Raw genomic sequence first — 72,089 nt, 5'->3', positions numbered from 1 at the left:
TTGACTCATGTATGAACTGACTCATTGTATGTTTCATTGTTCTAGTAATAGTATTAGCAACTTCCTCAACTACACCTATTATAGTTTACTAGTAATATTGTTTGTATGTATGAGCATGTTTGTATACCTTTGCTACCCAAAGGTATTGAATAGAAAGAAGGAACTTTTATATCTATATACATATACATAATATATAACTTGGATTCAAACGACCTTCGGACAAACAACCGATACCCTAAGTCCACAACCAAACAAGGAACAGGAGGTAAGGTGAGCTATCAGTCCTAAGTCCTTTCAATCCTACTTATATAACTATATCTATATAGATACACATTTAACATAATATAAGTTTAAAAGAGTTTAATAAAAGTATTTAACATGAAAAAGAGTTTGTAAAACAGTTTGAAGTAGTTTGTTTGATAACACAATTTGAAAAGTAAGAAATCCACTTGTTTGGTAGTTATTCATCACATGTGATTGATATAATAACTATAATAGTTCAACTTGTATTCCCCCCCCCCCCCATTAAAGCATTTAAAATCATTTAAAAGATTGATTAAGGGGTATGAACTCACCTTTAGTGAGTGGTTTGGATGAACGGATGTTATAGGATGCTAAGTGTCAAGTGAAGACTTGAACACACACAAGGATCCTAGTTAACATATAATAACACACACACATATATATATATATATATATATATATATATATATATATATATCCAATTAGTCATTAAACAACTAATTAACCAAGTTAAGGCATCCTAGGACATGAAAAACACTTGATTTAAGTGCTATAAGTACTAAGGATTGCATCTAAGCGTTGTAGGGCCTTGTATTTGAGTTTAAGGTCCAAGGGTAAACTCTTTTGGAGTTTACGGTTTTGGGACCAACTCTCATGGAGTTTACGGTCGTAAACTCATGAGTTTACGGCCGTAAACCCATGGTACTTCTACCATTTTGTGTTTTGAAGTCCTAAAAGTCATAATGAAGCATCCTTACTTCAATTCTAAGCCTTAGGAAGTGATTGTGGCAACATTTCACCCCTTTGTAGAGTTTACGGCCCATGGACCATTTCTCCATGAGTTTACGGCCGTAAACTCTAATGGTCCTTGATGTTTTCGATGTTTAAGGTCCTATACACTTCAAGGATGTGATCTAGACTAGTATCCAAGGCTTGGTAAGGGACTAGGGCACACAATGGCCCTTTCATTAGGGTTTACGGTCCAAGGACATGTCTGGACCGTAAACACCTTTGATCTTATGTTTCTTTGTGTTTACTAGTTGATTAAGAAGTGTAACAAGCCTTATAACACACTAGGGTAAGAGTACTTACAATAAAAGAGCTTGGAATGGTGTTAAAAGTCCAAGAACACTAGTGTGTGTTCTTGGTGTTCTTGGTGAAACTAAGAACACTTGAAGATCTACACAAATGGAATGATTTCACGGATGAAATCATGTAAGATCACTAGATTAAGTAAGATATCAACTAATTAGGGCAAGAAACACTTACAAAGTTGAAGATCAAGAAGGAAAATCGGATGATACTTGAGAGGATTTCGAGTTCTAGTCTTGAAATGGTAAAAAAAGTGAGTAAAATGACTAAGTGTCATATTTATACTCCTTAGAGTTTACGGCCGTAAATACCATGTTTAGGCCGTAAACTCCAAACTCTTGGAGTTTTGAGACTTTATTGATGCACAATAAACCCTAGAGTATCCTCTCTCCAGTTATCTCTTGAAGTACTAAGCTTTAAAACACTCAAACTGACTCCAAAAAGCTTAAAAGTTAACAGAAACAATTCTGACTTCTATTGAAGTGAATGGTTGTACAGAATAGAAATTTCGGGTTGTCACAAAAGATATGGGGGTATTAAGCTCACCTTGAGGGTTTTTGAGATGTTGAAGAAGATGAAGAAGAAGCTTGAGTCTAGCTTGTGTTCTTGGTGAAACTTTTAAAATGATGGTTGTTCAAGGGATGGAACTTGAAGAAAATCCTCTTGAGAACACACATACAACTCACGATTTTTGAAGAAAGAAATGAGAGAGCTTCTTGAGTTTTTGAGAGAGAATGAGATAAGGAAGTATGTTAGAAGTGAAGAGTGGAGAGAGGATGTGTCACACCCCTGAACCAGACGGCGAAATCGTCAGGGGGCTCGTGTGACTATCAATTGAAATATCATCACAATGAATATACATGAAACATAACACAATCATCACCAAACATTACATATTGCAACTGGTATTGTTCACATCAAGTACATTGTCTTAGATTAAATATTCCCAAAATATTAATTGTACGATGATTGACATTACACAAAATAAATTTCCTACACTTGAAAGTTCTCATGCTTAACGGTTACCTGGGAATACAAGTTATTTTGAAAACGGTCAACATATATAATGTTGGTGAGTTCATAAGCATGTTTGAATGAAAGTCTTTGTATTATTTGTAAAACCCAGAAAATCCGATATTTTCTGTAAAAGTCTGAAAAATGATGTGAAAATCGAGTATAGATGCATGTGTGAATTTCATAGTAAAAACATGTATAAGTATGCAGTCCAAATTTCTTTGTATTCTTTCTGTTGTAAGTAGAAGGTAATTGAATAATAATATTTCCCCAGAAAATCCGATATTTTCTTATTATAAATGTGTTGTGGTCTTAAACCCTAAGACCATGTATTGATGTATGTACGATTTGTATTGACATGATTAATGTTCTGATCTCCTTAATGTTATGGTGATAATGATCTCTATGTGAGTCGTTATAACCATGCTTGATAATTACTAATTCGCCTGTCTTGGCATTTTTATAAACACCGGTTTGATAAAGAAAAGGTTGTCACCCTAGACTGGCCTAGTCTAGCTGTAGCGAACAGCTCAGGTGTGGGGGAGTCACCCTCGTATAGATCTATACACAAACTCTCGCTCTCCCTCCAGGAGACTCTGGTTATAACTACAGCTACGATCATACACTCAGTGGTGTCAACCGACATGTCTCACTAGATCCCAATTGTTAATGTATAATCATTCGAATTCCCCGATATAAGATGTATATGAATTTAGATTCTTGCACATACCAATTAAGAATTATGAATAGACAAAGCCCAACCAACATGGAAGAGGGACAACTGTGGTCCATTAGGAATGAAAGTTATTTCCAGGCTTGATAAGTATGCGAAAGGACACTTTAAGGCCCATTAAGCATATAATGAACAGTCCAGGTCCAATCAGCATGTAAATGGGCCACCAAGGCCTAATAAACATGTAAAAGATGATTTCGGCCCATTAAGCATGTAATTGGGTCACTAAGGCCCAATGGACATGTAAAGAATGAATTGGGCCCAATAAACATGCAATTTGGACCACGAAGGCCCAATAAGCATGTATAGTGGTTATTAGGCCCAATAGTCGTACAGTGGTTGTATTTTGTTTGTTCATTACAACATGGTTCTTTCTATTTGAATTGTTTAACGAAGATGATGTAAATAGTCCAATATTTTGTTATAAGGATATTTTTTAACCAATTACGTCAAAACTTTACAATTTGGACTTATTTTTGTAAAACTTACACTTTAGGTCCCTTAAAACCTAAATATATTTTTAATGACTTATTTCCTATAAAATGACATTTTTGGCCAAAATAACATTTTAGCCCATTAATTTATAAAACTTTGTATTTTCGGCCCAATTTTGTAATAATTTGCAATTTCGGCCCAAAAATACATTCATGGACATTTTCAGCCCATTTATATAAGGTTTCACAATTTCAGCCCTTATTTGATAAAAATGACATTTTCGGCCTAAATTTTATAAAATTAACATTTTTGGCCCGATTTTGAAATAAGTGTCATTTTCAGCCACTAAATTTGTAAGTTTTCATTTTTGACTCAAGTTTTGATCAAATAACATTTTAGTCCATAAAAATTTATATTTTTGCAATTTGGGCCTAAAAACCCGTAAGACCCAAATTAAGGCCCATAATGCAAAATTTTCCACTTTTGGTCCTTTGGAAGGTATGATTTTTATAAAAACTCAATTTATAAAAATGTGACCCTTTTGATCCTTACAAAACCGTAAGTGTCACAATTATCCCAATCTTTTGTTTACTTGTCAAAAATGATCCTTTTACAAGATTTTTGTTTTCTTTTTCACATCTTAGGCATGTATAATACTTTTATCTTTGTAGTATGATGATTAGAGTGTTTTAGTTTATGAATCTCACCCATTTTTGTTAGAGTTTTCGATATTCATCAAGTTTTATCACATAATCACAACATAAGCCAAGAAAATCACACATAACATGCATAAATACATAGATCTACACATAAACACTTGTATTATCCCCCCAAAAACATGTAAAACCGAAAACAAGGGGGTATGAACTCACAATGGGTTGATGATCTCGGTTGTGAAGAAGAAAGTGGAAAGATCTCGGCCTTTAGTGAAGGATCCTCTTGAAAGCACTCTAGATCTTTGAAAATTTGAGGGAGGAAGGGGATGTTCTTGAGAGTGTTTGAGAGAGAGTTTTGAAAGTGTGTGTGTGTGTGTGTGTTTTGGGCTTGCTCTCGGCCGAGAGTGATAAAGAGAAGGAATAAAAGGTTTTGCATGGAGGGTAATGATCTCATGGATGTATGTGATTTCTAGATATTTGATATGTAATTGTGAGTTGTCATTAGCTTAATCCATGCTCTTCTCATTTCATTTTTTTTACATCAGGGCTGAAAATTTGGGCTAGAAAAAAAAGAAGTGGATTAATTTGGGACATTACTTGCCTTGGCTCGAAATTATGAGGCTCAAATAAATACTTTTCGGCCCATTGGGCCCTTAGAATGGTTCACGGCCCAATAAAAGTCCATTAGGGTAAATGGAATCATTTATGGCCCAACAAGGCCCAATAGAAGTAAACCAATCCATTTTAGGCCCATTATTGCCCAAAATGTTAAGTTTTATGAATGTGGGTCCATTTAGAGCCCATTTAAGGGTTCTAAGCCCAAAATAGTCAAATTGAATGCTTATTGGTCCATTAGGCCCAATAAGAAAATCCTAGTCCATCATAAACTTGAACCGGGATTCTTAGGGTTTTCAACCCTTAGTTGACTATCTGAAACGTTTTGTATAGAGTTTTGAACTTTACTTGTGAATCTTGATTAAGTTGGTTGTCATTGATTGAGCATAGTGCATGATATCGAATAAGAATTACATGTGTCACAATAGATGATGTTTACAAGAGTACAGAATTTCCTAGCAAAAATGCCAGTTGTGACATCATCCCCCCGTTAGAGGGAATTTCGTCCCGAAATTCTTTTGAAAACTAGGATTATAAAGGAGAGAATAAGTGAGGGTACTTCTGCTTCATTAGGTCTTCGCGTTCCCACGTGAATTCCGGTCCACGCTTAGCGTTCCACCGAACCTTCACAATCGGAATGCGACTCTGCTTTGTACGCTTCACTTCCCTATCCATAACCTCGACCGGTTCTTCGATGAACAAGAGATTCTAGTTGATCCCGATCTCTTCTAGAGGAATGACAAGAGTTTCATGTGATAGGCACTTTTTCAGATTCGAGACGTGGAACACGGGGTGTACGTTGCTGAGCTCGGCAGGTAGCTGCAACTTGTAAGCCACTGGACCAATCCGGACAAGAATCTCGAACGGTCCAATGTATCGCGGGTTCAGGTTTCCCCGTTTCCCAAAGCGGATCATCCCTTTCCAGGGAGAGACCTTCAATAACAATCAATCCCCCACTTGAAATTCTAGTGTCTTTCGCCACTTGTCAGCATAGCTCTTCTGTCGGTCTCGCGATGCTTGAAGTCGAGCTTTGATTTGGATTATCTTTTTGGTCGTTTCACGAGTGATTTCTGGTCTTGTGAGAGTACTGGCTGGTGATTGCCCTTTTGCTAGCTGGGTGTCGCCCACCTCAGCCCAGCATAGGGGTGATCTGCATTTACGACCATAAAGAGCCTCGAAAGGAGCAACCTTGATGCTCGTGTGATAACTGTTGTTGTATGAGAATTCAATCAAAGGCAAGTGAGTATTCCATGACTTGCCGAAATCAATCACATAAGCTCTAAGCATGTCTTCAAGTGTCTGGATGGTGCGCTCACTCTGACCATCCGTATGAGGGTGGTAGGCAGTTCTCATATCTAGCTGTGTTCCCATTGCCTTTTGTAGCGACTGCCAAAATCGTGAAGTAAATCTACTATCTCAATCCGAGATGATAGATACTGGCACCCCATGAAGTCTCACGATTTCTTTGATTTAGATTCTAGTCAACCTTTCCATCTTGTAGGATTCCTTTATTGGCAGGAAATGAGCGGATTTACTTAACCTATCGATAATTACCCATATGGCATCCAATCCATCAGTTGTCTTGGGTAGTTTGGTCACGAAGTCCATAGTAATCCGTTCCCATTTCCACTCGGGTATCACGGGCTGTTGCAATAGTCCCGAGGGCTTTTGGCATTCCACTTTTACCTTAGCGCAGGTGAGGCACTTGCTTACATAAGTGGCAATTTCTGCTTTCATGTTTGGCCACCAATAATGTTGCTTGATATCCAGGTACATCTTATCTGAACCAGGATGTATGGAGTATCGCGCCTTGTGAGCTTCATGCATGACTACTTCTCCGAATCCCCCAATTTGAGGAACCCAGATTCTATTCATGAAGTAGTGAGTTCCATCCTCTTTAACTTCAAATCCCTTATCCATTCCACGCAGTAATTCACTAGTGACATTCTCCGGTTTCAATGCGTCCAACTGGGCTTCCTTGATCGGTGAGGTTAGGTGAGATTTGATGGTGATTGATAGATTTTTCACGCGACGACTTGAATATTTCTTTCGGCTCAGGGCATCGGCTACCACGTTAGCCTTGCCTGGGTGGTACTTGATCTCACACTCGTAATCATTTAGCAGCTCAACCCATCTCCGCTGACTCATGTTTAACTCCTTTTGGTTTAGAATGTGCTGGAGGCTTTTGTGGTCTGTAAAGATGGTGCACTTGGTACCATAGAGGTAGTGCCTCCAAATTTTTAAGGCAAAGACCACAGCTCCCAGCTCGAGATCATGCATGGTAGAATTTACTTGTGGTTGTTGTTGTTGTTTGACTGTTGGTTTTGTTGCGGATAAGTTCTACAGAATCTGGCAGTGTGACCCTTTCGGTTGCAGCTCGTGCAGTGCATCTCTCTGCATTCTCCCTGATGGTGAAAATTGCATTTGCTGCACTTAGGTAGGGTCCCTGAGTATTGCTTGGGTTTATTTGGTGTGGATGATGATGGAGCGTGTGGTGTGGTGGTAGCTTGAGTTGCTGGATGGGCAGTCACAGTTTGTTGTTTCTTTGATGATTCAGAGTTTTGTTTTCCTTTCCGCTTGTTGTTTTTCCCTTTCTTGTTCTCAACTTCTTTCTTAACTTCCGCTTCTCCTGTTTTGGCACCCTTTTTGTTGCCATAATCGTACAATTTCTTGGCCAGCCTCTTTGCACTATCATACTGTTGGGTTTTGAGCATTCTAACACTCCTAAGGTGTACATGCAACCCTTGAAACCTTGGATCTATGTTTGACTATAATACATGCAAAATAATTTTTCCAAGGTTCATAACCTATCTAGCATGGCATGGGGAACTTTTAAACATAAAAGAAACTAGAAGAATTACATACCTTTAGTTGTGAGTTGATTCCTTAGGAGTTTGAGAGCCTAGCACCAATAATGTGAATGCCTCAAATGGAAATCACAAAACACCACAAACTTGGAAAACTTTATGAGAGAGTATGTTTGCTCTAGAAATCGGCCACTCTTATGCACACACACATAGTATCATTTCAAGCATCACAAGCCTCTTTATATAGTGTAGATGACTAGGGTTGTGAACCATGTAAACCCTAATAACCCATGTCTTTTCCTTTTCCAAGGATCCATGGGTTAAAAGCTCCATGGATCATCCATGGACTCCCATGCAAGCTTAGCCCATTTCCTAATGAGTATTAGCCCACACTATATAACTATAATAGCCCATATTTAATTAGTCACCTTTTGATCACTAAATTAATTCATAATTAATTTAAGATCAATACTAATTAAACAATATGATTTCATATTAATATATTATAACTTATAATATATTAATAAGTCATAAACATACTATTCTCATAATATTATCCATATAAATAGTTCGGGTGAAGTGCAACCCAAATGGACCATACCGGGTCGGGTCAAGTATATACCAAATAAGTTACGGACATAGACACCTTATCCAACAGTCTCCCACTTGGATAAGTCTGATAACTGTATTTGCCTATATAGCTTCAGGAACCAACCAGCAATCGTAGCTCTCGAAAACTCTGTTGAACTATGAAGCGCCATTTTAGATAAGTGATCATATAAACCTCTGCTCTCATGATATCAGCCGGACAAATACATGGAACAATGTCTTACTTATTGTCCAGCAGTTTGTTTCCCGATTTCCGATTTGTTTGACAAAGAACTTAATCGAACACATCAATTTAGTTCTGACCGGGCCCGGTACATAAATCAAAACAAAATCATCGAGGGGCCCAGATATCGCTTCTAATCCAAGAAGGAACAGATAAACTTCGACTCATATGCTTGTTCTACTACTTGTTGAATTGTACACAAAGGCACGTTTTATAACATCAAGTTACTGATGCGTTTTCGCGCAATCAATGCACAACCAACTCATAGGCAACAACTCATATCTCTAGGTTTGAAGACTTATATGATATTACCGTCTCACGATCACTCGAGATAAATTCCATGAAGTGATATAAGTGAGCGTGGGTTTATTCCAATACTCATAACTTATGAGCACTCATGAATGTTGTAGCAACCATTGCTATGCCTAAACACTTTTAGTCATCTACAAACCCAATTCATGACAGTCTTGATTCATACCTACTTCCGACATATGACCGACTGTGGAGAATTTGAATAAATTTGTTATTCTGGAAGTCAAAACATGCATAGCTGAAACAATAGTAAATAATTGACAATGATAGCAACACCTTACTCATAAATAAATCACAACTTTTATTCATCATCAAACGTCGATTACATTTTACAAGTTTCAGTAATAACTATCTAATCCGTAAAACTAATATCGTCCCTCAGCCCAATGCCCCTCGCATGCTGCAAATGCCTAACCCTCGTCAGTCCCTTCGTAAGGGGTTCCGCAGGGTTCTCATCCGATGATACCCTCTTTGCTACGAGGAGTCCTTCTTCTATCTTGTGTCTTATGAAGTGATATTTTCTGTCAATGTGTCGGGATCTGCCATGATCTCTTGGTTCCTTGGCTAAGGCAACCGCACTATTGCTGTTACAGAAAATCTCCATAGGCTCCTTAATAGCTGGTACAACTCCAAGGTCTCCGATGAATTTCTTCAGCCATATCGCCTCCTTTTCCGCTTCACTCGCTGCTATGTACTCTGATTCATAAGTCGAATCAGCTATCGTCTCCTGCTTTGAACTCTTCCAAGTGATTGCCCCTCCATTTAGGGTAAAGACCCAGCCCGACTGAGAGCGGAAGTTATCCTTATCAGTCTGAAAGCTAGCATCACTATATCCTACTACCCTCAAGTCATCACTCCCACCGAGGATAAGGATCCAATTCTTAGTCCTCCGCAGGTACTTGAGAATATTCTTTACCGCAGTCCAGTGAGCCTTGCCAGGGTTCCCTTGATATCTGCTGACCATGCTGAAAGAAAAGGCCAGATCAGGGCGGGTACAAGTCATAGCATACATGATCGAGCCAACAGCGGAAGCATATGGTAGTTGACTCATCTCAACTATCTCAATCTCTATACTCGGACTCTGAGTCTTACTCAGCTTGGCATTGCTTTGGATGGGTAAATCTCCTTTCTTGGAATTTTGCATGTTGAACCTTTTCAACACCTTATCCAAGTAAGTACTCTGACTAAGTCCAATTAGTCTTTTACTCCTTTCTCTTAATATTCTTATCCCTAGGATATAGGCAGCTTCCCCAAGGTCCTTCATAGCAAAGCACTTCCCAAGCCAGGACTTGACCTCCTGCAAGGTTGGGATGTCATTTCCTATGACTAGTATGTCATCTACATACAGTACCAAAAAGCTAACTATACTCCCACTAGCTCTGACATACACGCAGGACTCATCTTCACTTCTCGAGAAGCCAAACTCATTGACCTTTTCATCAAAACAAAGATTCCAGCTTCGCGATTCTTGTTTCAATCCATAAATGGATTTCTCAAGCTTGCACACTTTATTAGGGTACTCTACACTGACAAAACCCTCTGGATGATTCATGTAAACATCCTCATCCAACTTTCCGTTAAGGAAAGCGGTTTTGACATCCATTTGCCATATTTCATAATCATGAAATGCAGCAATGGCTAGCATAACCCTAATAGACTTAATCTTCCCTACTGGTGAAAAAGCATCATCATAATCAATACCGTAAGTCTGAGTAAACCCCTTCGCGACCAGTCGCGCTTTATAAGTGTGCACCTTCCCATCCATGTCTGTCTTCTTCTTGAAGATCCATTTGCACCCGACTGTCTTACGGCCTGGTACATTGTCAACCAAGTTCCAAACTTGATTTTCATACATGGACTATATCTCGCTGTCCATAGCCTCCTTCCATTTAGCAGACTCCAGGCCTGCCATGGCTTCCTTAAGACTGTTGGGTTCATCCAGCTTTACCAGTGCACTATCACTGATAAATGTATCACCTTCTGTAGTAATATGAAATCTATAATAAAACTCAGGTGTGTTCCTAACCCTTGTGGAACGCCTCGGAGGTACAGACTCGTTAGCAGGCTTAACAAGAGTTTCCTCCTCAGGTTGATTGCTAGTGTCTGAGGTTCCTTCACCAATTGACTCTTGAATTTCTTCAAGGTCAATTTTCCTCCCACTGTCTCCTTGGCTTATAAATTCTCTCTCTCGAAAGACCCCTCTCCTTGGCATAAAGACCACATTCTCACTGGGTCTGTAGAAGAGGTAACCAAAGGATTTATGTGGGTAGCCGATGAAAATACACCTTTCACTTCGGGGTTCGAGCTTATCATGAGTCTCGCGCCTCAGGAAAGCCTCGCAACCCCAAATCTTGATGTGGTCCAAATTGGGAACTTTCCCAGTCCACATCTCATGAGGTATTTTGGCAACCTTCTTTGTAGGGACTAGATTAAGGATGTGGGCGGTAGTCTCTAAGGCATACCCCCAAAAAGAGATTGGTAGCGAAGCTCGACTCATCATAGAGAAAACCATGTCCAACAAAGTTCGATTACGCCTCTCAGCCATACCATTCAGCTGTGGTGTCCTGGGAGGTGTCAATTGTGAGACAATCCCACACTCCTTAAGATAGTCGAGGAACTCAGTGCTAAGATTCTCACCACCTTGATCGGATCGAAGCATCTTAATGTTCCTGCCCAATTGATTTTCTACTTCCTGTTTAAACTCTTTAAACCTTTCAAAAGTCTCTGACTTATGTTTGATTAAGTAGACATAACCATATCTACTAAAATCATCAATAAAAGTCACATAATAGCGATTGGCATCCCTTGTGGTGGTTTTGAATGGTCCACATACATCAGTATGTATAAGGTCCAACAAACCTTCACCCCTTGCACAAGTACTAGTGAAGGGTGATTTTGTCATTTTGCCAAGTAGACAAGATTCACAACTATCATCCGACTTAAGGTCCAACAAACCACATACCGCATGTTTAACTCCTTTTGGTTTAGAATGTGCTGGAGGCTTTTGTGGTCTGTAAAGATGATGCACTTTGTACCATAGAGGTAGTTCCTCTAAAATTTTAAGGCAAAGACCACAGCTCCCAGCTCGAGATCATGCGTGGTATAATTTACTTCATGTGTCTTTAGTTGTCTGGATGCATAAGCTATCACCTTCCCACGTTGCATGAGGACACAACCTAAACCTTGATTCGAAGTATTGCAGTAGAGTACGAAGTCCTCGGTTCCCTCTGGTAAGGATAGCACTGACGCACTGTAGAGGGCTCACTTCAAGGTTTGGAAGGCAATCTCTTGCTTCTTAGTCCATTTTAAAGGTACACCTTTTTGTGTCAGTGTGGTGAGAGGTTTGGCTATATTGGAGAAGTTTTGAATGAACCTTCGATGGTAGCCTGCAAGACCCAAGAATTGGTGAATTTCTGTTGGTGTTGTCGGACTTGCCTAGCCTTCAATGGCTTTGACTTTGGAAGGATCTACATGAATTCCTTCCTTGCTACAACATGTCCCAAGAAGTTCACAATGCGGAGCCAAAACTCACACTTGGAGAGTTTCGCATACAACTTCTCAGCTCGCAAGGTCTCTAAAATCTGTCGGAGATGTTGGCTATGCTCTTCTTTGCCTCGAGAGTATACGAGAATATCATCGATAAAAACGATTACAAAATTGTCAAGGAATGGGCGGCAGACTCGATTCATGAGGTCCATAAATGCAGCGGGGGCATTTGTTAGACCGAAGGGCATCACGACAAATTCGTAATGACCGGAGCGAGTTCGGAAAGCAGTCTTAGGAATGTCCTCATCTCGGACTTTGAGTTGATGATAACCGAATCTCATATCTATCTTCGAAAAGTAACTAGCCCCTTGAAGCTAGTCAAATAGATCATCGATTCGTGGAAGTGGATACCGGTTTTTGATTGTGAGCTTATTCAGTTCCCTATAGTCAATGCACATCCTGAAGGATCTGTCTTTCTTTTTAACGAAAAGAATCGGAGCTCCCCATGGAGAGAAGCTTGGTCTTACGAATCCTTTATCCAAGAGTTCACTCAGGTGGCTTGATAATTCTTGCATTTCAGCAGGAGCCAACCTATAGGGTGATTTGGCGATCAGAGTGGCTCCAGGCACAAGGTCGATTCGGAATTTGACTTGTCTTTCTGGGGGTATTCACGGGAGATCTTCTGGAAATACATCCGGGAAATCACATGCCACTGGAATGTCTTGAATGTTCACTTCCTCTTTGGTCGTATCCATCACATGAGCAAGGAATGCATAGTTCTTATTGTGCATACACTTTTGTTCCTTGATACACGAGATAAGTCGAAGGTTGGCACCAGGTTTATCGCGATAGATTATTAGGGTTTTGTGATTGGGGAGATGAAGGCGAACAGCCTTCTCGCAACACATTATATCAGCATGGTGGGGGCTTAACCAATCCATGCCGATTATCACATCAAAACTCCTAATATTTACTGGCATCAAGCCTATTTGAAATGAGTGATTGTTTAGCATTAATGTGCACCCTACATAGATATCTTTGGTTGTTTCAGTTTTCCCATTAGCCATTTCCACTGTGAAGGCTTCGTTGAGCTTCTAGGGTGGTTGATTTAGTAAGTGTTTGAATTTATTACTAACGAAACTTCGCTCCGCCCCACTATCAAATAAGATGCATGCGTACGAGTTGTTAAGTAGGAACGTACCAGTAACAACTGTTGGGTCCTGCACTGGTTCACCTTGACCCATTGCCAACACTCTTCCTGCTGCTCCTGCCCCTTGATTGCTTGCTTTGGGGAATTTGTGCCAGAAATGGCCGGTTTCTCCACACCATAGCAGGTGTAACTGGCCCCAACATTGTTGTTGTTGTTGTTGCGGTTGTTGTTGTTGTTGTTGTTGTTGTTGTTTGACTGTTGGTTTTGTTGCGGATAAGTTCTACAGAATCTGGCAGTGTGACCCTTTCGGTTGTAGCTCATGCAGTGCATCTCTCTGCATTCTCCCTGGTGGTGAAAATTGCATTTGATGCACTTAGGTAGGGTCCCTGTGACAACCGTCAAAATTCGAGTCGGTTCTAGATTTGAATAAACTTAGTTGCACATATAGGCACGACACATAATAGACTTAGTAACTAGAAGCTAAGTTATAACCTACTAGAAACTTGGAAACAAGTAGGATCGGATGATAGTGTACTTAGATTTCACATTGATATGTGAATTCTACTACTACTTAACTGTAGTGACTATCCATATTTGGGTCACTCTTTGACTCAAACACCTTTTCATGAATCATATACACACATTATGCACTTGACCTAGCAGTAGAAATTAGGTTGGAGCCTCATAGAAACTTAAGTCAGAGTTTAAAATTATGACTAGTATACTTGATTCCTCAATTTCGTTTGAATCTCGAAACCACTACATAGAATGCCAATAAACCAATAAAATAAGTTACAAATATTATTTATAACTATAAAAGAGTTATAATACCATAAGATAAATTGAAGTCTCAAAGATTCTATTGATTTTGATATCTAAAGATTTATTAATTCTCAAAACCCTAAAAACCCTAAAACCTAAATTTTATAAAATTTAACATCAAGAATTCTATAAAAATAGTTATGAAACTCATAATATTATCCTAAAACAATTAAATTCAGGGAAATATAATCAAGGAAAATAAAATTTAACTCATTAACATTTACCCTTAATTTATAAATCAAAAATCAAGGTTTTATGAATAAAAACTTGATTTTAGTGCACATTTTATATAAAAATTGAGATATTTTATAAAAGAACTTAAATTTTATAAAAGAAAATGAATGAGAAAGGGGTATTATACAAAAAAAATTCGGATCCCTCTCTCCCCATATCTCTCTCTCACACTCTCATTCTCCAACACACACACATCTCTCTTCTTTCTCTCTCTAGAAAACTCTCTCTACCTTCTCTCTAATTTTTCTCTCCAAACACCACTCCATTCTCTCTTCCTCCCTCTAAGAACCATGAAATTTTCCAGAAAACAAACCCAAGAACACTCCTCAAACTCGAAATTTTCATCATCTTGTGGTATTCTTGAAGGTAAAATCGATTTCTACTTCACTTTTCCTTCAAGTTTTGCTCTTTTTCTTACACTTTCTCCTTCTTCATCTTCTTCAAACTTGTTTTATTTTTGTTAAAATGGTTTTTAGAACATGATGGATGTGTTTTAACACCATGCATGTATGATAAACAAGGTTGCATGTTCATGATCTTACTGCAAAAATCGATTTTAAGGATTAAAACATCAAACTCAAGTTAAGAGTTTTTGAGAAACAAAATTTTGTTCATAAATGAATGTATACATTTTGATAAGTTTTAATCTTTTGATCTCTGGAAACATGACTAGAATATAAGTTTATCATGATATCTTTTAAAATATTTCAAAAGATTTACTCAAAGAAATGATGAAAACTCATTTGTCTAACCAATCACCATGCATGCAATCTGCCCGATTTCTTTACCTGACTTTAAACTGTCATATCTCACTCATTTCTTAACCAAAATTCGGGATTCTTTTTCTGAAATATAATATTTTGAGTTAGCTTTCAAACCAATCTGCCCTCACTGGAAAATTCAAATATTTCGATTTTTAGCAATTTTTACAAAACTGTTGCTCAATCAGCACCTTTTTGTGAATACTAGTTTTGTATTGTATGTTCAAAGATCTTATTCATCACTAAAAATCAAGGAAAAATTAACTTGAGCACTTAACATCATGTATTAAGAGGTATAAAAATATCTCGATTCAAAAGCCTTTGGAACATGTTGCAAAAATTCTCAAGGTAACATCAATAATTTTTACCAAAATCACAAGAATCAAGTTTTCTCTATAATTGTTTGAGCCTTTAGGCATGTTTTTCGACATCAAAAATAAGAAAACAATTTTTCATTGTTATTAAATTATTTGAAGTTGCATTCTGGAATTTTTCAGCTCAATATATATTTTCTTTATTTTTACATGAAAATAATAATAAAATAGAGTGTTAAAGCATATAAAATACTTAAACTTTTAAATAAATTCTGGAAATATTTGTGGATGACCCTTTAAGTTAATAAACATCTCTCATGAAGTTTCATCGATTTTTGTTACTGTTTAGTATGGTTTTTAATTTTCTTTTTATTTAGCTCTAATAAATCATAAAACCACTTTAGGGAATGTGAAAATATTATTTCTTATTTTTCGCAGCTTGTACCTTATATTTAAAACTCCGAACAATATTTTGGGAATTTTTGAAAATGTATATCTATTTTTCTTGAATTTTTGTGTTTATAATGGACTAAAAACAGGAAAAATAGTTATACTCATCCAAAATTCATGAAAATTTACCATAAACTCTTATAATATGTTAGGATGATACATAAAAATTTTGATGATTTTTATCTTCTGTATGCTATTTTTCTTCTATTTTCCCAAGATTTAATACACTTAAATGTACAAAAATCAGAAAAATTGTGTTAAACTTTTTGAAAACACATATTAATATTTTTCCTAGATTATGTACACTGTAAAATAGTTACACAAAAATTACAAGAATTTTTCATGATAATTTACTATTTTTCCATGATTTTATGATTATTCATGGAATTAAATGGTGAAAAATAGTTAGACAAATCAAAAATTCAAGAAAATTTATCTTAATGTGTTTGACTTCAATTAAAAATGAAATACAAAGTTTGGGAAAGTTTAGAACTAAATTGATTTCGTTTTGAATATTTAAACATTGGAACACCTCTAAAATGTTAAATATTAACATTTCAATAATGGAAATTTTCCACTTAAATTGTTATATAACAATTGATTCTTTGAAACTTAATTTCCACAGAAAAATGTTTGTAACTTATCAATATTAAATTTTGACACAATATTGGCATAATTTTATTGTAGTAGTAAGTATACTAGTATTAGATTTCAATTAGAGACTCATTAGTGTGTAACATCGTTGTAGGAAAACGATAGTGGTACGAGTGGAGCGTAGATCAAGGCATCATTTGCATCATCTCAATGCATTGTGAGTATTCACCACTCCCCTATTTTCGGTTTTTACGTTTTGGGATGGAAAAGCATGTCTGAAACTATTTATGTTCGTTGTATTTAATTGACTCGTATAAACTTGGTTGCTATATTTTGCATATTGTGAGTATTCACCACTCCCTTATTTTCGGTTTTTACGTTTTGGGGTGGAAAAGCATGTCCTAAACTATTTATGTTCGTTGTATTTAATTGACTCGTATAAACTTGGTTGCTATATTTTGCATATTGTGAGTATTCACCACTCCCCTATTTTCGGTTTTTACGTTTTGGGGTGGAAAAGCATGTCCTAAACTATTTATGTTCGTTGTATTTAATTGACTCGTATAAACTTGGTTGCTATATTTTGCATATTGTGAGTATTCACCACTCCCCTATTTTCGGTTTTTACGTTTTGGGGTGGAAAAGCATGTCCTAAACTATTTATGTTCATTGTATTTAATTGACTCGTATAAACTTGGTTGCTATATTTTGCATATTGTGAGTATTCACCACTCCCCTATTTTCGGTTTTTACGTTTTGGGGTGGAAAAGCATGTCCTAAACTATTTATGTTCGTTGTATTTAATTGACTCGTATAAACTTGGTTGCTATATTTTGCATATTGTGAGTATTCACCACTCCCCTATTTTTGGTTTTTACGTTTTGGGGTGGAAAAGCATGTCCTAAACTATTTATGTTCGTTGTATTTAATTGACTCGTATAAACTTGGTTGCTATATTTTGCATATTGTGAGTATTCACCACTCCCCTATTTTCGGTTTTTACGTTTTGGGGTGGAAAAGCATGTCCTAAACTATTTATGTTCGTTGTATTTAATTGACTCGTATAAACTTGGTTGCTATATTTTGCATATTGTGAGTATTCACCACTCCCCTATTTTCGGTTTTTACGTTTTGGGGTGGAAAAGCATGTCCTAAACTATTTATGTTCGTTGTATTTAATTGACTCGTATAAACTTGGTTGCTATATTTTGCATATTGTGAGTATTCACCACTCCCCTATTTTCGGTTTTTACGTTTTGGGGTGGAAAAGCATGTCCTACACTATTTATGTTCGTTGTATTTAATTGACTCGTATAAACTTGGTTGCTATATTTTGCATATTGTGAGTATTCACGCACTCCCCTATTTTCAGTTTTTATGTTTTGGGGTGGAAAAGCATGTCCCGAAAAACTATTATTTGAATGTTGTATTTAAATTGATTTGTATCAAACATGATTGCTATTTTATTGCTATGTCTCTCTATGTATGTCTATGCAACACGGAACATGAGAACTTATCGTACTAAGGCCCTTCCCTTATCTCTAACCATTAACTCTTTGAGCCAATGGTCATTATGGATAGCGCTATTAGGAATTGACAACTCCTCACTCGCCCTATTGCTGGAGTGCATGATACCATATTCATCTATGGAACGATAAGCATAGATCTTGATAGGGCTTCAGTCATAGGTTTGGTTGAGACTCATTGTTTGCTCATACACATACAAACTCGTTTCTCGTTATAGCAATAAACTTGTTATTAATTATAGCAATGAACTTTGTTTCTCATTACAACAACGAACTTTTATTACTGAAAACTTATATACATGTTTTAGCAATGAAATTGTTTGCTCCTTGTAGCAACGAAATTGATTGCTCATTTTAGCAATGAAACTTGTGTACTCATTTGAGTAACGAACTTTATCTTCCATGAGAATATGAATGTTGCATCTTATTTGGGCAACATACTTTATCTCTCATGATGACAAAGAACTTTGTTTTTACAAACTTATTTACTCATTTTAACTATATACTTTTATTATTGGAAACTTTTATCAAAACTTTGATTTCAATTCATGAAACCAATATTATTTTGTTTATCTGTGAGTACTCACCAACTATTTTTATAGTTGACGCTCGTTTTACATGCTTTTTCAGGAATCATCGAGTAAGTGGCACTTAGGGACACTTCAGTTTTAGGAGCATTCGCATGTGTTGTATTTCAATTTACATTGTAATTTCTTTTAAAAGTTGTTCAAACCCATTGTAAAATTGTAATGATTTTTAATACTATGGTTGGTGTTGTCTTTTAACTTTTGCTATGAAACCCTTTATACTGCCACGCCTCGTGTTTCCGCTTTAGCGGGGTGTGACAGGAAATGGTATCAGAGCCGAAGGTTATAGAGAATACCGGTTTTCCTTTGTAGAACCACAACTATAGCTAAAAAATTTCTAAACGTTTTTAAAATACTGAACATACTACTGGTATAACTAATTCGAGTACGCATTATCAGACTTTAATTAAGTATAGCCTGGCCAACTATGCTTAATTAAGGAAACTTAATGTGAGGCTTGAAACGGTTATAGTAGAATTATGTTCAAAACGATTTTCAACTTAAACTTTTGAAAAACAAAATTTTTCGGTGTGCATACGGGCATTGCATATTATAGGCATTCATCTAGATACACTTAGAAACTAAGTGCACTTTTATAACAATGCCTTTATTTAGAAATATTCTTGTCCCTTATCAAGTGCTAGGTTAACCACTTAGGTTATATCACTAGCCACTCTAGGAGCAATGCACTTAGTACTAAGAATGGGTATTCCTCGGTAGCTATTGAATTTAGATGTAAGATTAGTAGCTAGATATACACTAGTAATTATCTTAAGTCGAAACATATACCAATTATTCCTCAATACTTCTTCATCGTCTTCAAGAGTTACAACTAGGAAAAAGCGTTTCGATACCGACACGAATGATAATTGGAGCATCTCGTAAGGAGGTAGATGAGTCACCACTAAGTAATCACTTGGATACCATTGGTGGGCATTCCGGATTCGACTCACAAGGAGACACGGAGGTTTAACGCATACGTGAGACCTTATTACTACGCTACGATTTAGCTCTACGTTGTTTCCACCTTGAGCTTAAAACTTAACATAGGATGTCCCTTTGACCTCTATAAAAGGTCGTAAACTGCATTGACACCATAAAACGTTTTTCAAACAATTTTCTTGCCCTTTATCTTCGGGAAAAAGACATCGGTACTCGTCTTATACTCGCCTTGTACTCGCCTTAGTATTTAGGTACGATCAGCTACACTAATATACTTATTCCTTACTTCTTAATCTTCCATCGAAAAATTATTTCGCTTCATCGGTTTTATTTATCATCAATAAAATATTTTATAACCACTTCAATCAACTTAGTAGACATTTCTTAACAATGTAAGCAATATTCTCGCTAAAAATCTTTTGACAACTTGCTTTAACTTAACACTTTTCTTCAAAACTCAATTTAACCATTATTGGTTTTAACCTTGCTATTTCAATTTTATTTCAAATCCATTTCAATGGATAGATGTGTTTTTAAGGGCATATAAACCATTTTAAACCTTGCTTACCATTTTGACACGTTTTCGAAAAACTTAGAAACATTTTCTTTTATAAAAGTGTTTAAACTCTATTCTATAAAACTTAAACATATAACATTGAAGTCCTATTATATGTAAAAGCGTCCTCGGATTTTCCAAACCACTTTTGCTTTGACACATTTAACCGCTTTCTCATTTAGGAATTGTAATTTACTTTAATGTGTTTTCTCGAAAACACAACATGATATTTATGCAAATGTCTACTTCAAACATGTTTATAAGACATATCTAACGCTTGTAATTCAAAACATACCTTATTTGTGTACTTTGCTTCAATATAGTTTTATAATCTATAAGATTCTAAAATATAAAGCATTGCAAAACTTAGTGTTCACTTTTAAATTTCCAGTGGCGCACTTTCGACAATGCACAATTATTCATCTAAATATGTTAAGTCTTTACCTTACCCGTTTTAACCATTGTTGGACTCCAGTCAAAAATGTCAAAGCTGTCGGAATTTCAATTACAAGTTTTAGTGTTTCTTCTTTTTCACAAATGGAGTTTAACTTAATAGATAACTCATAAATTTTTAGAAAACACTTTAAAACTCCCACATGTCTATTTAATCATCAATATACATCAAATATTAAAGTTTGGAATATATCTCAACCTGGTTTTAATCTACCTATAGGTATTGTCCTTATAATTTTAACAATAACAATCATTGCCGCCGCTACCTTCCTTTTTCTTTCCCCCGCACTTGATTTCTTGCTCTCCTTATGACTTTAGATCTCGCACACCCATAATAGTAACATAATACATTGTCTAACTTTGTTTCTGTCTATTTTGCTTCTCCTGGTATCATGTTTGTACACATACATACTAGAAGTCTATCCTTTCGTTTTGAGCAATTAATACATGTATAGCCGTGAGGAATAATTTTTATTTAGTCAACTTTGATATATTCAATTACGCCTTTTTATCATATACATCTTGTTTTTATTTTGAAATCTCTATAAACAAGTGATCCTTATTTACATTTGCTCTTTCGTTCTAAATTCAGAAACTTGATATAAAATGCAATTTTCATTGTATTTTTCCTTATAATTAATACACAAGAAGAATACCATTGTTCTTATCATTTTTCTAAATCCATAAAATATATGTGAAGGATATGTTTCCTTATGTTTCTTTTTTTTTAAATACATCAAAAAGTTTTGAATTTTACGATTATCTATTCTCTAAATGATTGTTTTTGTAGAAACACTAAATTAAGAATCCACTATTTTCAATGATCGATATTTTTACACATTTCTTAAAATAGCATTCTACTTTAATTTTCAGTGAGTTCCTAAACTCTCAACTTTGTTTTTATAAATATTCTGACTCATAAGCTTGAATTTGTCCTGACTTAGAGAATTAGACAATTTTTCAAAAGAGTAATCAAATATTTTCGTATAAATTCCCTTATTGATGACTTAAACATGTAACCTTAATTAATCTTTATATTATTTTACTACTTCGTTTGATCGCCACACATGTATTTTCGTTATCTTGGAATTATTACATATTTTGATAATAGTGAGATTAATTATCATTTCTGAACACACATTTTAATAACAGTGAGATTTTTTTTTTATTCCCTTCTAAACACTTAAAATGCTATCTACACAATGTAATTTAAAATATCATAAACTTTCATCGCTTCCATTTGCAACAATGACTCTCTAAATATATTTATTCTTCGAATAAGGTTTTATTATTGTAAGAGTAACTGTAGTAGTAATTATAGCCTCGGAGATCCTCAATAATTTCGTAATTTATTTTGTAGACGACACTTAAATAGCTTTCACATTTGAGATGTACCAAAACTTCGTTGCCTACCCTTAGTACGTATATTTAGGAACTTACCCTCGATCGCTTCTCTTTTATTTGTGCTACCCCTTCTTATTTTGGAATATATCTTTTCCAGATTTAGTAGCCAACCCGGAAGTGAACAAATTGTTCCTAATCTCTTCTTTATTAGGCGGCGAATTTACACTTAGTGCTAATTTAGAATGCAACTTAAGGATCAATGCGGATTTAACGCTCAGTGTAGTTCGTGCTTCTGCATAACTTGTACCGCTCTCTTAATTCAGATAATATATAACTAGATGATCTTTTTTCGACTACGTCGCCGTGGTTGGATCATGATTCCATGAATCAAATTTTCCATAATCTAGAAGAAAGAACTCGAATTAAGGAAACATTAATTTGACTATAGCTAATGAAATGGGGTTCTCCTTTGAGGAAATAAACCCAAAATAATCAAAGAACACTTCAAGTCACCACCTCTCCAGCTATATAATTGTATTCGACTGAGTTCTAATAGAATACGTCACGAATTGAATTTCGGGGCGAAATTCTTTCAACCGGGGGAGAATGTGACAACCGTCAAAATTCGAGTCGGTTCTAGATTTGAATAAACTTAGTTGCACATATAGGCACGACACATAATAGACTTAGTAACTAGAAGCTAAGTTATAACCTACTAGAAACTTGGAAACAAGTAGGATCGGATGATAGTGTACTTAGATTTCACATTGATATGTGAATTCTACTACTACTTAACTGTAGTGACTATCCATATTTGGGTCACTCTTTGACTCAAACACCTTTTCATGAATCATATACACACATTATGCACTTGACCTAGCAGTAGAAATTAGGTTGGAGCCTCATAGAAACTTAAGTCAGAGTTTAAAATTATGACTAGTATACTTGATTCCTCAATTTCGTTTGAATCTCGAAACCACTACATAGAATGCCAATAAACCAATAAAATAAGTTACAAATATTATTTATAACTATAAAAGAGTTATAATACCATAAGATAAATTGAAGTCTCAAAGATTCTATTGATTTTGATATCTAAAGATTTATTAATTCTCAAAACCCTAAAAACCCTAAAACCTAAATTTTATAAAATTTAACATCAAGAATTCTATAAAAATAGTTATGAAACTCATAATATTATCCTAAAACAATTAAATTCAGGGAAATATAATCAAGGAAAATAAAATTTAACTCATTAACATTTACCCTTAATTTATAAATCAAAAATCAAGGTTTTATGAATAAAAACTTGATTTTAGTGCACATTTTATATAAAAATTAAGATATTTTATAAAAGAACTTAAATTTTATAAAAGAAAATGAATGAGAAAGGGGTATTATACAAAAAAATTCGGATCCCTCTCTCCCCATATCTCTCTCTCACACTCTCATTCTCCAACACACACACATCTCTCTTCTTTCTCTCTCTAGAAAACTCTCTCTACCTTCTCTCTAATTTTTCTCTCCAAACACCACTCCATTCTCTCTTCCTCCCTCTAAGAACCATGAAATTTTCCAGAAAACAAACCCAAGAACACTCCTCAAACTCGAAATTTTCATCATCTTGTGGTATTCTTGAAGGTAAAATCGATTTCTACTTCACTTTTCCTTCAAGTTTTGCTCTTTTTCTTACACTTTCTCCTTCTTCATCTTCTTCAAACTTGTTTTATTTTTGTTAAAATGGTTTTTAGAACATGATGGATGTGTTTTAACACCATGCATGTATGATAAACAAGGTTGCATGTTCATGATCTTACTGCAAAAATCGATTTTAAGGATTAAAACATCAAACTCAAGTTAAGAGTTTTTGAGAAACAAAATTTTGTTCATAAATGAATGTATACATTTTGATAAGTTTTAATCTTTTGATCTCTGGAAACATGACCAGAATATAAGTTTATCATGATATCTTTTAAAATATTTCAAAAGATTTACTCAAAGAAATGATGAAAACTCATTTGTCTAACCAATCACCATGCATGCAATCTGCCCGATTTCTTTACCTGACTTTAAACTGTCATATCTCACTCATTTCTTAACCAAAATTTGGGATTCTTTTTCTGAAATATAATATTTTGAGTTAGCTTTCAAACCAATCTGCCCTCACTGGAAAATTCAAATATTTCGATTTTTAGCAATTTTTACAAAACTGTTGCTCAATCAGCACCTTTTTGTGAATACTAGTTTTGTATTGTATGTTCAAAGATCTTATTCATCACTAAAAATCAAGGAAAAATTAACTTGAGCACTTAACATCATGTATTAAGAGGTATAAAAATATCTCGATTCAAAAGCCTTTGGAACATGTTGCAAAAATTCTCAAGGTAACATCAATAATTTTTACCAAAATCACAAGAATCAAGTTTTCTCTATAATTGTTTGAGCCTTTAGGCATGTTTTTTGACATCAAAAATAAGAAAACAATTTTTCATTGTTATTAAATTATTTGAAGTTGCATTCTGGAATTTTTCAGCTCAATATATATTTTCTTTATTTTTACATGAAAATAATAATAAAATAGAGTGTTAAAGCATATAAAATACTTAAACTTTTAAATAAATTCTGGAAATATTTGTGGATGACCCTTTAAGTTAATAAACATCTCTCATGAAGTTTCATCGATTTTTGTTACTGTTTAGTATGGTTTTTAATTTTCTTTTTATTTAGCTCTAATAAATCATAAAACCACTTTAGGGAATGTGAAAATATTATTTCTTATTTTTCGCAGCTTGTACCTTATATTTAAAACTCCGAAAAATATTTTGGGAATTTTTGAAAATGTATATCTATTTTTCTTGAATTTTTGTGTTTATAATGGACTAAAAACAGGAAAAATAGTTATAATCATCCAAAATTCATGAACATTTACCAGAAACTCTTATAATATGTTAGGATGATACATAAAAATTTTGATGATTTTTATCTTCTGTATGCTATTTTTCTTCTATTTTCCCAAGATTTAATACACTTAAATGTACAAAAATCAGAAAAATTGTGTTAAACTTTTTGAAAACACATATTAATATTTTTCCTAGATTATGTACACTGTAAAATAGTTACACAAAAATTACAAGAATTTTTCATGATAATTTACTATTTTTCCATGATTTTATGATTATTTATGGAATTAAATGGTGAAAAATAGTTAGACAAATCAAAAATTCAAGAAAATTTATCTTAAGGTGTTTAACTTCAATTAAAAATGAAATACAAAGTTTGGGAAAGTTTAGAACTAAATTGATTTCGTTTTGAATATTTAAACATTGGAACACCTCTAAAATGTTAAATATTAACATTTCAATAATGGAAATTTTCCACTTAAATTGTTATATAACAATTGATTCTTTGAAACTTAATTTCCACAGAAAAATGTTTGTAACTTATCAATATTAAATTTTGACACAATATTGGCATAATTCTATTGTAGTAGTAAGTATACTAGTATTAGATTTCAATTAGAGACTCATTAGTGTGTAACATCGTTGTAGGAAAACGATAGTGGTACGAGTGGAGCGTAGATCAAGGCATCATTTGCATCATCTCAATGCATTGTGAGTATTCACCACTCCCCTATTTTCGGTTTTTACGTTTTCGGGTGGAAAAGCATGTCCTAAACTATTTATGTTCGTTGTATTTAATTGACTCGTATAAACTTGGTTGCTATATTTTGCATATTGTGAGTATTCACCACTCCCCTATTTTCGGTTTTTATGTTTTGGGGTGGAAAAGCATGTCCTAAACTATTTATGTTCGTTGTATTTAATTGACTCGTATAAGCTTGGTTGCTATATTTTGCATATTGTGAGTATTCACCACTCCCCTATTTTCGGTTTTTACGTTTTGGGGTGGAAAAGCATGTCCTAAACTATTTATGTTCGTTGTATTTAATTGACTCGTATAAACTTGGTTGCTATATTTTGCATATTGTGAGTATTCACCACTCCCCTATTTTTGGTTTTTACGTTTTGGGGTGGAAAAGCATGTCCTAAACTATTTATGTTCGTTGTATTTAATTGACTCGTATAAACTTGGTTGCTATATTTTGCATATTGTGAGTATTCACCACTCCCCTATTTTCGGTTTTTACGTTTTGGGGTGGAAAAGCATGTCCTAAACTATTTATGTTCGTTGTATTTAATTGACTCGTATAAACTTGGTTGCTATATTTTGCATATTGTGAGTATTCACCACTCCCCTATTTTCGGTTTTTACGTTTTGGGGTGGAAAAGCATGTCCTAAACTATTTATGTTCGTTGTATTTAATTGACTCGTATAAACTTGGTTGCTATATTTTGCATATTGTGAGTATTCACGCACTCCCCTATTTTCAGTTTTTATGTTTTGGGGTGGAAAAGCATGTCCCGAAAAACTATTATTTGAATGTTGTATTTAAATTGATTTGTATCAAACATGATTGCTATTTTATTGCTATGTCTCTCTATGTATGTCTATGCAACACGGAACATGAGAACTTATCGTACTAAGGCCCTTCCCTTATCTCTAACCATTAACTCTTTGAGCCAATGGTCATTATGGATAGCGCTATTAGGAATTGACAACTCCTCACTCGCCCTATTGCTGGAGTGCATGATACCATATTCATCTATGGAACGATAAGCATAGATCTTGATAGGGCTTCAGTCATAGGTTTGGTTGAGACTCATTGTTTGCTTATACACATACAAACTCGTTTCTCGTTAGAGCAATAAACTTGTTATTAGTTATAGCAATGAACTTTGTTTCTCATTACAACAACGGACTTTTATTACTGAAAACTTATATACATGTTTTAGCAATGAAATTGTTTGCTCCTTGTAGCAACGAAATTGATTGCTCATTTTAGCAATGAAACTTGTTTACTCATTTGAGTAACGAACTTTATCTTCCATGAGAATATGAATGTTGCATCTTATTTGGGCAACATACTTTATCTCTCATGATGACAAAGAACTTTGTTTTTACAAACTTATTTACTCATTTTAACTATATACTTTTATTATTGGAAACTTTTATCAAAACTTTGATTTCAATTCATGAAACCAATATTATTTTGTTTATCTGTGAGTACTCACCAACTATTTTTATAGTTGACGCTCGTTTTACATGCTTTTTCAGGAATCATCGAGTAAGTGGCACTTAGGGACACTTCAGTTTTAGGAGCATTCGCATGTGTTGTATTTCAATTTACATTGTAATTTCTTTTAAAAGTTGTTCAAACCCATTGTAAAATTATAATGATTTTTAATACTATGGTTGGTGTTGTCTTTTAACTTTTGCTATGAAACCCTTTATACTGCCACGCCTCGTGTTTCCGCTTTAGCGGGGTGTGACAGTCCCTGAGTATTGCTTGGGATTATTTGGTGTGGATGAGGATGGAACGTGTGGTGTGGTGGTAGCTTGAGTTGCAGCATGGGCAGTCACAGTTTGTTGTTTCTTTGATGATTCAGAGTTTTGTTTTCCTTTCCGCTTGTTGTTTTCCCTTTCTTGTTCTTACCTTCTTTCTTAACTTCCGCTTCTCCTGTTTTGGCACCCTTTCTGTTTACATGATCGTACAATTTCTTGGCCAGCCTCTTTGCACTATCATACGTCTCAGGGTTTACCGCAATGACATTCCCTTGGATAGGTGCGGTCAATCCCCAGATAAACCTCTCAATCTTTTTCCCTTCAGAGGTGATCATTCTGGGACACAAGAGAGATATCTCACTAAACCTGGATATGTATGCGTCGATATCGGAGTTTTGAACCGTGAGGTTCCACAGCTCTTGTTCCATCTTCTGAATTTCGCGTCTTGGATAGTATTCAGCCAACATCATTTCCTTAAGCTCTTCCCATGGCATCGCGTTCGCCACCGGGAGTGTCATGGCCTCTACGTGACCATTCCACCAAGAGAGATCTTGATCAATGAATGTGCAGGCCGCAAACTTGACCTTGCACCCATCCGGACACTCGCAATATAAGTTTAACTGATTCCACCTTCTCAATCCATCGCTTCAGGGCTATTACGCCTCCTGTTCCATTGAAGGTTTGAGGTTTGGTGTTGGTGAAGTCCTTGTAGATGCAGGTTCGTGTGGTTCCGTGGTTTGTTCCTTGATTTGTGCTTCCAGGTCCCTGTCCGTTGCCTTCCCCGTTGTTTCTGTTGCGAATCTGCGCATGTGCTGCAGTGACCGCAGCGGACACTGCTGCTTGGAATGCAACTGAGTTTATTTCAGGTGGGGTCAGTGTTGCGTTCTTTCCACGGTTGGGTCTTTGAGGCATCTTTCTGTCAAAGAACGAAAAGATGTTGAGTACATATCGTAGTCCGAGTTTAGAATTCCACAGACTCGACGAATCGAGTGTGCATCTAAGTGATTCCATGTATTAACATAAAACAAGGAAATAAAACACATAACAGATAACAACATCACGATAAAAACATAAAGCATTTCCATTAATACTAATTGTTTTTAATACATGAAAATTTTCCAAAACGGTATACAGTACATGGGGAAAACATATGACTCGACAGCATGACGACCCTATGAGTAGTGTAATCACTTAAAAATATGGTCGGTAGTACATAGAGTAAAACGTAGAGAAGGAAATTGTAATGGGAGCACATTAACAGGTACTAGTCGCGACGGGGTGGATCTGGTGGTGCTGACGATGAGTTGGATGCGCCTTGAAGTCTAGCCAGGTGGCGCTCGGCGTCCCGAAGCCGGGATTCCAAAGCTGCCTGACGCATCTGGTAGTCCCTGACTACCTCGTGCGTCATCCTCTCCGTGCACTCCATCGTGGCTCTCATAGCCACCATTTGGCCAGCAGTCGCCTGCTCCTGCTCGCCGATGTCACGAGTCCTCCTTACTATCATCGGCAAGGCTCGATCGGCGGGTCCACCGTGACTCATATCGTAGTAGTCCCGGTTCATACCAAATGGGGGCCACACCCCCTGCTGGCGGCTCAATCTCCAGATGTCATGTGCCCATGGGGGCGTAGGTCCATTGGGGCCCATCCGGTATGGGGGAACCCTGGCCATGTACGGAGGGTTGATGACTTCGAACCCTATGTCCGAGTCATCAGAGTCGCTGCCCTCTGCCTCCTCCTCGTCCGAGCCGGCTAACGGTTCTGCCAGTCCTCTCACGGGGTCCTCTTCATGCTCTTCTTCTGGTTCTTCCTCGGGTTCTTCCTCGGGTTTTAGCCATCCACCATTTCCCTGATTAGGGAAATAGGGATCTGCAGGATGATGAAATCCAGCCATAAAGTCTGCACGAGGGGTGTAAGACGTTGTAAAAAAAAAAAGAAATCACGTATGCATATAGTATTTCCAAAATACTCCTATAGTATTTTAATTATTTATGTCTGAATTCCTGAGAAGTTTTGGATATGAGGTAAGTTTCTAGGTCAATTTACCGCCATGATTACCCCCAAACACATGTTGGTCATATGTTGAATAAATACAGTTGATCAGACTATATTTACCCCCAATATAACTACATAAGTGCCCAGGTTTAATCACAGTGTTCCATTTCCTCTAGAGACTTTTAATGTTATAGTTTTTAATGTATGCACTTTATTCAGAGTGTTTTAGTCACATGGTATTTATAGTTGCATATCAAGTATGGTTAGATATGCCAGTTCACTATAAACAATGCTCTGATACCAATCTGTGACATCCCCATTTTCACGACCAGAAAAGACCGGTTTTGTTTATGCTTTATAAAAATCAGAGTACTTCTTTTAATAAAAATGTTGCGGAATTTGTTCCCAGAAAAACATGATAAATACGTTATCAAAGCATTTTCGAAGAAATGTATTTTTATTCATTTTAAAACATTGAGATGTCATCGTCAATACAGAAACATAAGCATAAACAGGACTTACATTCATTATCACTAGTGATTATATCTCCTTAATCCCTCAGTGTAATGTAACTTCATATAGACACATGTGATACAAATAAACTGAGTGGGTCAGGTTGGGAAACATGGTGAGTACATAGGGTTTTCAACCCACAATAATATAATTATTATGTTTAAACATCAAACAATCAACCCAATTACCCATCCTCATCATCTTCTTTACTCTTAAGGATCTACCCTAAGAATCAACTATTCCTCGTTTATTCATTCCTAAGGATCATCCTAAGGAATCAACACGAAGTCCATCGTCACCGGGGTTTAGGCACTAAGTCTGCATAGTCGCCAGGATTTATACAATAGGCACTAAGTCCGCATAGTCGCCATGGTTTAGGCACTAAATCTGCATAGTCACCAGGGTTTATACAACAGGCACTAAGTCCGCATAGTCGCCAGGGTTTAGGCACTAAGTCTGCATAGTCGCCTGGGTTTATACAACAGACACTAAGTCCGCATAGTCGCCAGGGTTTTGGTACCAAGTCTGCATGATCGCCAAGGTTTAGGCACAAAGTCTGCATGATCGCCAGGGCTTAGAGTACACTGGGTGAACACATCGTTCACAACACCTACAGGTTGCAAGCCTACTAGTGTTCCACTGGACGGTCTAAAATAGTCCGTGGTTGTCATTCATACTCTGCTAGATGACGGGACCAACATTTGGGAACAAGGCTTCTCACATCGTCCACCTCTCACCTTTACCTCATGGTCTATATCACCTCTCAACTCATCATCCAACTCATATTTCATCTACCCATGTTTTACCCAACATATTATGTAGATATAAATTCATATACAGTTTAAATCATTTAAAACTTGTATAAAATTGTTCATCCAGCATAGATAGCAAGTATACTGATAATATGCACACATAGCACGTAGTTTATATAAAATACTTCATATCTATGTGTAATATGAAAGTAACTATGCACTCACCTGATTAAGTGGTGACTCGGTACTCGGGCAGCACTTCGTTATCTCAAAACAATTTTCCCGTGACAAAACCTAGTATCAATACCACTAGGGTTTAGTCTAACGTTAACCGCGACTAATTAATAGTCTAGCTATTATTACTATTATATAAGCGTTAAGCAACACTCTTATATAACTCATAATAATAGCCCAAATAATTATTTTAAGGTCCTAATAATGTTACTATAATTAATTAGAAGCTATATTAAAAATAGCGTAGGCGTAGCTCACTTACAGCGGGTTTTCTCGAAAACCGGGCTTCGCTTGGAGCAGCGTTTCCGAACCGAAAGCTTTTCTTCTCGGAGCCGTCGGGCGCTCAGGGGCTTCATTCTCATGCTAGGGAGGTTCCCTAGACTTGGGAGGGGTTTAGTGAGGCTAGAGAGAAGTTAGAGAGAGAAAGAAAGGCTTATGGTGTGAAGAAAATATGAAGAGTTCACCCTTTATTTATAGGGATTTTATAGTAAAGTAGCCCCTAAGTTTCGTCCGTATCTTCCGCGTACGAGCTCCGTTTTCTACGTTATTTATATCCACGTGTTGGTATTTATGAGTACTACAACTTTCATTTAGACCCCGTCGGCTAATTCTCCTTCTATCTCAGATTTACAAAAATTGTATCGTATTTATCGCGCACGAAGAGTAGCGACTAAGCTTCGTCCATATCTTTCGCATACGAGCTCCGTTTCCGATGTTATTGTTATCCACGCATTGGTATTTACGATTACTACAACTTTCATTTAGACCCCTTTGGCTAATTCTCATTCTATCTCGGATTTACAAAACTGTATCGAATTCGTCGCGCTCGAAAAGTAGAGACTAAGCTTCGTCCATAACTTTCGCATACGAGCTCCTTTTTCGACGTTATTTATATCCACGCGTAGGTAAAAACAAGATCTACAACTTTCATTTAGACTCCATCGGCTAATTCTTGACCGATATTAAATTTAACAGTAGGATGAGATTAGACTGTTCAATGACCGCAAAGAATTCGTAACTCCTTCATACGGACTCCGTTTTCGTTTGTCTTTTTATCGTTGAGTTCCTATTAATGAGATATTCAACTCTCATTTAGGTCGAGTAAGCCAAAAACCGCTCGAACTAAAATTCGAGTTTCGGGTCGTGCACTGCTAAGCCGAATCTTAGAAAAATCGTAACTTCCTCATACGAAGTCAGATTTGGGCGTTCTTTTTATGGATGTTATTGGTTTAACATATACTACAACTTTTGTTTAGATCACTAAGGCTATAAATTCCTCTATCGTAAATTCACTATTTACGTCTCCCGGTGCCGTGCCGGTTTTGCCGTAAAACTTCGACGGGCCATAACTTCTTCGTTATAACTCGGATTTCGGCATTCTTTATATGTACGAAACCCTTGTAACATATAATACAACTTGGTTAAGATTAATTCTTATAAATAATCTTCCATCAAAAACTCATTTTTGACGCTCATTGTCTCTAATTTGACTAGCCCGGATCTGCGGGCGTTACAATTATCTCCCCCTTAGGATGATTACGTCCCGGAATCATCAACGAAACAGGGTTGTATAATGACTCTATACGTTATCTCTTCATCCTAAGTAATAACCGTAACTTTGATGTTTCTTCGAACGAGTATCTAACTCTAAGACTTCCTGACTGCAGGCGGTGCCCGATCTTGGACCCGCTATCTATCTCATGTTAGACTTCCAATCATGATCTTCATGTCACGATCTCAATATTTATTGGAGACTCCCTCTTTAACAAACTTGAGATAAGGTCCTTCCTTCGATTATCTTAATAGACCGATGAGTCATGTTCTAATGACCTCTCATCGTATGATGCATTGCTTGGACTCAGGTCTTTTAGAGTCAAATTCTAGAACAGACTATACCTTCCTTCATGTTCTAATCAAATATTAAAAGGTAGCATTTCTAGCTACAAGCAACTATCGCGATACCCCTACTGATCTCTTTGATTATCTTTTATTTCAATCTTCCGGCTTAAGTCAGATGCTACATCGAACTTGGTTCTCTGAACCACGTAACATACCCATCGTAGTCGGACTCAATTTGATATGACTACTAGGGTCGGAATAACAATCATCTTCTTAGTCTTTACCGAAACGATGGTAACGACATATTTGAATAAAACGGTATCAATTACTAGCTTCTTGGTAACCTTGTGACTTTCCATGATCCAAGTGTGATTCCTTTGCTTCCGGTAGTATAGGACTCTACTACCATTCACACCTACTCATATTCGTCCCAAGTACTGTCTCGCAGTTTTCCAAGTCACCATACAAGAAAATCACTGAACAGCTTAACACATCAGATAGCAAAATGAAGGTTTATATTATTTCTTGAAATGATTACATAGGTGTTCAAGTTCACCCTAAACTATGCCTCTAGTAGGCTACATCATACGATACTATGGCTACTGCATAACTTGATCTTCGGATATGAACTCCTCATCCTCGATTTCTCGCGTCGTTTTCGGCTTCGTCGAGGATCATGTGGAATGCCCTTGGCCTTGGTGGCGTTTCTGGCCTTGTTGCCTCGTTTTTCTTCGGGCAGTCTTTAGAAACATGCCCTTCTTTGTTACATCTATAGCACACTCTCTTGTTGGATGTACACTTGTTGGCGTAATGCCCTGTTTTTCCACATTTGTAGCAAGTCACCTCCTCGCTACATTTCCCGAAGTGTTTCTTTTTACACTTCTCGCACCACTTAGCTTCACCTCCTCCTCCTCCTTCAGACTATGAGAATTTCCTCTCTTTGTTAGATTTTGAATATCGTTCATACTTCCTTTTCTCGCCAACTTCAGCTCTCTCCAAACTCTTTTCCTTAATCAGGGTCTCCACATTCCTGGCTGCCCAGATGGCGGCTTTCAAGGTGGTTGCTTGCTTGACCATTGGACCAAAGTCCGTTGGTAATCCATGGGCAAACTTGTTGACCTTGGAGAGCTCAGTTGGAACTAGGTAAGGAACAATCTTCATCTTCTCCGTAAAACTTGCAGCATACTCAGTGACACTCATCCTTCCTTTCTTCAGATTTTGGAACTCATTGTTGATCTCCAGAAGATCCTGCTCAGAGCAGTACTGCATTTTCATTTGCACCACGAAATCTTCCCAAGACATCTTGCTTGCTTCTCCTTTGGGCATCGTATCAGCTAGTAGCTTCCACCAACTCAGTACTCCAGACTTTAACAGAGGAACCGCGAGAGCGGTCTTCTGTCTGTTGCTACACTCGCAACTCTCAAACATTGTCTCCATCTCGGAGATCCAGTCCATAACTTCCACCGGTGTTGGGCTTCCAGAAACACCCGGGGGTTTGGATGCCATGAAATCCTTGTACTTGCATCCACGTCCGTCATTTCCTCCATCTTGGTTGTTTCTCCTAATCACCGGCGGATTAGCTTGACCATCGGTCCTGCTGTAGTTCCCTTCCTCAGATTGCTCGGGAATCAGCTCAGGTTGCTCAATGGGCATGGTAGGTTCGTCCCTATTTTCATGCAACATCTGCCTCATTTCTTCCCTTTGTTCAACTAACATAGCCCGAATCATGGCTCATCGCGTTCGCTACCGGGAGTGTCATGGCATCTACGTGACATTCCACCAGGAGAGAGCTTGATCAACGAATGTGCAGGCCGCAAACTTGACCTTGCACCCATTCGGACACTCGCAAATTTCAAAAACTGATTCCACCTTCTCAATCCATCGCTTCAGGGCTATTACGCCTCCTGTTCCATTGAAGGTTCGAGGTTTGGCGTTGGTGAATTCCTTGTAGGTGCAGGTTCGTGTGGTTCCGTGGTTTGTTCCTTGATTTGTGCTTCTGGTTCCCTGCCGTTGTCTTCCACGTTGTTTCTGTTGCGAATATGTGCAAGTGCTGCAGTGACCGCATCGGACACTGCTGCTTGGAATGCAACTGAGTTTATTTCAGGTGGGGTCGGTGTTGCGTTGTTTCCACGGTTGGGTCTTTGAGGCATCTTTCTGTCAAAGAACGGAAAGATGTTAAGTACATATCGTAGTCCGAGTTTAGAATTCCACAGACTCGGCGAATCGAGTGTGCATCTAAGTGATTCCATGTATTAACATAAAACAAGGAAATAAAACACATAACAGATAACAACATCACGATAAAAACATAAAGCATTTCCATTAATACTAATTATTTTTTAATACATGAATTTTTTCAAAAAGGCATACAGTACATGGGGAAAACATATGACCCGACAGCATGACGACCCTATGAGTAGTGTAATCACTTAAAAATATGGTCGGTAGTACATAGAGTAAAACATAGAGAAGGAAATCATAACGGGAGCACATGAACAGGTGCTAGTCGCTGCGGGGTGGATCTGGTGGTGCTGACGATGAGGTGGATGCGCCTTGAAGTCTAGCCAGGTGGCGCTCAGCGTCCCGAAGCCGGGATTCCAAAGCTGCCTGACGCATCTGCATGCGTCATCCTCTCCGTGCGCTCCATCGCGGCTCTCATGGCCACCATTTGGCCAGCGGTCGCCTACGCCTGCTCGCCAATGTCGCGAGTCCTCCTTACTATCATCGACAAGGCTCGATCGGCGGGTCCACCGTGACTCAGATCGTAGTAGTCCCGGTTCATACCAAATGGGGGCCGCACCCCCTGCTGGGGGCTCCATCTCAAAATGTCATGTGCCCATGGGTGCGTAGGTCCATTGGGGACCATCCGGTATCGGGGCACCCTGGCCATGTACAGAGGGTTGATGACTTCGGACCCTGTGTCCGAGTCATCTGAGTCGCTGCCCTATGCCTCCTCCTCGTCCAAGTCGGCTAACGGTTCTGCCAGTCCTCTCACGGGCTCCTCTTCATGCTCTTCTTCTGGTTCTTCCTCGGGTTCTTCTTCGGGTTCTTCCTCGGGTTCTAGCCATCCACCATTTCCCTGATTGGGGAAATAGGGATCTCCAGGATGATGAAATCCAGCCATAAAATCTGCACGGGGGGTGTAAGACGTTGTAAAAAAAGAAATCACGTATGCATATAGTATTTCCAAAATACTCCTATAGTATTTTAATTATTTATGTATGAATTCCTGAGAAGTTTTGGATATGAGGTAAGTTTCTAGGTCAATTTACCGCCATGATTATCCCAAACACATGTTGGTCATATGTTGAATAAATATAGTTGATCAGACTATATTTACCCCCAATATAACTACATAACTGCCCAGGTTTAATCAAAGTGTTCCATTTCCTCTAGAGACTTTTAATGTTATAGTTTTTAATGTATGCACTTTATTCAGAGTGTTTTAGTCCCATGGTATTTATAGTTGCATATCAAGTATGGTTAGGTATGCCAGTTCACTATAAACAATGCTCTGATACCAATCTGTCACACCCCCGAACCAGACGGCGGAATCGTCCGGGGGCTCGTGTGACTATCATTTGAAATATCATCACAATGAATATACATGAAACATAACACAATCATCACCAAACATTACATATTACAACTGGTATTGTTCACATCAAGTATATTGTCTTAGATTACATATTCCCAAAATATTAATTGTACGATGATTGACATTACACGATATAAATTTCCTACACTTGAAAGTTCCCCTGCTTAACGGTTACCTGAGAATACAAGTTATTTTGAAAACGGTCAACATATATAATGTTGGTGAGTTCATAAGCATGTTTGAATGAAAGTCTTTGTATTATTTGTAAAACCCAGAAAATCCGATATTTTCTATAAAAGTCTGAAAAATGATGTGAAAATCGAGTATAGATGCATGTGTGAATTTCATAGTAAAAACATGTATAAGTATGCAGTCCAAATTTCTTTGTATTCTTTCTGTTGTAAGTAGAAGGTAATTGAATAATAATATTTCCCCAGAAAATCCGATATTTTCTGATTATAAATGTGTTGTGGTCTTAAACCCTAAGACCATGTATTGATGCATGTACGATTTGTATTGACATGATTAATGTTCTGATCTCCTTGATGTTATGATGATAATGATCTCTATGTGAGTCGTTATAACCATGCTTGATAATGACTAATTCGCCTGTCTTGGCATTTTTACAAACGCCGGTTTGATAAAGAAAAGGTTGTCACCCTAGACTGGCCTAGTCTAGCTGTAACGAACAGCTCAGGTGTGGGGGAGTCACCCCCGTATAGATCTATACACAAACTTTCGCTCTCCCTCCAGGAGACTCTGGTTATAACTACAGGCTACGATCATACACTCAGTGGTCAACCGACATGTCTCGCTATATCCCAATTGTTAATGTATAATCATTCGAATTTCCTGATATAAGATGTATATGAATTTAGATTCTTGCACATACCAATTAAGAATTATGAATAGACAAAGCCCAACCAACATGGAAGAGGGACACCTGTGGTCCATTATGCATGCAAGTTATTTCCAGGCTTGATAAGTATGCAAAAGGACACTTTAAAGCCCATTAAGAATATAATGAACAGTCCAGGCCGAATCAACATGTAAATGGGCCACCAAGGCCCAATAAACATGTAAAAGATGATTTCGGCCCATTAAGCATGTAATTGGGTCACTAAGGCCCAATGGACATGTAAAGAATGAATTAGGCCCAATAAACATGCAATTTGGACCACGAAGGCCCAATAAGCATGTATAGTGGTTATTAGGCCCAATAGTCGTACAGTGGTTGTATTTTGTTTGTTCATTATAACATGGTTCTTTCTATTTGAATTGTTTAACGAAGATGACGTAAATAGTCCAATATTTTGTTATAAGAATATTTTTTAATCAATTACGTCAAAACTTTACAATTTGGACTTATTTTTGTAAAACTTACACTTTAGGTCCCTTAAAACCTAAATATATTTTTAATGACTTATTTCCTATAAAATAACATTTTTGGCCAAAATAACATTTTAGCCCATTAATTTATAAAACTTTGTATTTTCGGCGCAATTTTGTAATAATTTGCAATTTCGGCCCAAAAATACATTCATGGACATTTTCAACCCATTTATATAAGGTTTCATAATTTCAGCCCTTATTTGATAAAAATGACATTTTCGGCCCAAATTTTATAAAATTAACATTTTTGGCCCAATTTTGAAATAAGTGTCATTTTTAGCCCCTAAATTTGTAAGTTTTCATTTTTGACTCAAGTTTTCATCAAATAACATTTTAGTCCATAAAAATTTATATTTTTGCAATTTGGGCCCAAAAACCCGTAAGACCCAAATTAAGGCCCATAATGCAAAATTTTCCACTTTTGGTCCTTTGGAAGGTATGATTGTTATAAAAACTCATTTTTATACAAATGTGACCCTTTTGATCCTTACAAAACCGTAAGTGTCACAATTATCCCAATCTTTTGTTTACTTGTCAAAAATGATCCTTTTACAAGATTTTTGTTTTGTTTTTCACATCTTTGACATGTATAACACTTTTATCTTTGTAGTGTGATGATTAGAGTGTTTTAGTTTATGAATCTCACCTATTTTTGTTAGAGTTTTCGAGATTCATCAAGTTTTATCACATAATCACAACATAAGCCAAGAAAATCACACATAACATGCATAAATACATAGATCTACACATAAATACTTGTATTCTCCCCCCAAAAACATGTAAAACCGAAAACAAGGGGGTATGAACTCACAATGGGTTGATGATCTCGGTTGTGAAGAAGAAAGTGGAAAGATATCGGCCTTTAGTAAGCTTTCCTGAGTGGATTTCGAACTTAGGAAGTTCTAGGAAGCAAAATCACAAAAACATGTGTTGATAAGGAGTGATTTAGCTAAAGAATAAAGTAAACCAACTTAAGTTTACAAGATCTTACCAAGGATTAATGATATTAGTGAAGGATCCTCTTGAAAGCAATCTAGATCTTCGAAAATTTGAGGGAGGAAGGGATGTTCTTGAGAGAGTTTTGAAAGTGTGTGTGTGTGTGTGTTTTGGGCTTGCTCTCGGCCGAGAGTGATAAAGATAAGGAATAAAAGGTTTTGCATGGAGGGTAATGATCTCATGGATGTATGTGATTTCTAGATATTTGATATGTAATTGTGAGTTGTCATTAGCTTAATCCATGCTCTTTTCATTTCATTTTTTTTTACATCAGGGCCGAAAATTTGGGCTAGAAAAAAAGAAGTGGATTAATTTGGGACATTACTTGCCTTGGCTCGAAATTATGAGGCCCAAATAAATACTTTTCGGCCCATTGGGCCCTTAGGATGGTTCACGGCCCAATAAAAGTCCATTATGGTAAATGGAATCATTTATGGCCCAACAAGGCCCAATAGAAGTAAACCGATCCATTTTAGGCCCATTATTGCCCAAAATGTTAAGTTTTATGAATGTGGGTCCATTTAGAGCCCATTTAAGGGTTCTAAACCCAAAATAGTCAAATTGAATGCTTATTGGTCCATTAGACCCAATAAGAAAATCCTAGTCCATCATAAGCTTGAACCGGGATTCTTAGGGTTTTCAACCCTTAGTTGACTATCTGAAACGCTTTGTATAGAGTTTTGAACTTTACTTGTGAATTTTGATTAAGTTGGTTGTCATTAATTGAGCATAGTGCATGATATCGAATAAGAATTACATGTGTCACAATAGATGATGTTTACAAGAGTACAAAATTTCCTAGCAAAAATGCCAGTTGTGACAGGATGGTGGTGGTTTGGCCGAATTTATGGGAAGAGAGGGAAAGAATGGATGCATTGATACATGTTAGACAATTCTTCCTACCTAGATGTATGGGATGTAATGAACTTGATATTTGTTGTGTAATTTTGATGTGGTATGCATAGATTAATTCATCTTTTCTCTTTTTTATAATTGGGCTAACCGGCCTAAGAGGGATCTTCGGCCCATAAGAGCTTGATAAATGGTTTTTGGTTCGAAGGGCCCAAATATATTAACTCTCGGCCCAACTAAGGCCCTTATGTGTGCTTTCGGTCCAAAAGGGTGGCCCAAGTAGAGTAGTTCCGATTTTTGGTTTGACCCAACAAGGCCCGTTCGAGGATTTTTCTTGTACAAGGGCCAACTTTTTAACCCAAATTTGCTAGTTGTGACATCATCCCCCCGTTAGAGGGAATTCAGTCCCAAAATTGGTTCAAAAGCAGCATCCCAAGTACTATGGAAAAAGTGTGAGTGTCTCGGTTTTGTCTAGTCTCTTCGTTCCTAGGAGAATTTAAGTCTTTGCTTAGTGATCTAGTAGACCTTTGCTACCGACCCTTGACCCTACTCTTTTGGTTAGTTGGGTATTGGTCATCTCAGCCTAACACAGAGGTATTCTGCCTTTGCGTCCTATATGGTGAAGTTAATGGATGGTCACGGTTAATGAGGATCACGTATTTGATGCCCCAAAAGTAGTGCCTCTAAACCTTAGGGCGAACACTATTGTCACTAAAGTTCAGGTTTCGTGCGGTATAGTTAGTCTCATACTTCTTAACTTGGCATGGGAGTTTCTTACTACATTGTGACATCCCCATTTTCTCGGCCAGAAATGACCGATTTTGTTTATGCTTTATAAAAATCAGAGTACCTCTTTTAAGAAAAATGTTGCGGAATTTGTTCCCAGAAAAACATGATAAATACGTTATCAAAGCATTTCCGAAGAAAAGTATTTTTGTTCATTTTCAAACATTTGGGATGTCATCGCCAATACAAAAACATAAGCATAAACAGAACTTACATTCATTATCACTAGTGATTTATATCTCCTTAATCTCTCAGTGTAATGTGACTTCATATCAACACCTGTGATATAAATAAACTGAGTGGGTCAGGTTGGGAAACCTGGTGAGTACATAGGGTTTTCAACCCACAATAATATAATTATTATGTTTAAACATCAAACAATCAACCCAATTACCCATCCTCATTATCTTCTTAAGAATTTACCCTAAGAATCAGCTATTCCTCGTTCATTCATTCCTAACGATCATCCAAAGGAAACGGAACGAAGTCCAACGTTGCCACAGTTGTCAAGCACAACTGCTAATATTATCACTTAGGCGAACCTGCCAGAATTGTGACATTCTCTATGAGGCGCTTCTGTCGGTATTGTCCTTTAAACGCTACTGTCACGGTTATAATGTCCTCTATTAGGCGCATCTGCCGATACTATCCTTAGAGCGCACCTGCTAGGATGTTTAGAGTACCTCGTAGGTCCGAAAATATCTACAGGTTATGGCGCATCTGCCAATGCTCATCTATAGGGTACTAGGTCCATTGCTGCCAATGTCCACCTATAGGGCACTATGTCCACACTACCAATGTTCCTCTATATCAGCTTTCGTCCCTCATCATTCATCTACCCATGTTATACCCAACATATTTGTAGATATAAAATACATATACAGTTTAAATCATTTAAAACATGTGTAAAAATCTTTCACCCAGCATAGACAACAAGTATTCAGACAATATGCACACATAACACGTAATTTAAATAAAATACTTCATATCTATGTGTAAGATGAAAGTAACTATGCACTCACCTGATAAGGTGGTGATTCTGAATTCGGACAACGCTTCGTTACTTCTTAAAACAATGTCCCTCGAAAAAACCTAGTATCAATACCACTAGGGTTTAGTCTAACGTTAACCACGACTAATTAATAGTCTAGCTATTATTATTATTATATAAGCGTTAAACAACACTCTATATAACTCATAATAATAGCCCAAATAATTATTATAAAGTTCTAATAACGTTACTATAATTAATTAAAAACTATATTAAAAATTGCGTAGGCGTAGCTCACTTACAGCGGGTTTCCTTAAAAACCGGGTTTCGCTTGGAGCAGCGTTTCCGAACCGAAAGACCCTTTTTCTCGGGACTCCGGGAGCCTCGGGGGTTCCTCCGGGTGCTAGGGGGTTCCCTAGGGTTTAGGGGGGTTGGAATGGGTTAGAGAGAGAAAGAAGTTAGCGAGAGAAGTGAGAAAGGTGTGAAAATCCGAGAGAATTTGCAACCTATTTATAGGGTCAGTAGCTTCGGACTACGCTGCGTGTTCAGCAGGTTACGCGGGGCGTAACTTCGGATAGGGTCACCAGCTGGCTTCGCACGTGGCAGAGTCTCGGTGGAGCGACGTGGAGCTTCCGAGACCAAGCGATTCCGAACGCGGGGCGTACCCTTTTACGCGACACGTATGCGAGGCAACGTGTCTCCATCTGAAGTGAGGCCGTGGGCCGCAAGCAACGGCTAGGATCTTGCCACGTCATCAATCGAGCAACAGGCTTCGCAAATTCGAGTCTAAGCTTTAAAAATTCGTATCTTTCGCATACGAGCTCCGTTTTCGACGTTCTTTATATCCACGCGTAGGCGGGAACGTACTCTACAACTTTCGTTTACACTTCGTCGGCTAATTTTGATTCTATTTTAAATTTATATTTTTAACAGGCCGGGACAGGATTGGTCCGTTAAAAATTCATAACTTCTTCATCCGACTTCCGTTTTCGTCTGTCTTTTTATCGTTACGCTACTATTAATGAGATCTTAGATTCTCGTTTAGGTTGTGTCGGCTAAAAACCACTCGATCTAATATTTGAATTTCGGGTTGTACACTGTTAAGCCGAAACTTCGAAAAATCATAACTTCCTCATACGAAGTCAGATTTGGGCGTTCTTTTTAGGGACGCTATCGGTTTAACGAACACTACGACTTTTGTTTAGATCGCTAAGGCTAAAAATCGTTGTATCATAAATTCACTATTTACGCTTCCCGGTGTCGTGCCGGTTCCGTCGCGAAACTTCGACGAGTCATAACTTCTTCGTTATAACTCGGATTTCAGCGTTCTTTATATGTACGGAATCCTTGTAACATATGCTACAACTTCTATTAAGACTATTCATTCTAAATAGCCTTCTATCAAAAAGTCGTTTTCGACCCCTATTATCTCTAAATTAACTAGCCCGGATCTACGGGCATTACAATTGATCCTGAACTAGTGGGAGGTCGATCTTTTCTTTTTCCTGAGTAAGTCTTCGAGTCGGGGTAGGAGGTATTGATCCTTGAGGATGGGTTCGTTTGATTCTTAGTAGTCAGTGGTCCTATGGACACTTAGCCTTTCCTATTTATGAGTTGGATAGGCGTTCTATAAGGTTCAAGTCTTGGTTTAATAACCTCATACTTACTGGGTCGTTCCATCGACCGGATACCTTTGGTGTTTATGTTGGTGCTAAGTGGTCTTGGTGGTGTGGCTACGAGAATGGCTCCATGAGTTGAGTCGATCTCCGAACTCAACTTGGCATGTAGGTGATATTTCCGAAAGGGCTTTGGAAACATCTTAGGAGGGGTTATAAATCTCTAGGTTACCCTCGGTATCCTTTGCTCCTTGTTTCTTATCCCTATTAAGGGATAGGAAAGAGTTTGATATTACTTGCACGGGTACCTAAAGGTCTAGATGCCTGAGATAATTCGAGGATTGTCGCTACAAGTTGTAGGGGTTTCGTTAATCGATTGGTTAAGGCGAGGAGCCTTGTTGGCACATGAATTTCGTATGGTGAGGATCAAGTCAGCCCATGTCAATTGACACCGTTGGTCTCCTTATTGTAATAGATGTTGGATCGATCTGAAAATGGATAGTTGTTTGAAATGATAGTGTGTTCTATGTACACATTTGTAATATCACCCATTTCGTCCTTGGTATTACTACTGTGGTTATTTCATTCTAAATTTTTGGGTGTCCTAGTAATACGAGTGCCTTAGTATAAACGATGTGATTTCGTAGTCTGATTTCTATTAGACCTTTCTATGATGGTTTGATGTAGCCTAGTCGTACATAATTTAAGATTGAAAAGATTGTAGACTGAGTGGTCATGTCCTAATTCCACAGTTAGATAAGAAACATGAATTAAGGCGAACCACACACTCTAAGCTTGTAGAATTTTAATTACACACGGCCTTGCGTTCATACTAAGTTAGACTGAGTGGTTTGGGGAACGTACCAAAAATCTCGGTAGGGTTCCTCGTTGTCCCTTTCACGTCTAGTTGTTAAACTCCTCCTGGTCCTCTGTCATTATGCTCTGTTGGACAATTCCTCTTGAAGTGTCCCGTTTCACCGCATGCATGGCATACGAGACTTACTTATGGGTTGGGGGTTGGAGTGACGCGTGAGGCCGGGGCCCTACAGTAGGGGGCGGTGTGCCCCTTCTTATTGCACTTTTTGCAATGAAATTCTCGACAGACTCCCCGATGATGGTAGCTGCACTTGCCGCAGAGCGGGAGGTTTCCATGATATGGTCTTCTCGGTGCTGGGGTAGGGAGGCCAGTGGGGGTAGGGGCTGCTACAACTTGTTGCCTTTTGGTAGGTCCTTGAGTCGAACTGCTTCCTTTCTTGTTCCCTAGCTTTCGCTTCATGACCTTAGGTTTGGAGTTTGGGGTGTCTTGGTAAGTTGTCCCTCTTGGGTTTCCTTGGTTGTTACTACGGTTGGAGTTATCGACACCATTTCCATTTCCATTTGGGTTGTTGGCATTGAGTTGTGCCATGACGGCTGTCACGGCAGCTGTTACAGCGACTTGGAAGGTTGCGGGGTCTATTTGCAGAATTGGTGTCTCGCCGGCTGGCTGGTTGTTTCCATGGAAGGACATGATTCTGTTGCATGATGAGAAACAGGTTCATGAGTAACTATGGTTATTTCTAGTCATATCTCATCTATGATTATAGATATGAACTTATGCATGCACGCATATAAATCACATGTTTTGTTGTACGATTCTCGTTGTTTCAACCTACATCCCTATGATGTATTAATGGTAGTATGTAGAAATAGGTATTGTACAAATGTTAAGTTACCTAATAGATTGTAGATATCATATCCTTAAGTTAGCTTAGGTTACATGAGTTCTTGGAGGGCGTACCTCTCTTGATTTACTACTACTAGTTGTGAAGAATTACGTGATAAACCTAGGACTTTGTGCGAATAGGGTAGTGACTCTCATATGCCTAAATAGCGTACAAGGTGTCCAACCATTTCGCTTATTTCACGAGTGGCCTCTTTCGGTCTCTGCTCTGCTAAGGCTTCCCTAGTCTCAGCTTCCATGAGCTGTTGCCTTAGTGTAGTCACCTTCTCTTCTAAGGAGCGTAGATGATCGGTAAGGTCTTCTTGTTCTGCGTGTTGGTTCGGTATTGCTTCCGAGGGGTAAGACTCGCTAAGGATCTCTTTGCCTTCTTCACCCATGTCTGATTCCTCATCAGAGTCTTCTCCCTCGTAGTCCATCACTTGGTACTCTTCGGGGCCCACTTCTGGGTTCTCCCCTTGCACTTCTTCTGGTTCTCCTTTGACCCATTCGTTGGCTATTACCGCAGGGTAGTAGGGGTCTTCGGGGTGAAGCTCAGACATGTTTCCTTTGTGATAATGGAGGTATGAGATACATGTAGAACATTTAAGTGTGGAGGTCATAAGCTATTCTAAAATGCTAGTATAGTATTACATGTTTGGTCCTAGGGCTTCCTGATGTACTAAATTGATAAGTTTTTAGACTTGTTGTTATTGCTTATTATCTTAAAATACCCCTATGGTATTTTAAACTTTTGATTTGGCTCGAATGCTCCTTTGCATGTAAGGTCGGTAAGTTTTAGACTCGTTGCAATGCTACCCTCAGTCCCAAGCACATGTTGGTCGTATCTCAAATAAATATAGTTGATCAGACTATATTTATCCCAGATATGATTACATAACTGCCCAGGTTTGACTGTAGTGTTCAACATCTAAATACTTTTGTTTTGTTCTTATTATGATACGGTTCTAGCAAGTACGTATACTTTTTTTAGAAGATACTTATATTCTTAAGGTATACGTTTAGTCATAGTGTTTTTAGTCCCATTGTATTTATAGTTGTATATCTTGTCTGGTTAGATATACTAGTTCACTATAAACACTGCTCTGATACCAATCTGTCACACCCCCGAACCAGGATGGCGGAAACGTCCGGGGGCGGATGACTTCATGTACAGTATCATAACAACTGAATATGAATGAAGCATAGCAACCAAACATCATACATTGGAAATACACACTTACATAGTTTACATATTGAATTTGTTCATTAGTTACACAAAAGTAAGAGAAGTAAAATTTCTTGAAGTCGCACCACTTGATCTGATAATCGAGCTTATTACCTGCTACTGGATCCCTAAGAATACAAGTCGTTTTGAAAAGCGTCAACTAAAAAGTTGGTGAGTTCATAAGTATTTTTGTATAAAATGCTTTTGTACTTGTTTAGAGTAGTTCTCATAGTGTTTTCAGAAAATCCGATATTTCTATAAAATAATTTGTAAGTCTCGTTCTAAAACTGTGAATATATGCATGTTTGTCCTTTGTTATCTTTTGTTTGTAAGAGTAAAGTGAATATTCCCAGAAAATCCGATATTTTCTAAAAAGAAATTATTTGAAATATTGGTGTCCGATCTTATGTTAATGCATGTGTGTTAATGTTTGCGAAAATAGAAAGAGAATGATCCCAGACAACCCGATGTTGTCTGCGTAAGAGAATGCTGGAATCTCAACCCCCGAGGTTGAGTACAAACGCGTATAGGTTACCATTTTATCCAAAAAGAAAAGAGAATGGTTTCCCGTAAATTTAATAGCGTTAATTCCTCTAAGTGAGCCGCTATAACCATACTTGATAATGACAATTTCGCCTGTCATGACGTCTTTGGGACACCGACAGAATAAGGTACGGTTTGTCACCCTAGACTGGCCTAGTCTAATTGTAGCGAACAACTCAGGTGTGAGGCGTCACCCCATATAGATCTATACACAAACTCACACTCTCCCTCCAAGAGACTCTGGTTATAACTACAGGCTACGATCGTACACTCAATAGGTGTCAACCGAAACGTCTCACTAGATCCTTAATCAAATTTACGCGGAAAAAGAAAGAAGAACGTATGAGGTATATTCCAGGCCCAATAAACATGTAAGTGGACAACTAAGGCCCGCTAAGCATGTAAAGTATTTCTAGGCTCAAAAGGAATGGGATTATATATATACCGGGCCCAATATACATGTAAAAGGACAACTAAGGCCCACTAAACACGTAAAAGGATGCTAAGGCCCACTAAACATGTAAAAGGACACTAAGGCCCACTAAACATGTATATTATATCCAGGCTCAATAAGGACGTAAATATATATATATATATATATATATATATATATATATATATATATATATATATATATGTTAACATGTGCAGATGTTTTAAAAGTATATATAAGCTATACAAACTTGCATCTAAAACATGTATAAGAGCTTTTAGCATGATAAAAATAATTTCTTGTTTTTGACCTTTCTGTCCCTGTTTTTAGAAAAATTATAGAAAAATCATCGTAAGTCGAAATTCAGATCCGTAAACTCTAAGGCTTTGGAAAATGAGTCTACTTTACGTATAATTTTTATTAAGATTTTTAATGGCCTCAAACCAGTGTGAAAATGTTAATCTTCACAGACTGGTCCGAAATCATTCCTGAAATGATAGGCAGTTTTGTAAAAATCGCTAAAAATTGTGGAAAAATCGTATGAATGCGTGAGAGTAGTCATTTTAAAGGTATAAACCTGAGTGTTTTGCATGTAAACAGTTTTGAAAAATATTACCATCAAAGTGTTCAAAACAGTCCGTAATTACACCAAAACAATCTTGTTAAAAGCTGATTTTTGAGTATAGGTTATAGATGTTTGAATACAACACTTGTTTATGCTATTTAGAGTGTATAATCTCTTATCTACAAGTTTTCATGTAATATATAAGACAAATCATACTTTTCTCATGGTTTTTATGAAGATCTAAGTGATAAACTTCATGTTCAAGTAAAGATCCAAAAGTTAAACACTTAACACAATGGTACATGCAAATATCCAACGGTTAAACGAGAGTTGACTTGTATTCTCCCCCGAAAACATGAAAAATACGAAAGATATGGGGGTATGAAGCTCACCTTGAGGGTTTTTGAGATTTTGAAGAAGATGAAGAAGAAGCTTGAGTCTAGCTTGTGTTCTTGGTGAAACTTTTGAAATGATGGTTGTTCAAGGGATGGAACTTGAAAAAAATCCTCTTGAGAACACACACACAACTCATGATTTTTGAAGAAAGAAATGAGAGAGCTTCTTGAGTTTTTGAGAGATAATGAGATAAGGAAGTAAGTTAGAAGTGAAGAGTGGAGAGAGGATGGTAGTGGTTTGTCCGAGTTTAAGAGAAGAGAGGGAAAGAATGGATGCATTGATACATGTTCGACAATTCTTCCTTCCTAGATGTATGGGATGTAATGTCCTTGATATTTGTTGTGTAATTTTGATGTGGCATGCATAGATTAATTCATCTTTTCTCTTTTTTTTTAATTGGGTTAACCGGCCCAAGAGGGATCTTCGGCCCATAAGAGCTTAATAAATGGTTTTTGGTTCGAAGGACCCAAATATATTAACTTTCGGCCCAACTAAGGCCCATATGTGTGCTTTCGGCCCAAAAGGGTGGCCCAAGTAGAGTAGTTCCGATTTTTGGTTTGGCCCAATAAGGCCCATTCGAGGATTTTTCTTGTACAAGGGCCAACTTCCTAACCCAAATTTGCTAGTTGTGACACTTCTCGGCCAGCCGACTTCAGACCGTATACGAGGTTCACGGCCGTGAACCCTTCAGACCGTGAACCCTCGCATACTTATACTTTTCAGCTGAATTTTCTTCATTTTTTACACTTTCAAACACCATTCCAAGTCTTTTTCTCTCAAGTATCATCAACCAAGAACACAAAGAACAACCTCTCTCCTTAAGAACATACTAGGATCATCCTTTCTTATCATTTCAAGTGATAATCACTAGTTTTTCACAAGATCTAACAGGTATCTTTTCATGATCTTGTTATCATTTCAAGAACATCATTCAATCTTCTTATAAACCCGGTAATTTCACTAGTCTTCACGCAAAACACGCGAAGAACACGAAGAACAAGCACCTGAAAACGTTTGAATCTTCTTAGAAACTGGTCTAGGATCATCAAGTGTTCTTCAATAATTCAAGAACATTGGGCCGTGAACCCTTCAAGCTAGGGCCGTGAACACCCCTATCCTGGCTATGAACACCTATCAGCTTCCATTTTAGCTTCTAACACTCCAGTTTGTAAGTTATACTTACAAATTAGTCCAATTTCCAATCCTTCCTATGATTATATTAGCTAATTGGATGCATATATGTTATACAAATTACTATATAGGACTTGTTTTGTTGCGGGATTTCACTCGTGGAACTAAACATCCTATACTAAATCATCATTTGAATCACCCCCCAAAAGGTGAGTTCATACCCCCGTATTTTCATAGTTTTTATTGTTTTAGGGGGGGGGGGGGGGGAATACAAGTCTAACACAAGGATATTTGTGTTACAAGCAAATGGTTTCAAAATATATTACTAGAATAAATTTCAATTGTTATCAAATCAAATGGTTTTAAATTGTGTTAAAATGACATCAAGTCATCAAAAGTGTTTCAAAATGTTAAACTCTTTAAGTGATTTTATAAACTTATGTTTTTCCCCAAAAATCATATATATATATATATATATATATATATATATATATATATATATATATATATATATATAAGATTTAAAAGGCTTAGGACTGATAACTCACTTTGGTTCCTTTTTCTTGTTTGGATGTGGGCTTATAGTATCGGTTATTTGTCCGAATGTCTTTTAAATTTTACATATATATAATTGTATATGTATATAAATATAAAAGTTATTTCAATCAGTTCAAATACCCTTTGTAACATGTTGAGCAAGGGTTTTGCATTCATGAACAGTTAGTACCAATTCAGAAAGTACATATAAATTACTATAGGTATAATTTATGATTCATAGAACTTTAATTCACGATTCAAGTATATCTGAGTACACAATTTTACAAGAATAAGGGTTTGATTCAAAACTAATCAAGGGTTTACAGCTTTCAAATACATGTTAAGAATACTAATTCAGGAGTATACAATCAATCATTATTTCAGAATGATTGGGTTTTCACTTATATTATACACGTAACGTCTATATGCTTTTTATGAGTCATTTGATTCAGGTTGTTTAATTCATTTAAACAACATAGTTAAAGTCCTGACATTATAACCAGAATCTCCAGTCGGGGATCGAAACAAGTGTGTATAGATCTATATTGGGATTGACAACCCCGCACTCAGACTACAGTTGTCATCAACAGTTTTTAACGCCTTCAAAGCGTTGGTATACGAGGTTCATGGTCGTGAACCCTTCGGACCGTGAACCCTTGCATACTTATACTTTTCAACCAAATTTTCTTCATTTTTTACTGTTTTAAGGGAGGGGGGGGGGGAGAATACAAGTCTAACACAAGGATATTTGTGTTACAAGCAAATGGTTTCAAAATTCATTACTAAAATAAATTTCAATTGTTATCAAATCAAATGGTTTTAAATTGTGTTAAAATGACATCAAGTCATCAAAGGTGTTTCAAAATGTTAAACTATTTAAGTGATTTTATAAACTTATGGTTTTCCCCAAAAATCATATATATATATATATATATATATATATATATATATATATATATATATATATATATATTATATAAATAAGATTTAAAAGGCTTAGGACTGATAACCCACTTTGGTTCCTTTTCCTTGTTTGGATGTGGGCTTATAGTATCAGTTATTTGTCTGAATGTCATTTAAATTTTACTTTTATATATATATATATATATATATATATATATATATATATATATATATATATATATATATATATACTAGTAGGTAACTCGCGCGATGCAGCCGCGACGATTGTTTCGCCTTAGCCAAATGTTTCAAACAACGATTTGTTTCCATTGCTCGGACTTTGGCGAAAAGTAATTTGTTTTTGGTAAATTGTTTATTTAATGTGATTAGTTTCAGTTTGATAAATGTCATATCCAAAGAACTTGTAATATATTGGAAAATATTATTAGTATTAAAATATATTTAAAGAACTTGAGATAGAAAACTTCTCTTTTTTTCTCTCTCTCTAAAGTCACTATATTTTTACTTCCTAAAACCATTTCCCATTGCTAGTAACTTGAATGCGGAATGATGTGGTATATTCTTACTCTATAAACGTGTATGATGCATTTCGTATAGCCTTATTTAAAACGTATATGCATGTAAAGGAACAGTGGAAAATGAGTTCTTTCGGAAATAAATGATATTGTATCCAACCGACATACCTTACTTAGATCATTGAAAACAATGACTTATGTATTCATGATATTTACATTAGACGGTATGATGTAATGTTTTACATATCATATCATACCATGCAATGTTGTGTTGTTATATTATTTCATCCTCAAATTTAACTTTTTCAATAACATGCTCATAATCGTTCATTTTTACTTGCTAGATATCTAATCTATCAATATTCAAGCAAATATGTCTTTCCCTTAGTTATTTTTAGAAAATTTATTTTATATTCAAGCAAATTTGTCATCCCTCAATTATTTTTAGATAATTTAATTTGTATTTTTATTTTATGTTTTATTTATATGTTAATTATATAATATTTTGTAACTTAAAAATAAGGAGTAATTACTGGAAATATAATGTAAATGATTAATATCTTAAGTTTATAATAAAATCCTATAAAAAAATTATGCAAATGGAATATGACAAAATAGGCTATATAAGTGTTCACAATAGGAGTAATCAATATTTTTTTTGGTGCCGTTAATATTTTTTACTTTGTTTCATGTAGCCTTCTTTTCACATTCATGACTCTTATTAGATCTACACCCTATATTTTTTTAAGCTACAAACAAAAAAGAAACATCATGTTGAACACTAATGCGAAATTAGCAACTATACGTTATTTTATTGATTACAATAAAATAACTCCATAAGAATATAATTAGAAACATTTTAAATTAAACAAACATGAAAAAGAAAAAAAAAAACATAAAAAACTCTGGTGTGTGTCGGCTATCCGGTAGTCCACAAAGCTTAGCCCAAAAGAAATTAGTCCACTTAAAATTTAGCCCTACTTCGAAAGATGCTTGTATTTCTGCTCTATTTGTTTTTTCACTTGTCCAGAAAACTCACGCCACTCTTTTCTTCTCTATTTCTTTGGTATTTACTCCAACAAAAACAAAATCGAACCCACCCTCTTTCTTAATTGATCAATATGAGATGACTGGGTGGTGGTATAAGGGTGGTGTTGGTGGTTAGTTTACGATGATGAGATAGTGGTGTTCGAAAGGAGGTTGTTTACGGTGGTGAAGAGGTGGTACATGGTGGCTGAAACAATATGGAAGTTACAAGTGGTGAGGTTCTCGGCAGATTGATGGCTTGTTGGTTGGCTGTGAATGGTGAAGCAAATGGATTTTATGACTCGATAATTCTCAGTAGAGGGTGGAAGGAGATGAAATAGGTCCATTGGAGACTCCTTTGGTCGGCAGGTTAAAGGAGGTGAAACTGGTGGGTGTTAGTTGTTGTTTGCGCTGTGAAATTAGATGGTGGCAGCTAGTAAAGGTGGCTTTCGACAGTTAGCGTATATGCAGTGAGTTTTTTTCTAGAAAAAGTATTTTGAGATTTTCTTTTTTAAAAAAGAATAACAAATCAAAATTAAGTATATCTTAAGCAAGTATGCACACATGCACATAAAAAGGATACAAATCTCTGCTGAAAATATACATTTTCCTCATACTTTATGAGTTACTTCAAATCCTCTTCGAAGCGGGGTCTTTCTAAAGATTGCAACTGGTTATCACTGATTAATGTAATAACTACAACACAAAAATGAAAATGTAAAGGGACTTGGCAATATAATGAAGGGAAAAAGCTAATCAATGCAACAACAAAATCAGGGGAAAGGAAAAAGCTAATTGATGCACCATCAACATCAGGGTAAGGGGGAACGTAATCGCTGCACCAAAAACATCATCGGTAAGTCATTTTAGGAGATGGGGTTCAAGCGTTGTTGTAGCGATAGAAAAAAGCTAATTTGGTAGGTGTGTGGTTGCAAATTGCAAGGTCACGAAGCAGAAGTTAGAGAAAGAAATCATCAAATAGATAATTGTCAATAAGAACACGGAGATGAGAAAAATGGTCTCAATCATACAATCCGGTATGAGAAAAGTTGCACTTTGTAAAGGATCAGTTTGTCTTTTTTAATATTTGAAATTGAAACATGGAAAGAATAGATAGATGGGATGAATAGGATTTGTGTTTGTTTATATGCATTTGCATCCGTTGGATGGACACTATTGTTTTTTATTTACTTTCCTTCGTTGGATCAGTCATATTTAGAAGATACATGTGGCAATCCGAGTGAAATAGAAAGCTGCCACTTAACTTTAAAGTTAGCAATCCATGTAAAATTAAAGAGTTTGTACATTATGCTTTGTATGTTGTCTTTAAGACAAGTTTTCAAGAGATGTATTGATTGGTTGTACTCCAAGCATAAAATATAGTATTTAAGACTTTGAAGATGTATGCTTTATATATATATATATATATATATATATATATATATATATATATATATATATATATATTTTTGTATATGTATATAAATATAAAAGTTATTTTATTCAGTTCAAATACCCTTTCTAACATGCTGAGCAAGGGGTTTACAGTTAGTACCAATTCAGAAAGTATATATAAATTATTATAGATATAATTTATGATTCATAGAACTTTAATTCACGATTCAAGTATACTAGAGTACACCATTTTACAAGAATAAGGGTTTGATTCAAAACTAATAAAGGGTATACAGCTTTCAAATACATGTTAAGAATACTAATTTAGGAGTATACAATCAATCATTATTTCAGAATGATTGGGTTTTCACTTATATTATACACGTAACGTCTATATGCTTTTTATGAGTCATTTGATTCAGGTTGTTTAATTCATATAAACAACATAGTTAAAGTCCTGACATTATAACCAGAATCTCTAGTCGGGGATCGAAACAAGTGTGTATAGATCTATATTGGGATTGACAACCCCGCACTCAGACTACTAGCTACAGCCAGGCATACACGCCTACGAATGATAGTTGTTATCAGCAGTTTTTAACGTCTTCAAAGCATTGTTTCAGGCCATCCAGTCTCAGTATGGTTATAATAACTCATTAAAATGATATTAACAATACAGTTAGTGTATAATTAACTAAACATGAGTACATTTTCAAAGTACCAGTTTACCAGAATACAGTTTACAGTATTACATCTCAGTATTCAATAACAGCTGGTGAAGCCAGGCACACTCACTTTTATTGATTATACAAAAGGATACAAAAATAGAACACTGGTTTACAAACAGAACAGTTTTATGTGATTAAAACTACTTTACATATACAACATAAAATATAGGATTTTCTGGAACAGTTTACATATTCAAGAAATAGAAACATAATTTCAAACATAAATGCTTATGCACTCACTCAACTTTATGTTGATACTTTCTTTTCAAATTACTTGTATTCTCAGGGAATCAGTAGACATGTACTCCCCGGGCTTTTGAGAAGATGGAGCTATTTTTGAATCATGTCTTCTTCTTTTGTATAATTATTTTGGTGTCGATATACACTGATTGAACACATGTAAAAACTTATACTTTTTAAATATAATGGTTGTTTGTACTTTGATTACTATGATGCATGTGTTGTGATACTATAAATGAAGTCATCCACCCCCAGACGTTTCCGCCGTCTGGTTTGGGGGTGTGACACATTTCAAGAATATAAGATATTATCGTCTCAAAATTACTCGTGATAAAATCCATGAACTAATTCTCTGAGCGTGGGTTTATCCAATACTCAAAATCCTATTTTCTAAGTACTCATGAACATTGCAGCAAACAATTGCTATGTATATTCCCCATAGACAATCTACAATAAAATTCATGACAGTCTTGATTCACTACTTACTTCCAAAAGTATGATCGACTGTGGATATTTAAATAATCCAATTATTCGAGAAGTAAAACATGCTAAGTGAAACACAATAATAATATAATTAACTACGCTCTCAAAACCGTTGAATATAAATAAAACTCTTATTATTTAATCACCTTATTAATTAGACTTTATTCATCGTATAATGTTTCAAGTAATCAACTAAACACTTAAATTAAACATCGGTCATGCCATGTTATAAACATGCATACTATGTCTCTTTATGGTCCTTCCTTTGTGAATAGATCAATTTGTCACTATTCCAATGATGCTCATTTCATAATTTGTTACTATTAAATGTGATAGAGTTCAACCTTACATGTAATATCCTTTTGTGATGTCGAGGCTTCAAAGTCACAAAGACTTCGCCAACGATATTACAAAATGTTCCATTGAAACTTTGTTACTTAAAACAATTCTATGGAATCGAAGTCTCAAATTCAAGGTACACACCTTGAACACCTTCCCTGTATTAAAGTTCCTAACTCACATATAGATTTTAATAATCAACTCCCATTATGGAAACATTTCCATATTCCCATATGTCCATCAATTTTGATCAAGAATCATCCCAATCTAAAACATGTCACTATGGTCCTTTCCAACCAATACTATACTTCAAACTTCCCACAAGCAACGAATCCTTTGGTATAATCTTAAAATGTTCTTGACAGTTGTTTAACAACTTTAGTCACATCCAGTTCTAGTCCTTTCCCCTCTCAATTCCCTAGGCATTCGGAAAAATCAAAACAAGTGAATATTATAGCATATGTAATCAATCCTATATCCGAAGCATATGGGACTTGATTCATAATGTCTTATACAAAGACCTGGTATCTGTTCAGTCTATTGCTATAATATTTTCATATATCGAATTTCCTTTGTTGAATCATTTTGACATGATAATCATATATGTCTAAGACTAAGTTCTATTGAAAACATCAATATAAACTTTTAGATCTAAAACGAAGTATGAATGCCCTCTCCCTTGAGCCTTTACTATAGTGAAATAGTTTCCAAACTTTGCAACTTGCAAATTTGTAGACTTTGTTTCCTACAAATAGTATTGCCAACTTGTAACACTTAGAATAACAATTATGCTCCCACTAGCTTTTACATGTAGCCAACAATCATTTGGACTTCTAGAAATCAATACTTTTTGACTTCCTTACTAAAGTGCAGAGTTCCGATACGTGATGCTTCGATAAGTCTTCATCTAGACTTATCAAGCTTATACACATTCATTAGATAGTATATGTGTGTGTTTAAACCCTTTCATAACTTATAGCTATAGATCATGAATGTTCGAACAGTTCCTTGCCATTTCTCACAATTCAAACTATGAAAATGGATGTCGTAATCATATTGCGAATTTTGAGAATGCAAATAACACAATCACTAACCAAAATGATATTTATTAATATTTAAAATCTACTAGCGAAAGTATTTCCTCATAATCATTTTCATGAATTAGAGTGAACACTTTTGCCACCTAGATTTTATGGTGTACATGTTCCTATCCATGTAAATCCATCATATCCAACCTACAGTCATAAGACAAGGTTTATGATAAAAACCAAATTCAAATTTAGCTTTCACGGACTGAACTTGTGTTGGATAAGGTGTCTAAGTCTATAACTATATTTGGTATGTACTTGACCCGAGAGTAGCATGGTCCATTTGGGTTGCACTTCACCGGGACAATTTGAAGGATGAACTTTTGAGAAGAGGATAATTATGATTTATTAATATATTATAAGTTCTAATATATTAATATGAAATCATATTGATCAAAAGTTAATTTGGAATTAATTTTGTGATCAAAAGAGACTAATTAAATATAAGGGGTTGATTTGGTAAATCATTCATTATTATAAAGTGGGCTAATGATCCATAGTTCTTTATGTTGGGCTAAACCCATATGGTGATGCATGGATACTCCATGGAGGTTTTAACCCATGGAGCATGAGGGATATGGAAGGTCATTAGGGTTTACATAGTGTAACCCTAGTTTGCCACACTATATAAGAGACCCTAAGGCTACCAAAACTGGCACCTAAGTAAACTTAGAATAGTGCTAGCCAATTTTGTGAAGAAAGGAATTCTCTCTCTAGCTCTTCCATTTGTTGGTGGTGATTTGTGGTTCCATTTGAGGCATTCACGTTATTGGTGCTAGGTTCTTAAAGCTTCAAGGTTTCCAACCACACTGAAAGATATGTCATCTAACTAGAATTTTGTAGTATAGATACTCCATTGTATGCTAGTTAGGATGATGCTTTGGAATTTTGAAAGTTTGCATGTATATTAGAGAATATATAGATCCAAAGCATCTAGGATTGCATGTACACCATAGGAGTGTTAGAATGCTCAAAACCCATTAGTGGTATCAGAGCCTAGGATTGTTTTCCAATATACATGATGCTGCTTGCTTTCAAATGCTTGAAAAATCGATATTTTGCTGTTTGGACAGTGGACTCGCCGAGTCTACTGGGGAACTCGCCGAGTCCTCACAAATCTGACCAACTCGCCGAGTTAGTTCATGCACTCGACGAGATGGTGCTCCAGAGTGCAAATTTTTGAGTTTTAAGGCTGGAATTGGACTAGGATCACTACCCTAAACTGTTTTTGAACTTATAAACTTTTTTTTGATGTGGTAATGATCATGCTAATACAATTTAAAAGATAATTGTCAAAGTTTCATGTTTTGTATTAGTTTATATGGTTAGGCTAATAACATGAAATTTGTTTGATTTGAATTGTCTTGTTCATATGAGTTTAATTGTATCTTCTATGAATTATTTGATTATTGTATTAGTTAAATAATGTTTTAAATGTTTTTAATGGACTCCATAACTTGTCCTCAAGTTATGGATGTTATGGAACATGAAAGGTTTTTCTATTAAAGATGTCATTAATCTCATATGTTATAAAATTGAAGAGTTTTGACAAGTTTCAAAACTTGCCCTCAAGTTTTGTAATTTGTAAAGTCTCACTAAATGAAACTTTAATTCCAAACCTTAGAATTTTAAAAGATTAAAACTCAACCCTTATACTATTATAATATTATAGGTTTAATATTTATATATACGTTTAAGACAAGTCGGTTTTACCATTAGTAGGCCTCATTCACGAAGCTGGTCTATAAGGGGGGGGGGGTATAAGGTTACTGCCTATAAAATGGTGGTTTAATGGGTGTCCACTCTCACCCACCGCTTCCTTGACTGGTGGAGGGTCGTTAGCCGAACGGGTAGGACAAAGACTATAATTCTCATTAAAAGTATAATGATAAATATAAATTAACTAAACCTTTTATAAATTCCCAATCTTAGTTACTTTAGGAAAATGTGAAATTGATGCTAATCCATGAAATTACACTTTGCACCGTACCAAGTCGTTGATGGAGCGTGTGTGGTTAACCTACACATTAGCTTGGACTAGTAAGGGTGGAAAAGGGTAGCTTAATGTTTATCATAAGGTCAATGGAGCGTGTGTGGTTAACCGACACATTGAGTAAGGTGATAATTGACATTGAGAGTACCAAGTACATTTGCATGGTTATTCACACCTTGTTTGTGATCCTCGGTATCCCAATCACAAACTTGAAGGGCATAATAGATTTAAACATGCCATTGAATTGTTCAATGAATATCAAAGGATCTAGGAATTTCAATCCAATTTAAACTTAATAACAATTTCGTTTATCATGGTGAAAATTGTTAAATCGTGATTTACCTACCTTCAAATATTTTGCAAGTTGGATTATGACATCCCTCTTCTAAATTGTAAAATATTGTGTTGGGTCCTAGCCTTAATATTTCATTTTGGGTGTTATATTAAGGACTCTTTATCTAATCTAAACTTTGTCTTTCTTTCTTTTCAGATGTCTTCCAACACTGCTTCTGGCTCAAACCCTACTGGCTCCTTCTCTCTTATGAACTTGTGTGGGAGAGTCGTCTTCGATGGTTCCAACTTCAATGACTGGATTAGGAACATCAGGATGGTCACTCACTATGAGGACAAGGAATATATCCTCGACAAGGAGCTTAAGGAAATCGATGAGTCTTCTGCTACTCCTGAGGAGATCGCTGAGTTTAGGACTCATGAAAAGGATGCCACCAAGGTGTCTTGTATCATGTTGGCCACCATGACAGCTTGTGACATCCCCATTTTCACGGCCAGAAAAGACCAATTTTGTTTATGCTTTATAAAAATCAGAGTACCTCTTTTAAGAAAAATGTTGCGGAATTTGTTCCCAGAAAAACATGATAAATATGTTATCAAAGCATTTCCGAAGAAATGTATTTTTTTTCCTTTTAAAACGTTGGGATGTCATTGTCAATATAGAAACATAAGCATAAACAGAACTTACATTCATTATCACTAGTGATTTATATCTCCTTAATCTCTCAGTGTAATGTAACTTCATATCGACACCTGTGACACAAATAAGCTGGAGTGGGTTAGGTTGGGAAACCTGGTGAGTACATAGGGTTTTCAACCCACAATAATATAATTATTATGTTTAAACATCAAACAATCAACCCAATTACCCATCCCCATTATCTTCTTAAGGATTTACCCTAAGAATCAGCTATTCCTCGTTCATTCATTCCTAAGGATCATCCTAAGGAAACGGCACGAAGTCCAACGTTGCCACAGTTGTCAAGCACAGCTGCTAATATTATCACTTAGGCGCAACTGCCAGAATTGTGACATTCTCTATGAGGCGCTTCAGCTGGTATTGTCCTTTAAACGTTACTGTCACGGTTATAATGTCCTCTATTAGGCGCAGCTACCAATACTATCCTTAGAGCGCAACTGCTAGGATGTTTAGAGTACCTCGTAGGTCCAAAAACATCTACAGGGTATGGCGCATCTGCCAATGCTCATCTATAGGGTACTAGGTCCATTGCTGCCAATGTCCACCTATAGGGCACTATGTCCACACTACCAATGTTCCTCTATATCAGCTTTCGTCCCTCATCATTCATCTACCCATGTTATACCCAACATATTTGTAGATATAAAATACATATACAGTTTAAATCATTTAAAACATGTATAAAAATCTTTCACCCAGCATAGACAACAAGTATTCAGACAATATGCACACATAACACGTAATTTAAATAAAATACTTCATATCTATGTGTAAGATGAAAGTAACTATGCACTCACCTGATAAGGTGGTGATTCTGAATTCGGACAGCGCTTCGTTACTTCTTAAAACAATTTCCCCCGACAAAAACCTAGTATCAATACCACTAGGGTTTAGTCTAACGTTAACTGCGACTAATTAATAGTCTAGCTATTATTATTATTATATAAGCGTTAAACAACACTCAATATAACTCATAATAATAGCCCAAATAATTATTTTAAGGTCCTAATAAGGTTACTATAATTAAATAAAAGCTATATTAAAAATAGCGTAGGCGTAGCTCACTTACAACGGGTTTTCTTAAAAACCGGGCTTTGATCGGAGCAGCGTTTCCGAACCGAAAGACCCTTTTTCTCGGGACTCCGGGAGCCTCGGGGCTTCCTTCGGGTGCTAGGGGGTTTACCTAGGCTTTTAGGGGGTTTGGGTAGGCTAGAGAGAGAAACTAGTGAGAGAAAGATGGGAGAAATGGTGTGAGAAATATGGCAGCCTCGGCCTCTATTTATAGGCCTGAACCTTCGGACTACGCTGCGCGTTCAGCAGGTTACGCGGGGCGTAACTCCGGATTGGGTCACCAGCTGGCTTCGCACGTGGCAGAGTCTCGGTGGGGCGACGTGGAGCTTCCGAGACCAAGCGATTCCGAATGAGGGGCGTACCCTTTTACGCGGCGCGTATGTGAGGCAACGTGTCTCCATCCGAAGTGAGGCCGTGGGCCGCAAGCAACGACTAGGATCTTGCCACGTCATCAATCGAGCAACAGGCTTCGCAAATTCGAGTCTAAACTTTAAAAATTCGTATCGTTCGCATACAAGCTCTGTTTTTGACGTTCTTTATATCCACGTGTAGGCGGGAACGTACTCTACAACTTTTGTTTAGACTCCTTCGGCTAATTTTGATTCTATTTTAAAAGTTATATTTTTAACAGGCCGGGACACGTTTGGTCCATTAAAAATTCGTAACTCCTTCATCCGACTTCCGTTTTCGTCTGTCTTTTTATCGTTACGCTACTATTAACGAGATCTTCAATTCTCTTTTAGGTTGTGTTGGCTAAAAACCGCTCGATCTAATATTCGAATTTCGGGCTGTACACTGCTAAGTCGAAACATCGAAAAATCATAACTTCCTCATACGAAGTTAGATTTGGGCGTTCTTTTTAGGGACGCTCTCGGTTTAACGAACACTACGACTTTCATTTAGATCGCTAAGGCTAAAAATCGCTCTATCGTAAATTCACTATTTACGTTTGCCGGTGCCGTGTCGGTTCCGTCGCGAAACTTCGACGGGTCATAACTGTTGGATTAGTGTCTAAGTCCATAACTATTTTGGTATGTACTTGACCCGATTATGAGCATTGTCCTTTTGGGTTGCCTTCACCATAGCAATATGTAGGATGAATTAAGGAGAGAAAAGTTTAATTATGATTTATTAATATATTATGAGAATAATATATTAAAGGAGAAATCATATTGTTTAATTAATATTAGTCAAGAATTAATAAATAATTAATTTTGTGACTAAAAGAGATTAATTAAACTTAAGGGACTTATTGTGTAATTATAAGATAATTACATAATTGGGCTATGGATCACCTTGGAATAATAGGTTGGACGAATTCTATGGGGAAGCCCATTAGAAATCGTCCAAGGCATGTTCCAAAAGGGGTCCATGGGCTGCTTAGGGCTTAAGCAATCAGATTAGGGTTTCCTAGCTGAAAACCCTAATAGCCAGCATATATAAGGAACCCTTATGGCCCCAAAAACGTGGTGAACTAATCCTTTAGGGTTTCCAGCCGTTTTTGGTGCCTCCTCTCTCCTCCCTCTTCATCCAAATTGCTTAGTGGTGTTTGTGACTCAATTAGAGGTGCAACACTTGAGGCACTAAGCTTTCTGAAGCCAAGGATTGATTGTTATTGCTATATAACAATCAAAGGTAAGATCTAAACCCTAATTTCAGTTATAGTTTATTAGATCTAGGGTTTATGGCTTTGGATTATCAATTGCATGTTCATTAGACAAACTAGATCCAAAGCTATTAGGGTTTGCATGTACACCATAGGATTGATGTATTGCTCAAAACCCATCAGTGGTATCAGAGCCAGGTTTGTTTGTTAGTGAATTTGATGCTTGATTGATCGATTTTTGCATGAAAAACGAAGTTTTTTTGCCTGCTGCCTTGCTACCTCGGCGAGTCAGTGGATGAACTCGGCGAGTCAGGTCGACTCGGTGAGTCCAGTCCCTGACTCGGCGAGTCCATGGATCTGGCAGCCTGTTTTTGCGATTTTCTTGCCTATTTTGCTGTGGGATAATTACCAAAACAGTTTTAATTGATAAAATCCGATTTTTTATTGATTTTGGGTGAATATCCTTACCAAAATAGAAGATAATTGTCAAAATTTAGATAATCTTTTGTTTTATTAGATAAATATTGATTATTTGTAATTGGATTTGAATTATCTTGTGAAAAAGTTCCAATTTTTCCCCTTTAGGTTTTATAGTTTAAATTTAAACTTAAAAGTTTTGTTTTTGAAATTTAAATAGTTAAACCCTAATGTTTTGAAAAGTTTTAAAACTTGCCCTCAAGTTTTGGAATTTAAATTTTTTGATTAAAAGCTTAATTTTGAAATATTTAAATTCTAAACCATAATGTTTTGAAATGTTTCAAAACTTGCCCTCAAGTTTTGGAATTTAAAATTTTGATTAATAGTTTAATTATGTAATATTTAAATTCTAAAACTCTAGTATTTTGAAAAGTTCAAATTACACCCTCATGGTTTTGTTAAGTTAATTAAAAGTTTAATTAAAAGAGAAAGTTAATAAAACCACCTAGTATTTTAAAAGTGTAAAATACACCATATACTATATATGTGTAACACTAAAAGTCTAATATTATATATATATATATATATATATATATATATATATATATATATATATATATATATATATATATATATATATATATATATATATATGAGTAAAGAGTCAGTCTTACCGTCAGTAGGCCTCATTCACGAAGCTGGTCTATAAGGGGTGTTTAAGGAAATTGCCTATAAAATGGCGATTGAATGGGTATCCACTCTTACCCACCGCACTCTTGACTAGTGGAGGGTCATTAGCCGAACGGGTAGGATAGGACTGAAACCTTCCATTATAAGTATAATGAAGTACAAAGTAACTAAATGCTTTTACAAATTCCCAAATCATAGTTACTTTAGGCAAGATGTGAAATTTTATGCTAATCCATGGAATTACACTTCGTACCCTTGTCAAACGTTAGTGGAGCGTGTGTGGTTAACCGACACACTAATTTGGGGTTGACATTGGTAGTGAAGGGTGGCTCGATGTTTATCATAGATCAATGGAGCGTGTGTAGTTAACCGGCACATTGATTAGGTGGTAGTAGCATTGAGTGCACCACATAGGTTCGCATGGTTATTCACACCTTATTTGTGATCCTCGGCATCCCAGTCACAAATAGAAGGGCATAATCGAGATTAAACATGCCATTGAAAAGTTCAATGAATCTCAAAATATCTAGGAGTTTCAATTCATTTAAAACTTAAACTTCATTTTTGTTTTTCATGGTGGGAATTGGTAAATCGTCATTTGCCTACCTTCAAATATTCTGCAACTAGATTACGACATCCCTCTTCTAGGTTGTAGAATGTTGTGTTGGATCCTAGCCTTAATGTTCCATTTGGGTGTTACATCAAGGATTCTTATCAACTAACTTGAATTTTCTCCCGTTTTGTAGATGTTTAAATATTACAATGGTCTTCCCAAGTCCCTTGGAACAAGCTTTCCAAATGAAGATGACGTTCCACGATACGATCAAGGAAATGAGAGTCATACTTCACTTCCTCCACCTCCTCCAATTATTCTCCCTAACCCACAAGTTCAAAGGCTTGAAAAGTTCAAGATCACTCAAGCCCTATTGGCAAGTAAACACGAAGATGGGAAACCTGTGTGTGCACACGTCTTGGAGATAAAGTCACACTTTGACAGGTTAAGGATGTTGGGTGTCGAGATTTCAGGTGAGTTGGCTGTTGACTGGGTTCTTCAGTCACTTCCTAAATCATATAGTGAGTTCGTAAGAGAGTACTATATGATGGAACACGACGTGACCCTCATTGATCTCACCTGTTTGCTTATAGCTGATGAATCAGCAATGATTTGGCGTGCTGGTCAAGCAAATTTGTCTGGTGAATCAAACTCCCAAACTTCAATGGACACTGGCAACATTGGAAGTCTAGAAAGGACTAAGCATGAGATTGTCCCATGTGCTGTGCCAAAGGAGTCCATTTGCTTCTATTGCCAAGAGAAGGGGCATTGGAGACGAAGCTGCCCAAACTACCTGAGAGATCTAAGAGATGGGAGAGTCAAGGAATATGGCTCTACTTCAGGTAAAATCCATTAACTAACTCTATAAGTTCCTAATCTTTGATTCTTAATACATGATGTGATAAGATTACATTTTTGAAGTTTTGCAGGATCAAAGAAAATAGAGGAAGCTTAAGGAAGAAGCGTGCTGAATCTGATCATGAAGAAATGGATTTCGATCGCATGGACTCGAGGATCAGATTTTTGAGCTGCTACTCTAGAGTTAGGATAGATTGATAAGAAATATGTAATAGCATAGTTTTTCAGTTGAATTGCATTGTAAGGACAAATTTTTCCGCAATAAAATAAAATTTGATTTTGTCTTATTTATTTATCCTTGCAATGGTGTGTATGAAAAATTGATGTTTGAATATTTCTACTATTAGCAATAATGGATTTGATTCTTAATTATGTTATTTGTGGAAATGTCGAGAATTTGCCAAATAAAGGAAGATTCTCATCACCCAAGTTTCAATTGGATAGAAACTTGGAATCATACAACTTGGTTGCATGATGAATGAGAAACTTCATATTTGGAAATTAGACTATTTTTGACAAAGTGTCAAGAGAAGGACTAGGGGATCGAGTACACTAGATTGTGCGTTGATCAAGTCCACCACAAGAGTGATAAAGATATTCGTCATGATTTACTAAAGTTTGGTAAATATGGTTATACTTATAAGATTAAGTATAATTATGAGTTGATCGAAAGAGTTTCAATCAATAGCAGAACGAATAAGAGGAATCAAGTAGGCAGAAAGATAAAGGTTTCTCTATTCTAAGAAGAAGGGAGAGTACCTTTTATTGTGTTTTATGATAGGTCTTAATGATTAAGAACCATGTCTCAATTGATCCTCTAAGTGAGTCTTAGTGCAATTGCATGTCTAAGAAGAGGAATTGAGAATTGTAGAAATGGTTAAAATCAAGAAGTCAATCATACTTCGTTCCAATATCAAGTCTTAGAGTTATATTCCAAGATTGTGAATTGAGTGACACGTCTTTAGTAGGTTTATAACACTCAACAAATGTGGAATTAGAAAAAGTCTTCTTATTCCTGCACATTTGAGATTGGTAAGTTGTGATGTCTTGGATAAGACAAAGACCAACTAGAACCAATTATGTGAAGTGATAGTCTTGATAAAAACTACACTAACTCTTGAATATTTGTTTTGTCAAGGAATGTTTCTTGACAAGAGAATCTTATATGTCAAGGAGTCATTGGGAGTCTTAATGGTCTTGAAAAGTTTCAAGAACAAATCAAGAGTAAACCTAGTTAATCATCACTAGCGCACGACTTGAGGTTTCTGTGCCATTCCAATTAAGCTAAATATGTATGTGAGTTCTATGAGTTCTCATTTGAATGCATAAAGACAAAGCAACTTGATCAATGGAAAGTACATTGATATGTAGGGGTGAGTTGCTTGGAAGACATGGTGGGCACTCGTGTTACCATGAGGCAAGAAATCAAGATTGAACAAGTTCAGTCCATATGGTTTTTTGGATTTGTTGCAAACTTTCGTTTTGACGAATTCGCATGGATAGGAACACATACATCATAAAATCTAAGTGTCATAAGGTTTCCCTCCTTCATGAAAATGATTGTGTGGAAATGCTTTCACTAAGAGAGATTTTACGAAGATAGCAATTATGAAAATTGTATTCTCAAATTCGATTATGATTTCCCTTTTCATAGTTCTAATTGTGAGATTTGGCAATTGGTCTGAACATCTGGGACTTAGTAACATAAATTCTAAATTGTTTAGACACACATGTAAGCTATCTAAGGCAAAGGTGTATGAGCTTAAAAAGCTTAGATAAAGTATTATCAAAGCATCAAGTGTTAGAAATATGAACTTAAGGAATTCAATAAGCATTGTCTTCTAGAAGTTCAACTGTTTCTGAATACATGTCAAAGCTAGTGGGAGCATAAGTGTTATGCTTGTATTGTAATAATCATCGTGTTAGTGGGAGCATGATTATTATGGTAAGTATTGCAAGTTAGCAATATTAATTATAGAAAAACAAAGATTCACTTTGCAAAGTTGCAAGGGTTGAAAAGTTGTTTTGCTATAATTAAGGGAGAGAATATTATACTTCGTTTCAAAATCTAAAATCTTAGATCGAGAAATGTTAATAAAATTTAGTCAAGCATACATAGTGCATTCTCAAAATTCGATTATGATTACGGCATCCCTCTTCATAGTTTGAATTGTGGGAACAGGGCACATAAAATATTATGGCAGAAGGATGATAAAGTATCACGTCTTTATGTGAGACATTATGCATCGTGTCCAATACGCTTCGGGTAAAGGATCGATTGCATATGCTATAATATTTGACCATTCTAAAATTTTCCAAATGCCTAGTGCATAAAGGGGGGGAAAATGACTAGAATCGGTTTTGACTAAAATAATTAAACAACTATCAAAGGACGATCTGAGGTTCACTGAGGATTTGTCGCTTGTGAGTAGTTGGAAGTATAGTACTGGATGGACTATATTGACATTATTATGAATAGATAAGATTCTATTAAGAATGAGTTGTCATATGGCAAATATGGAAATGTTTCCATTAATGGGAGTTGGATATTAAGAAATATGTCTAGATTAGAAACTTTTATGCAAAAAAGGATGTTCAAAGGAATGTACTTTGAGTGAGAGACATCACATCTATATAATTGTTTTGTAACAATTTCTGATAGAGTACCTTATGATTTCATTGGCCGAGTCTTTATGACTATTGTGCTGTGACTTCACGAAAGGACCGTTGCATAAAATGTTAGAATCTGACATATTCTAAAAGTGGCAAGAATTTGGTATTCTTACACTAATGATAAGAATTGGGAATTGTGAAATGAGTTTCATTGGAAATGTCTTCAATTGATCTATTTCACAAAGTAGGGATCATAGGAAACCAAAGAGTACATGCTTGGAGCATGGGACAATTGTGGTTATAATTCGAGTATTAAGTTGATTTTCTGAAACAGTAAGCAATGAATAATGAGTAATCAATATGGTGTTTAAATAAAAGTGTTTTTATTTACGCTCAAAAGTTTTGGGGCCATATAGGATTAATCTTATTATTGCGTTTCACTTTGCATGTTTTGACTTCCAGAATAACTGGGTTATTCAAACCTCCACAGTCGGTCATACGTTGGAAGTAGGTATGAAGGAAGATTGTCATGAATCTGTCTGTAGATTGTCTAAAATGTTTAGACATAGCACAAGTTTGCTGCAGAGTTCATGAGTGCTTTGATAAGATTAAAGTATTGGATTAAACTCACGCTCACTTGAATCACTTCATGGATTTATCACGGGTGATTAGTGAGACGATAACATTGTATATTCTTGAAACCGAGACGTGTGAGTTGTTATTTGCTGGTCGGTTGCACATTGATGATAAGTAAACGCACCAGTAACTTGGTGTTATAAAACTTATTGTTGTGTGTGATTCGATTAGTAGGTGCAAGCAAGCATTTGAGTTGAAGTTTATCCATTCCTTTTACCCAAAGTGGGATAAAAGCGATATATGTGGGCCTCTCGATGATTTAGTGATGACCCTAAGCGCTTGGCCAAGCCGGGACTAAGTTGATGTGTTCAATTGTAGTCTGTTGTCAGTCGTCATAAATCGGAAGTCGGGAAACAGTATAGAGAGAATGATCGAAATTCATGTCTTGTGTCTATACGATATCTTGTAGAATGGAGGAATATATAATCGCTTATCTAAAGGACACGCGTATCTGATAAGATCAGAGTTGACAACGGCTTTTGAAAGCTACGATTGCTGATCAGGTTCTGAAGTAATGCAAAATAGTTATTAGACTTATCCAAGTGGGAGACTGTTGAATTAGTGTCTAAGTCCATAACTATTTTGGTATGTACTTGACCCGATTATGAGCATTGTCCTTTTGGGTTGCCTTCACCATAGCAATATGTAGGATGAATTAAGGAGAGAAAGGTTTAATTATGATTTATTAATATATTATGAGAATAATATATTAAAGGAGAAATCATATTGTTTAATTAATATTAGTCAAGAATTAATAAAGAATTAATTTTGTGACTAAAAGAGATTAATTAAACTTAAGGGACTTATTGTGTAATTATAAGATAATTACATAATTGGGCTATGGATCACCTTGGAATAATAGGTTGGACGAATTCTATGGGGAAGCCCATTAGAAATCATCCAAGGCATGTTCCAGAAGGGGTCCATGGGCTGCTTAGGGCTTAAGCAGTCAGATTAGGGTTTCCTAGCTGAAAACCCTAATAGCCAGCATATATAAGGAACCCTTATGGCCCCAAAAACGTGGTGAACTAATCCTTTAGGGTTTCCAGCCGTTTTTGGTGCCTCCTCTCTCCTCCCTCTTCATCCAAGTTGCTTAGTGGTGTTTGTGACTGCATTAGAGGTGCAACACTTGAGGCACTAAGCTTTCTGAAGCCAATGATTGATTGTTATTGCTATATAACAATCAAAGGTAAGATCTAAACCCTAATTTCAGTTATAGTTTATTAGATCTAGGGTTTATGGTTTTGGATTATCAATTGCATGTTCATTAGACAAACTAGATCCAAAGCTATTAGGGTTTGCATGTACACCATAGGATTGATGTATTGCTCAAAACCCATCAATAACTTCTTCGTTATAACTCGGATTTCGGCGTTCTTTATATGTACGGAATCCTTGTAACATATGATACAACTTCTATTAAGACTATTCATTCTAAATAGCCTTCTATCAAAAAGTCGTTTTCGACCCCTATTATCTTTAAATTGACTAGCCCGGATCTACGGGCGTTACACAGCTGAACTCCAAAAGTCCTATGAAGACTTCTACGCTTTTAAGATGCATTAGGAACTGATGGAAAGATACCATTAGAGTGCCCGTCAAGAGAGGTATGAAATCATCTCTTCCATGATAACAACTAAGATGAAGGATGGTGAACCCATCACGGGCCACTTGCAGAAGATACAAAGGTTTGTGGACCGTCTGTTGAAGTTGAATGTAAACTTCCCTGAAGAGTTGGCCATAGACATGATTCTACACTCTTTACCTCCCTGTTATGATCCGTTTCGTATGACTTATCATATGAACAAGGAGGAGGTCACTCTTAGCAAGCTTCAAGGTCTTTTGAGGACTGCAGAAAGTGGTCTCAAAGGTAAAAATGTTGTATCTACTCCTACTGCTAATTCCCCTGTTCTGGCAATTGGACAAGGGAAGGGGAAGAAGAGGAAGACTCCTTCCAAGAGCCGCAAGGGAAAGTCTCTTGATGGATCCTCTTCAAGTGGAACCAAAGGTGGTTCTGCCGCTCCTTCGACTGTTCCCAAGGAAGTAGAGTATTTCTACTGCCATGAAAATGGGCACTGGAAGCGAAGCTGCCCCAAATACTTGCAGGATGTCAAGGATGGGAAGGTCAAACCTACCCATGCAAGTATTTACACTATTCCATCTAAAAACTCATCACATACTAACTCTTGGGTGCTTGACACAAATTGTGGATTTCACATTTGTTCTAATGTGCAGGGCCTAAAAAGTAGTAAGGATGTGGAGCACGGGAATATAAACTTGATCATGGGGAATAGGAAGGTTTCACTTGTCACCAAGATTGGAGTTTACTCTTTATTGCTTAGTAGTGGGTTAGAAATAGATTTGAATAATTGTTGCTACTCGTCTGATATGGCGAGAAATATTATTTCCTTTCATGGTTTGTACAAACAAGGTTTCACATTTTCGCTTGATAATGAAATTGGTGCAATAAATTCTTATTATAATGGTGTTTTTTATTTTAGAGCATTACCTTGTAATGGTGTATTTGAAACTGTGATGGTTGTAGACAACTTAGGAAATAATGTGTTGCATATCGATTCTTCCAATGATTTGGATAAGGCATCCTTGTGGCATTGTCGTCTTGGACATGTCAACAACAAGCGCATAGGCCAACTCCAAAAGGTTGGAGTTTTGGAGTCATTCGACTTAAGGTCGGATGACACTTGCAAATCTTGTTTGCTTGGAAAGATGACTAAATCACTCTTCACTGGTACTTGTGAGAGGGGTGAAGGTTTGTTGGATCTCATACACACCGATGTGTGTGGGCCCTTCAGAACCGCCACAAGGGATGCTAACCGCTTCTATGTGACTTTTACTGATGATTACAGTAGATATGGCTATGTTTACTTAATCAAGCATAAGTCAAAAACCTTTGAAAGATTCAAAGAGTTTAAGCAAGAAGTGGAGAATCAGCTGGAAGATAAAGATGCTCCGATCCGATCGAGGTGGTGAGTATCTTAGTATAGAGTTCCTGGACTATCTTAAGGAGTGTGGAATTGTTTCACAGTTGACGCCACCTAGGACACCACAACTTAATGGTGTGGCTGAGAGGCGCAACCGAACCTTGTTGGACATGGTTCGTTCCATGATGAGTCGAGCTTCATTACCAATCTCATTCTAGGGGTATGCCTTAGAGACTGCCGCCCATATCCTTAATCGAGTCCCAACTAAAAAGGTTGCCAAAACACCTCACGAGATGTGGACAGGGAGAGCTCCCTCGTTAGCACACATCAAGGTTTGGGGTTGCGAGGTTTTCATGAGGTGCGAGACTCACGACAAGCTCGAACCTCGGAGTGTGCGGTGTATTTTCATCGGCTACCCACAAAAGTCCTTTGGTTATCTCTTCTATAAACCGATTGACAATGTGGTCTTCGTTGCGAGGAGAGGGGTTTTCCGAGAGAGGGAACTCATATTCCAAAGGGACAGTGGGAGGCAAATCGACCTTGAAGAACTTCAAGAGTTGAGTGGTGAAGGAACCTCAAACACTAGCGATCAACCCGAGGAGGAAACTCCTGTTGAGCCAATTGACGAGTCCGTACCTCTGAGGCGTTCCAGTAGAGTTAGTGTTCCACCTATGTTATATGGTTTTCATATAACATCTAAGGTTGATACATTTATTAGTGATAGCACACTGATAAATTTGGATGAACCTAACAACTGCAAGGAAGCCATGGCAGGCCCCAAGTATGCTAAATGGAAAGAGGCGATGGACAACGAGATTCAGTCCATGTATGACAATCAAGTTTGGAACTTGGTTGATAATGTACCAGGTCGTAAGACAGTCGGGTGCAAATGGATCTTCAAGAAGAAGACCGACATGGATGGGCAGGTACACACTTATATGGCGCGACTGGTTACGAAGGGCTTTACTCAAACTCCAGGAGTGGACTATGATGAGACCTTCTCACTAGCAGCGAAGATTAAGTCTATTAGGATTATGCTAGCCATAGCTGCATTTCATGATTATGAAATATGGCAAATGGATGTCAAAACCGCTTTCCTTAATGGGAAGTTGGCTGAGGATGTTTACATGAGTCATCTAGAGGGTTTTGTCGATGCTAAGTACCGTAATAGAGTGTGTAATCTTGAGAAATCCATTTATGGGTTGAAACAAGCATCTCATAGATGGGATCTTTGTTTCGATGAGAAAGTCAAAGAGTTTGGCTTTTCGAGAAGCGGGGATGAGTCCTGTGTATATGTCAGAGCTAGTGGGAGTATAGTTAGGTTTTTGGTACTGTATGTGGATAAAATACTATTCATAGGAAATGACATCCCAACCTTGCAGGAGGTGAAGTCCTGGCTTGGGAAGTGTTTCGCTATGAAGGACCTTGGGGAAGCTGCCTATATTCTTGGGATAAGGATATTGAGATACAGAAGTAAGAGACTAATTAGACTTAGTTAAATTACCTACTTGGACAAAGTGTTGAAGAGGT

The 72,089-nt window shown here is 36.6% G+C and overlaps 2 long non-coding RNA genes across 2 annotated transcripts; one reads left to right on the top strand and one right to left on the bottom strand.

Moving 5' to 3' along the window:
- Positions 1-51,682: 51,682 nt before the first annotated feature.
- LOC145168638 (uncharacterized) lies at positions 51,683-52,824 on the bottom strand. The gene is made up of 2 exons (XR_013741979.1): positions 52,721-52,824; positions 51,683-52,612 (listed from the first exon to the last, which is right to left on the bottom strand). It is a non-coding gene; the product is annotated as an uncharacterized LOC145168638 (long non-coding RNA).
- On the top strand, positions 52,306-53,308 carry LOC145168630 (uncharacterized). Its single transcript, XR_013741976.1, has 2 exons — positions 52,306-52,386; positions 52,694-53,308. It is a non-coding gene; the product is annotated as an uncharacterized LOC145168630 (long non-coding RNA).
- Positions 53,309-72,089: the final 18,781 nt, after the last annotated feature.

This window comes from Lactuca virosa, chromosome 1 (assembly GCF_052849685.1).
Source record: "Lactuca virosa cultivar CGN04683 chromosome 1, Lactuca_virosa_CGN04683_v6, whole genome shotgun sequence".
Taxonomy (NCBI): domain Eukaryota; kingdom Viridiplantae; phylum Streptophyta; class Magnoliopsida; order Asterales; family Asteraceae; genus Lactuca; species Lactuca virosa.
The sequence above is the reverse complement of the archived record's forward strand: the minus strand, read 5'-3'. Positions and strand labels throughout refer to the sequence as shown.